Source organism: Mustela erminea, unplaced genomic scaffold (genome assembly GCF_009829155.1).
Source record: "Mustela erminea isolate mMusErm1 unplaced genomic scaffold, mMusErm1.Pri scaffold_38_arrow_ctg1, whole genome shotgun sequence".
Lineage (NCBI taxonomy): Eukaryota > Metazoa > Chordata > Mammalia > Carnivora > Mustelidae > Mustela > Mustela erminea.
The window spans coordinates 137,886-209,974 of record NW_022476398.1 but is presented as its reverse complement, the minus strand read 5'-3'; the positions used below and the strand labels follow the sequence as shown (position 1 = coordinate 209,974).

Sequence of the window (72,089 nt, the reverse complement as noted above, 5' to 3'; positions counted from 1 at the left end):
ATTGGGACTGATGTCCTCAGACGCAAACTCAGCTATGGGTTAGGGCCTAGGTGACGGCAGGCCCGATCTGCAGACCCTGAGTTCAGCTCCTCATGATTTGAATTTCGGGTGGCTGGGAGGCAATAGCAAAGTCTTTTCTGTCTGCAGTGAGTGTCTCCGATGGCCACGGAATAGAGCGGTTGCCTCATGGTTCCATGGGGGATGCTTCCTATCTGGGGATTCTGCCTGGCTCCCAAGAGTTCGGTGTCTTCCTGGGGTAATGGAAGAGTACTGTTTTCCGACTCAGGGGTCCCGTTCAATCAGGGATTGCAGAGATGGGTTCTGGGTCCTGGCACCCTGATTACCTCAACAAGGGATAGGATTTGGGCCTAGGTGCAACATAGTTTCGTTCTGTGGGCTCCTGGTGCTGCTCCTGAGGGGGCTTGTTTAAAAGGTTCTCAGGCTAAGGGTCACAATGCCTCTTTGTGCTGAGATGCCCCTCCTGAGTGGGTGTGGTCTCATGCATCATGCAGCTGTTTCCCACCCTGAGGGTTGGACAACCATCTCAACATCCAGTTTTCTTGCCAGGGGGAGTAGGAGTACTCTTTTGTGCTTCAGGTTCCACCATGGGCAGCAATTGGAGTTATGTTCTAGTGACAGATGCTTGAATACCCAGGTGGTTAGAGATGATTGCCTCAGTCCATGGCACGTCCAACCTGCAGGACGTGGGGCCTGCTAGCTGGGTAGCTGACAGGAGGTCGGGACTCGGGCTGTGTCAGACAGAGCATTAGTGCACAGGGCGGCCTATGATAGTGGGGTGGCATTGAGGGCCATGCACGTGGAACCTCATGTGTGATTTCTGGGCAGACCCATAGGGTATTTCTTTTTTCAGGTGGGCAGGAAGAAGAATGCGTTGTGACCCAGAATTCCCAATATGGAGGGCTTGCAGAGGAGTAGTTACAGGATGGAATTCTGAAAGCACCAGCTTCAGTTTAGTTCAGTGCTGAGGACATGACAGTTTCAATGTGCATCGGCTGCTTCGAGATCTCAGGCACCTGAATAAGGGCGAGGGTCAGATTTCTGCTTATGCTGGAGTTTGTATCTATGATCTCCAATGACTGGTGGGGGGGCATCAAGAAGCCTTGGTGGCTTTTCCAAGCTAGAGCTTGTGAGCGTCTCCAAACAGCAAGGTGTCCTGCCACTGGACAGGGGAAGCCCAATTTCAGAGATCCAGGGTCCCCCATATGTTAAGATTCAACAGCAGAGGTCTCTGAATGGATGCCTGGAGAGCCCAACTCGCGTTACAATTGAAGCCGAGGAACACGGCAGGCTTGATTCACTGTCTTTGCTTCAAAGTTCCAAGGCTCTGAGTTGAGGGACCTTCTGAGTCTGACGGGTCACAATGCTGCTTGGTGTCCAGGGAGAATGTAGAATGTGTCAATGGCTCTGAGGATATGCAGGATTCTTCTACACTAAGGGTTGGACCCAGTTCCCAAGAGCCAGGTTTCCTTCTCTGGACAGGTGGGGTTCTGTTGTATCACTCAGGGAAAACATGATGGACCATATGTTGGTATGCGAGTCAGGTGTCTGGGGAGATGCCTCCAAACCTACGCTAGGGTATAGCTTCTGTCCTAGGGGCATGTCAGGTTCAATCTTCTGTCTCTAGAGTTATTTACTTCAATGTCTGCCAGAAGGTAGGTGCTAAGGTATGTCAAAAGGCCCGTATTTGTCCAGAGAGGACTATGGTATTGGGAAGGCTCCACAGCATTCCAGGTTTCTCCTAATAAGGAGGGTTTGGGCAACTTTGAAGTGCAGAGTTTCCTTCGGAAGGGCAGGCACACTCCTGCAGTGTGGTTCGGGAGCCCACCATGGAGGGCCTGTCAGCCAAGGCATGGGTGACAGAAGTCTGAAAACACAAAGTCGATGTAAGGTTAGTGCCAAGGTTATGGCAGGCCCAATCTGCAGACCCTGAGCGGAAGTCCTCGGGACCTGAAATTCGGGAAAGTGTGAGGCGTTAGCTCTGGCCTTAGTTTCTGCATTTCGTGTCTAGGTTGGAAACAGAATATAGGGGTGGTCTCATGGAGCCATGGGATATTCTCTCTCTCTCTCTCTGAGGATCTTGCCCGACTCCTAATGGTTTGGTGTCATTCTGGGGAAAGGGAGGAGTCCTGTATTCTCTGTAAAAGGTCCCCCCAAAATAGGGGTTTCAGAACAGGTGTCTGGGTATAGGTCTCTGGAGAAGAACTCAGTGGGTCAGGATTTTGGAGTAGGGGGCATGACAAGCCCGATATGCAGGCTCATGGTCCAGCTGCAGAGGGTTCTTATTTGAAAACAGGGCTTAGGCTGAGGGAAAAGGTGTGTGTTTGTGCCCATGGCAGCCTTACAAGGTGGGCGTGGCCACAGGAGCCTATGAGGATTTTCCTATTCTGAGGGTTTGACACCATCCCAACATCAAGTCTTCCTGCCATGAGGAAAAGGAGCTCTGTTTTGTTCATCATGTTCCCCCATGTGCAGGGATTTGAGATAAGGTCTGGGGACCAGTGCCTGAAACCGAGGGAGAGTACAAATGACGACCAAAGGGCATGGCAGGTCTGATCTGCTGGATATGCGCCCAGAGTGTAGGTACCTGATGTGAGTTCTGGGCTCAGTTCCGCCTATGAAATTGTGGTGCCACTGAGGACCATGCGGGTTGATCCTCATTTGGGGTTCTTGTGCAGCCCCATAGGGCATATCTTCTTTCTGGTAGGCAAGCAGAGTGCTGAGTTGTGGCTCCAGAATCCCAGTATGGAGAGCTTGTGGGCCAGGAGTGTCAGGTTGGTATTCTGGAAACACTAGCTAGAGTTAGGATTAGGGCCGAGGACATGGCAGTGTCTGAATCAAGATCTCCAGCATCTGAGGTACGTGTGAATGTCAGACTTTTGCTCAGGGTAGAGTTTGTGACCATGAGGTTCACCTCACGGAGAGGTGACCTCATGAGGCAATGGAGGTTTTCCCTCGGAGGGGTCACAAGCTACACCATACCAGAATGTTTCCTTTTGCAGGACAGGAGGTGTCCTGTTTCCTGGCCCAAGGATCCCCCATATGAAAACACTCAAGGGCAAGCCTTCCAGATAGATGCCTGGAAACCCCACCATATGTTCCCATTGGCCCCTAGGAACAGGCCAGGGTGGATCGCTACCACTGGGTCGAGGTATCCTGGGGGCTGAGTTGGAATGGACTCTCATTATTATGAGTCATAATGCAGGTTAGCCTCCATGGAGAACTTGGAAAGAGACGGTGGCTCATGGTACATAGAGGATTCCCCTACCCTGAGGGCTGGGCACAGCTCTGAATAGCAACTTTTCCTTCTGGAGCCAGGAGGTGTTCTGTTTTGGTCTGCTGGGACCCACAATATATTGGAATTGGAGACCAGTCTTCAGGCACACAAATACCTGAATTCCAAAGCGAGGGTGCAGATTACGGCCTAGAGGTATGTCATGTTCAATCTTCTTTCTCTTGGGTCATCTACCTGGTTGTCGGACTGGAGGTTGGTACACAGCGTGTGTCAGACAATGCAGGTTTTTCAAGAGAGGCCTACAAAATTGGGGTGACCTCGGTAATATTGTAGTGTCTTCCTAACTTAGATGGTTAGTGTCTTAGATGGTTAGTGTCTTCCTAACTTAGACGGTGCACAGGTGCCTGAAATCCTAAGCAAGGATGCAGATTGCTTACTAGGGGTATGTCATGTTCAATCTTCTTTCGCTAGGGTCATATACCTGGTTGTCTGACTAGATGTTAGTACACAGGGTGTGTCAGACTACACAGTTTTTTTTTCCAAGAGAGGCCTACGAATTTGGGGTGGACTCAGGAACCTTGCAGTGTTCTCCTAATTTGAAATGTTTTGGCAACTGTAAAGGGCACGGTTTCCTTTGGAAGATAGGCACCGTCCTGATATGTGGCCCAGGAGGCCCCTGCCTGGAGGGTGTATTGGCAAGGGCTCTTGAGATAGAAGTGTGAAAACAGAAATTCGGATTCGAATTAGGTCCGAGGGATGGCCATCCCGATCCATAGGCCCTGAGGGGAGATTTCCCAGATCTAAACTTAGGGCGAGTTTGAGGCGGTATCTTAGGCTTTTAGGTCTGCATTTTGTTGTTATCATGGCAACAGAATGTAGGGGTGGCCTCATGGGGCCATGGAAGACTGTCCCTCTCTGGAGATTTTGCTCAACTCCAAAGAATTTGGTGTCACACTGGGGATAGGATGGCTTCATCTGTTTCTTGTCTCAGGGTTCCCCCAACCAGAGGGATTCCAGAGCAGGGCTCTGGGAATGGGAACCTTGAAAAAATCCCCAACTTGGTTTAGGATTTGGGCCTAGGGGTTTGGAAAGCCCTGTAGGTGAGCTCTCGGTCCATTTCCTGAGGGGCCTTACTTGACAATGGGGATCAGGTTGAGGGTGACAATGTGGTTTGAGCACACTTCGGCCCCAAAAGGGCGTGGCCTTCTTCATTAGTCGTTCTTTAGGGTAATCTGCCTTGTTGACTGACTGGAGGTTGTTACACACGGTGTGTCAGAATACATGGTGTTTTACTTTTGCTTTTCTATTTTTAATTTTCTTTAATTTTTTTAGTTCAGTTTAGTTTAGTCTTTATTTTTTTAAGATATATATATATATATATATATATATATATATATAGAGAGAGAGAGAGAGAGAGAGAGAGTTAAATTTCAAGGTAATCCTCCTTCCCCAGTCAATGCTACCCCTATAGGTAAACCAATTTTTCATCCCCCTTACGGAAATTGAGTCCTTTCACAAAGATATCAAGATACATCCAGGAAGATCAAAATAGCCTTGCTTGCCCACATTCAGAATTTATAACTACTCTCCCATCATTTTCTTCCACCAGTGTTTCTGTGTGTTTGTATTTGTCCTGATAGTATATAACTCCCATACTTGGGGGCCTTTTTGGTGAGATTCCTTTTTGTTTTATATATATATATATATATATATATATATATATATATATAGAGAGAGAGAGAGAGAGAGAGAGAGATCTATCTATCTATATATATATATTTTTTTCTCTTTTCGTATACTTTTATCAGTGTTTTTGTTTGTACACTTCATTAATCTTACCTTGTGGTCCATTTGGGCTGAACCTTCTCTTTACCTTTCTTTTTTCCTGTCTCTCTCTCTTTCTCTTTTTCTTTTTCTCTCTTTCTTTTTTCTTTCCTTTGGGCGGGGAATCCTGATTGTTCAGAAGTGTTCCGGGGGAACCTTGACTGCACCATGGTCTATAGATACATCCAGCTACATCCGTTCAGCCATCTCTCACCAGATTGACTAGGAGGAGGAATGCCCAACAGAAGAAAAATTCAGAGGGTGGGCATTCTGCAACAGAGCTAATGGCTATCAACATAGAAAATATGTCAGGAGGAGAATTCAAGCTAACGATTATCCAGGCAATAGCTAGGTTGGAGAAAGCCATGGAAGACCAATCGGAATTGATTAGGCAAAACTGAAAGCCAAAAGGAATGATGTTCACAATGTAACTGCAGAACTGAAAGCACCAGGGATGATGCTCACAATGCTCTCAATGAGTTCCAATCTAATCTAAATTCTCTAAAAGCTAGGGTAACTAAGACAGAAGATAGAATTCATGATCTGGAGGACAAACAGATAGAGAGAAGGGATCAGGAGGAAGCCTGGAACAAACAGCTTAGAAAATATGAAAACTGAATAAGGAAAATAAATAATGCCATGAAATGTTACAACGTCAGAATTATTGGAATCCCTGAAGGGGAGGAGTAAGAAAGAAGTCTAGAAGATATTGTGGAACAAGTTTTTCATGAAAATTTTCCCAATCTCATGAATGGAACAAGTGGTCATGTACTAGAGGCAGAACGGTCTTCCTACAAAATTATAGAATCTCGAAAGTCCTCAAGACACCTAATAGAATGAGGAATTATAATTTTAAGCAGGCCATATTGAAAGAAGATAGGACAAAGAAGCTCCTTATGTACAAAGGAAAGTCCATCAGAATAATGTCAGACCTGGCAAGATATATTCAGGGCACTAAATGAGAAGAACATGCAGCCAAGAATACTTTACCCAACAAGACTGGCATTCAAAATGGATGGAGAGATAAAGAGTTTCCAAGACCGGCAAGGCTTAAAAGACTATGCAACCACCAAGCCGACACTGCAGGAAATATGAAGGGTGGTTCTATAAAAGAGGAAAAATCGTAAGAGTATCATTGAACAGAAATATAGAAACAATCTACAGAAAGAAAGACTTCAAAGGTAACACAATGTCAATAAAATATATCTACTAATAATTACTCTCAATGTGAATGTTCTAAATGCACCCATAAACGACACAGGGTTGCAGATTGGATAAAACGACAGGTCCCATCCATATGTTGTCCACAAGAGACTCATTTTGAACCCAAGGATACACCCAGACTGAAAGTGAAGGGATGGAGAAGCATCTTTAATCCCATTGGGCCTCAAAATAAGCCCGGGGTAGTGATTCCCATATCAGATAAATTAGATTTTAAACTAAATACTGTACTCCGAGATACAGAAGGACACTACATAATTCTTAAAGAGACTATCCACCAAGATGATCTAACAATTGTAAATATTTATAAATAAAGAAACAGAGCATTGAATGACACATTGGACCAGATCGACCTCATAGATATATACAGAACATTCCACCCTAAAACAACAGAATACTCTTTCTTCTCCAGTGCCCATGGAGCCTTCTCCAGAATAGACCACATACTGGAACACAAATGAGGACTCAACCGATACCAAAAGACTGAGATTCTCAGATCACAATACTTTGAAACTGGAGGTCAATCACAAGGAAAAGTTCAGAAGGAACTCAAACACCTGGAAGCTAAAGACCATCTTGCTTACAAATGCTTGGATCAATCAGGAGATCAAAGAAGAACTTAAACAATTCATGGAAACCAATGAGAATTAAGACACTTTGGTCGGTCCAAAACCTATGGGATACAGCAAAGGCGGTCCTAAGGGAGAAATACATAGCCATCCAAACCTCCTTCAAAAAAATTGAAAAATTCAGAATACACCAGTTGTCTCTACACCTTAAAGGACTGGAGAATCAACAACAAATTAATCCAACTTCACATATAAGAAGGGAAATCATCAAGATTAGACCTGAGATCAATGAGGTAGATACCAGAGATACAGTAGAACATACCAATAAAACTAGAAGCTCTATTTTGTTTTTTTTTTCAATCAATAAGATAGATAAACCATTGGCCACACTAGCACAAAATAAAAGAGAGAAAGCTCAAATTAATAAAACGATTAATGAAAAGGGAGAGATCACAACTAACACCAAGGAAATGGAAACAATCATCAGGATTTATTATCAAGTTATATGCCAATAAGTTAAGCAACCTAGATGAAATGGATGCATTCCTGGAAAACTATAAACAGCCAAAATTGATCGAGGAAGAAATTGACAATCTGAATAGACTGATATCTATTAACAAGATTGAAGAAGTGATCAAAAAACTCCCAAAAGACAAGAGCCCAGGACTTGACATATTCCCTGGGGAATTCTGCCAAACTTTCAAAGAAGAAATAACACCTATTCTCCTGAAGCTGTTTCAAAAAATTGATGCAGAAGGAAAACTCCCAGAATCTTTTTATGAAGTGAGTATTACTCTGATCCCCAAACCATGCAAAGACCTCACCAAAAAGGAGAATTTCAGACTAATATTGCTGATGAATATGGATGCTAAGATACTCAACAGGATCCTAGAAAACAGGATCCAACAGCACATTAAAAAGATTTTCCACCATGACCAGGTGCTATTCATCCCTGGTTTGCAAGGATGGTTCTCCATTTGCAAATGAATTGATGTCATAAAACAAATCAATAAGAGAAGACAGAAGAACCACCTGGTCCTCTCAATTGATGCAGAAAAAGCATTTGATAAAATCCAGCATCTCTTCCTGATTAAAATGCTTCAAACTACAGGGATAGAGGGAAAATTCCTCAACTTCATAACATCTATGAAAAACCCACAGCAAATGTCATCCTCCATGGTAAAAAGCTCACAGCCTTCCTGTTGAGATCAGGGACACGACAAGGATGCCGTCTCACCACTCTTGTTCAACATAGTATTAGAAGTCCTAGCAACAACAATCAGATAATTAAGAGAAATAAAAGGTATCACAATTGGCAAAGAAGAGAAACTCTCACTCTTCACAGATGACATGATACTTTATATGGAAATCCCAAAGACTCCACTGCCAAACTGCTAGAACTCATACAACAATTCAGTAATGTGGCAGGATACAAAGTCAATGTACAGAAATCAGTGGCTTTCTTATACACTAAAAATGAAAATACAGAAAGGGAAATTAGAGAATCAATTCCATTTACTATAGCACCAAGAACCATAAGATACCTGGGAATAAACCTAACCAAAGAGGTAAAGGGTCTGTACTCAAGGAACTACAGAACACTCATGAAAGAAATTGAAGAAGACACAAAAAGATAGACAACCATTCCGTGCTCTTCGATCAGAAGAATAAACATTGTTCAAATGTCTATACTGCCTAGAGTAATATATACTTTCAATGCCATTCAGATCAAAATTCCACCAGTATTTTTCAAAGAGCAGGAGCAAATAATCCTACAATTCGTATGGAATCAGAAGAGAACCCGAATTGCTAAGGAAATGTTGAAAAACAAAAATAAAACTGGAGTCCTCACGTTACCTGATTTCAAGCTTTACTAAAAAGCTGTGATCACCAAGACAGCATGGTACTGGCAAAAAAACAGACACATAGACCAGTGGAACAGATTAGAGACCCCAGATAGGGACCCTCAACTCTATGGTCAACTAATCCTCAACAAAACAGGAAAAAATATACAGTGGAAAAAAAAGACAGTCTCTTCAATAAATGGTGCTGGGAAAACTGGGCAGCTATATGTAGAAGAATGAAACACAATCATTCTCTTACACTGTAAACACACACACACACACACACACACACACACACACACACACACAGTTAGTCTGTGAGGCTGCGAGGTGTCGCTTCTTTATAAGAGACAGTCCTGACCGGGCAGTTTGATTCTTGACGCTTGGCTCAAAATAAAGCTTTGCTTTACCTTGACTTTGTATCAGTCTCGCTCCGTTGATTATGTACCATAACAGGGGCTCAGGCTGAGGGACAGAATGTGTATTAGTATCCAGGGACAAGTTCCTTAATAGGGGGTGGTCTCGTTGGTCATGCAGGTTTCTCCTAATCTGGAGATTTTGTGCAGTTCCATAGAGCATGGTTTCCTTCTGGAGGGCAGGCAGAGTCCTATTATGTGGTTCCGGAGTTCTCTATCTGTAGGGCTTGTGGGCCAGCACTTTTGGGATGGAAGTCTGAAAACCCAAGCTAGGGTAAGTTATGGGCCTAGGTGCATAGCATACCTGATCACCTGTCCCTAGGGGAGCTACCTGGGGAACTCAGTTGTAAATGGAGGACAGGTTGAGAGTCACAAATCAAGTTTGTGTCCAGTGAGTCCTCAGAAAGAGGGCATAGCCTCCGCCACGCTGGTGGCTCCTACTCTCTGGATTTTACATATCTCCGAACAGCTAGAAATCCTTTCCAGAGGACAGGAGGAGTTCTGTTTTCTGTCTCAGGGATATCCCATATGTAGGGATTTGAGACCAAGCCACTGGGGACAGGTATCTGTAAACACAAAGTAGGGTGAAAATTAGGGCCTAGGCACAAGGCAGTTCTTATCTGCTGGCTCTTGGGCTAGCTATGTGGGTGGCAGAGTAGAGGTCATGGCTCAGGATGAATGACAGAATGTGTATTACTGTCCAAGACTGGCTTTTGTGAATGGGAGTGGCCTCAGGCCTGTGCATGTTTCTCCTAATCAGGGGCTTTTGTTCACCTCCATAGGTAAGGTTTCCTTCTGAAGGGCAGGGAGAGTCCTGTGGTATGGCTTCTGAGTCCCCAGTCTGGAAGGCTTGTGGGTCAGGACTTAGGAGAAAGAAGTCTGAAAACACAAGCTAGGGTTTGGGAAAGGTCCTAGGGCAAGGCAGGTCGGATCTGCAGATGCTATGTTGAGCTCCTCAGGATCTGAGCTTAGGGCAAATGTCATGTATTTGCTCAGACTACAATTTGTGACCACTAGGGCTACTATAAGTTGAGGTGTACATGGAGATTTCCCCTGCATTGGGGGTTCTGCACAATGCCGAATAGCAAGGTTTCATTCTGGGAGACAGGTGGAGTCTTCTTGTATGGCTCTAAGGTACCCATTTAGGGGATTCACCAGCAGGGTTCTGCAGATGGATGCCTAAAAACACAAAATAGCGTTAGATATAGGGCCTAGGAGTATATCCGGTCCAATCTGCCAACTCTGGCTTGTGGACAAGGATACTAAGGACAGAAGTCTGAAAACCCAAGCTAGGTCTAGGGCTTGGGCCAAGGAAATGGCAGGCCCAATGTATAGACCCTGAGGTGAGCTCCCCAAGAATCGAAGTTAAGGCGAGGGTCAGGATGTCACTCAGACTGGAGTTTGTGTCCGTGCCTTCTTCCAAATATGAGGTGGCCTCATGCGGCCTTGGAGGTTTCTCCTACTCTGGGGTTTGTGCACAGTTCCGAACAGATTGGTCTATTCTGGGGATAGGTCGTGTCCAGTTTTATTGTTCAGATGTCCTCCATATTGAGGGATTTGGGAGCAGGGTTCCACGTATGGATGCCTGAAAACCCAAGCTCCAATAAGGGTTAGGTCATAGTGGCATGTCAGCCCTTATATCCTGATTCTAGGGTGAGCTAACCACTGTTTTATTTATTTATTTATTTTTAATGATGCTCAGGCTAAGGGTCATAATGGGTGTTTGTGCCCAGGACAGCCTGCAAACTTGAGTGAGGCCTTATGGTCAATGCAGTTTTCTTGCAAATCTGAGGGTTTCACCTAGCTCCAAAAAGCATGGTTTCCTTCTGGGGGATAGGAGTAGCTCTCTTTTGTCACTCATGGGTCCCCCTTATGAGGAGATTCAAGATGAGGGCGCTGGTTATGGATGCCTGAAAACCCAGGCAGGGGTTAGAAATAGGGCCTAACAGCATGACAGGTCTGATATACTGGCTCTGGGGCCAGCTGTCCCGGTGGCTGATTAGAGTATGGGACACTGATTGTGTCAGACTTCATGTTGGCGCACATGGTAGTGAACGAAATGGGTGACATTGTGGGCCGTGCATGTTTCCCCCTATCTAGAAGTTTTGTAAAGCTCCATAGGGAATGGTTTCCTCCTATAGAGCATGGAGAGCCCTGTAGTGTGGCCCTGCAGTCTCCACTCTGGAATCCTTTCACTCCAGGACTCAATGAATGGAATTCCAAAAATCAATGCTCAGTGTATGGTGAGGGTGCATGAATCACAATCCAAAGATCCTGAGGCAAGCTTCCCAGACTCTGAAATTAGGGCAAGTGTCAGGCTTTCGCTCAGACCAGACTAGAATTTGGGTCCACTAGGGCTGTCAAATGTGTGGATGGCCTCCTGGGACCATAGAGGTTTCTCCTGCTCTGAGAGTTCTGTGCAGCTTCAAATAGCATGGTTTCATTCTTGGGGAGAGGTGGAGTCTTGTTGTATGACTCAAGGATCCCTATATGGAAGGATTTGAGAGCAGGGCTCTGGATTTGGATGCCTGAAAACCCAACCTAGAGTTAGCATTGGACACTAGGGGCATGGCAGGCGGATCTTCAGACTCTGGGGCCAGCTGGGTGAGTGCCTGAGTGGAGTTCAGAGCTGAGGCTGAGAGACAGAATTTGTTTTAGGATCCAGGGTCTGGTTGCATCAAAGGTTGTGGCCCTTTGGCCATGGAGGTTTCTCCAAGTCTGGGGGTTTTGTGCAGATCCATTGAGCATGGCATCCTTCTGGAGGTAGTCAGAGTCTCATGGTATGGCTCTGAAGTTCTCTATCTGGAAGGCTTGTGAACCAGGACTCTATGGATGGAAGTCTGAAGAGCCATACTATGTTTAGGGCTAGGGCCTAGGGCATGGCAGGACCAATCTACAGATGCTGAGGCGAGCCTCCATGGATTTCAGGTTAAGGCAAGTATCAGGATGTTGCTCAGCCTAGAGTTTGTGTCCATGAGATCTGAAAAATGTGGGTTTGGCCTCATAGGGCCATGGAAGTTTTCTTCCCTCTGGGGTTTTTGCACAGTTACAAATAGTTTGGTCTATTCTGGGGGCTGTATGGTGTCCTGTTTTATATCCCAGAAGTCCCACATATGGAGTGATTTGGGAGCACGGTTGTGGGTATGGATGCCTGAAAACCTAACCTATGATAAGGGTTAGGTCCTAGTAGCATGGAAGTCCTTATATCCTGGTTCTGTGGTGAGCTGCCCAAAGGGCCGTGTTGAAAACGGGGCTCAGGTGAAGGATCACCATGGGTGTTTGTGTCCAGGGTGGGCTGCAAAGTGGGCATTGCCTCAGGGCCTACACAGTTTTCTTCCAACTCTGAGGCATTTACATAGCTCAGAAAGGCAAGGTTTACTTTTGGGGGGCAGTAGGAATTCCGTTTTGTGGCTCAGGGGTCTTCCATATGGAGGGATTCATGTGGAAGTCTCTGGGTATGGATGCTTGAAATGCCAACGTAGGGTTAGGATTAGGGCCTAAGGGCATGGCAGGTCTGAACTGCTGAATCTGGGGCCAGATGTCCTGGTGGCTTATTGGAGAACGGGACTCAGATTGTGTCAGACAGCATAATATTGTCCAGATTGGAGTACAAAAGTGGGGTGTCATTGGGGCCTGTTCATGTTTCTCCTGATCTAGGAGTTTTGTGCAGCTCCATAGGGCATGGTTTCCTTCTGGAGGGCAGGGAGAGTCCTGTGGGGTGGATCTGAAGTCCCCAGACTGGAAGGATTGCATTCCAGGAATCAAGAAATAGAATTCTGAAAACCGTGTAGGAGGGTTAGGGAAGATGTCCATCAACAGACGAATGGATAAAGAAGATGTGGTATATATACACAATGGAATACTATGCAGCCATCAAAAGAAATGAAATATTGCCATTTGTGAGAACATGGATGGAACTAGAGCGTATCATGCTTAGTGAAATAAGTCAAGCAGAGAAAGATAACTATCATATGATCTCCCTGATATGAGGAAGTGGTGATGCAACATGGGGGCTTAAGTGGATAGGAGAAGAATCAATGAAACAAGATGGGATTGGGAGGGAGACAAACCATAAGTGACTCTTAATCTCACAAAACAAACTGAGGGGTGCTGGGGTGAGGGGGTTTGGGAGAAGGGGGGTGGTGTTATGGACATTGGGGAGGGTATGTGCTTTGGTGAGTGCTGTGAAGTGTGTAAACCTGGCTATTCACAGACCTGTACCCCTGGGGATAAAAATATATGTTTATAAAAAATAAAAAATTAAAAAAAAAGAAGAATTCTGAAAACCAATGCTCAGAGTATGGTTAGTGTATGGCATGGATAATCGACCTGCCTGTCTGGGGATTCGACCCAGCTTCCAAGAGTTTGGTGTCTTTCTGGTGGAAGGGAAGAGTGCTGTTTTCCGACTCAGGAGTCACGGCGAAACAGGAATTCCAGAGACGGGTTCTGGGTCCAGTCGCCGGGATAACCACAGCAAGGATTAGGATTTGCGCTATGGGCATGTGAAGACCACACTGTGGGATCCCAGTCATGTTCAGGAGGGGGCTTTTTTGAAAGGGGTCTCAGGCTGAGGGTCACAATGCCTGTTTCTGCCCAGCTTCCCCTCCTGAGTGGGCGTGGTCTCATGTGCCATGCAGCTGGCTCCCACTCTGAGGGTTGGACAATCATCTCAACAGCCAGTTATCCTGCTTGGTGAAGGAGGCATACTCTTTTGGGCTTTAGGTTGCCCCCTGGGCAGGAATTTGAGCTACGTTCTGGGGACAGTACTTGACTACCTATGTTGGTTGAGATGATGGCCTCGGGCCAAATCAGTTCCCACCTGCAGGATATGGGGCCCGCTCTCTGGGTGGCTGACAGGAAGTCGGGGCTCAGACTGTGTCACCCAGATCATTAGTGCTCTGGGAGGCCCATGATATTGGGGTGCCAATAAGGGCCGTGCAGGTGGATCCTCACGTGGGGTTTCAGGGCAAACCCACAGGGCACTTCGTCTCTCTGGTGAGCAGGCAGAAGGCTGTGTTGTGGCTCCAGAATTCCCAATATGGAGGGCTTGCAGGTGAGGAGTGTGAGGATGAAGTTTGAAAACACTACCTCCCGTTAAGTTCAGTGCCAAATGTATGGCAGTTCCAATGTGCTGCGGGTGTTTTGAGATCTCCAGCACCTGAGAAAGGTCGAGTGTCAGATGTATGCTCATGCTGGAGTTTGTATGCATGATCCAACAAATGGCGGGGTGGCCTCAAGAATCCTTGGGGTATTTCCAAAGTTGGAACTTGTGAGCTGCTCCAAACAGCAAGGTGCCTTTCTGTGAGACAAGGAAAGTCCGGTTAGAGGGCTACAGGTTCACCCATATGGAAAGATTCGACGTCAGTGCTCTCTGAATGGATACCTGAAGAGCCTGATCCCCATTACCATTACCATTACCATTGCATTACCCCATTACCATTACCATTGCAGCCGAGGAACAGGGCAAGCTTGATCCGAAGGCTCTGGTTCGAAGTTCCAAGTGATCTGGGTAGACAGAGTTTCTCAGTCTGATGGGTCACAATGCTGCTTAGTATCCAGGGAGACCTTAGAATGTGGTGGTGGCTCTGGGGCCATGCAGGACTCTCCTAAACTGAGGGTTGGACCCAGTTCCCAAGAGCCAGGTTTCCTGCTCGGGACAAGATGGTTTCTGTTGTAAGGCTCAGGGTCCACATGTTTGACCATATGTTTGTTTTCCAGAACAGGCCTCTGGGGACACAGGCCTGAAAACCTAAGCCAGGGATCCAATGAGGTCCATTGACCTGCGTGTCTTCCTGGAGGTATGTGCTGAGGATGTGTCAGACTGTGCATTTTTTTCCAGAGCGGTCTATGTAATTGGTGTAGGCTCAGGGGCCTTGAAGGTTCCTCCTTATCTGGAGGGTTTGGGCAACTGAGACGGGCAGATTTTCCTCAGAGGAGCAGGCCCAATGATGTGGTGTGGTTCTTGAGGCCCCATCCCGGAGGCATGTGGGTGAGGGCTTTGGGATGGAAGTCTTCTACTGAAACTGGGGTAAGGGTTAAGGGCGAGATGATGGCAGGCCACATCTGCAGACCCTGAGGTCAGTTTTTCGGGATTTGAAATTCGTGCAGCTGGGAGGCAATAGCACAGGCTTTTCTGTCTGGATTGTGTGTCTAGGATGGCCACAGAATGGATGGGTGGCCCCATGGATCCATGGGAGATCCTTCCTGTTTGGGGATTCTACCCGGCTCCCAAGAGTTTGGTGTCTTTCTGGGGGTAGGGAAGATTGCTGTTTTCCATCTCAGGAGCCCTGGCCAAACAGAGATTCCAGAGATGGGTTCTAGATCTGGGTGCCTGGATAAGGATTAGGATTTGGGATATGGGCATAAGAAGCCCACTCTGTTGTCTTCTAGTCATGCTCCCGAGGGGGCTTTTTTGAAAGGGGTCTCAGGCTGAGGGTCACAATGCCGGTTTGTGCCCAGCTGCCCCTCCTGAGTGGGTGTGGTCTCTTGTGCGATGCAGCTGGCTCCCACCCTGAGGGTTGGACAACCATTTCAACATCCAGTTTTCATGCATGGGGAAGGAGGCATATTCTTTTGTGCTTTAGGTCCCCCCCTGGACAGGAATTTGAGCTACTTTCTGGGGTCATGACCTTAATACCCAGCTTGGATGAGATGATGGTCTCTGTCCAAAGCAGTTCCCACCTGCAGGATACGGGGCCCGCTATCTGGGTGGCTGACAGGAGGTAGGGGGCTCAGGCTGTGTCACACAGATCATTAGTGCACAGGGCGGCCCATGATATTGGGGTGCTGATGAGGGCCGTGCAGGTGGATCCTCACGTAGGGTTTCAGTGCAAACCCATAGGCCACTTCATCTTTCTGGTGGGCAGGCAGAAGGCTGTGTCGTGGCTCCAGAATTCCCAATATGGAGGGCTTGCAGGAGAGGAGTGTGAGTATGGAAGTCTGAAAACACTAGCTCCAGTTAAGTTCAGTGCCAAGCGAATGGCAGTTCCAATGTGCAACGACTGTTTCGAGATCTCCAGCACCTGAGAAAGGACGAGTGTCAGATGTCTGCTCATGCTGGAGTTTGTATGCATGATCCAACAAATGGTTGGGTGGCCTCAAGAAGCCTTGGAGGCTTTCCCAAGCTGGAGCTTGTGAGCTGCTTCAAACAGCAAGGTGCCCTTCTGCGAGACAAGGGAAGTCCGGTTAGAGAGCTCTACGTTCGTCTATATGGAAAGATTCAACAGCAGTGCTTTCTGAATGGATGCCTGAAAAGCCCTACTCACTTTACCATTGCAGCGGAGGAACAGGGCAGGCTTGATCAGAAGGCTGTGGTTCGAAGTTCCAAGTGATCTGGGTTGACAGAGGTTCTCAGTCTTATGGGTTACAATGCTGCTTGGTGTCCAGGGAGACCTTAGAATATGGCGGTGGCTCTGGGTCCATGCAGGACTCTCCTACACTGAGGGTTGGACCCAGTTCCCAAGAGAAGGTTTTCTTCTTGGGATGGTGAGTGTTGTATGGCTCAGGGACCACATGTTGGATCGTATGTTGGTTTTTGAGAAGAGGCCTGAAAACCTAAACCAGGGATCCAATGAAGTCCTAGTGACATGTCAGGTTCAATCTTCAGACTCAGAGACATTGGTCTGTGTATCTTCCCGGAGGTATGTGCTGAGGATGGGTCAGACTGTGCATTTTTTTCCAGAGCGGCCTACGAAATTGGTGTGGGCTCAGGGGGCTTGCAGTTTTCTCCTAATCTGGAGGGTTTGTTCAACTGAGGCAGGCACATTTTCCTTGGGAGAGCAGGCCCAGTGATGCGGTGTGGTTCTGGAGGCCTCGTCCTATAGGGCTTTTGTGTCAGGGCTTTGGGACGGAAGTCTTCAGACCCAAACTCTGGTAAGGGTTAGGATCGAGGTGATGGCAAGCCATATCTGCAGACCTTGAGGTCAGCTCCTCGGGTTTTGAAATTTGGGCAGGTGGGAGGCAGTAGCACAGGCTTTTCTGTCTAGATTGTGTGTCTTGGATGGCCATGGAATGGACGGGTGGCCTCATGGGTCCTTGGGAGTTGCTTCCTATCTGTGGATTCTGCCTGGCTTCCAAGAGTTTAGTGTCTTTCTGGGGGAAGGGAAGTGTGCTGTTTTCTGTCTCAGGAGTCCTGTCCAAACAGTGATTCCAAAGATAGGTTCTGGGTCCGGGCACCTGGATAACTCCAGAAAGGATTAAGATTTGGGCTATAGGCATGACAGGCCTGCTCTGTGGGCTCCTAGTCATGCTCCCGAGGGGACATGTTGGAAAGGGTCTCAGGCTGAGTGTCACAATGCCCATTTGTGCCCAGTTGCCCCTCCTGAGTAGTTATGGTCTCGTGCACCATGCAGTTGGCTCCCACTCTGAGGGTTGGACAACCATCTCAAGATCCAATTTTCCTGGCATGGGGAAAGAGGCACACTTTTTTGTGCTTCAGCTTGCCTCATTGGCAGGAATTGGAGCTACTTTATGGGGACAGGTACCTGAATCCCAGGTTGGTTAAGATGATGGCCTTAGGCCAAGGCAGGTCCCACCTGCAGGATATGGTGCCTGCTATCTGCGTGGCTGACAGGAGGTCGGGGCTCGGGCTGTGTCACACAGATCATTAGTGCAAAGGGCGGCCCATGATATTGGGGTGCCAATGAGGGCATGCATTTGGATCCTCATGTGGGGTTTCAGGGCAAACCCATAGGGCATTTATTTTTGGTGGGCAGGCAGAAGGCTGTCTTGTGTCTCCAGAATTCCCAATAAGGAGGTCTTGCAGACGAGGAGTGTAAGAACGGAAGTCTGAAAACACTAGCTCCGGTTAAGTTCAATGCTGAATGCATGGCAGTTCCAATGTGCTGTGGTTGTTTCGAGATCTCCAGCACCTAAGAAAGGGCAAGTGTCAGATGACTGCTCACGCTGGAGTTTGTATGCATGATCCAACAAATGGTTGGTTGGCCTCAAGAATCCTTGGAGGCTTTCCCAACCTGGAGTTTGTGAGCTGCTCCAAACAGCAAGGTGTCCTTCAGAGAAACAGGGGAAGTCCGGTTAGAGGGCTCCAGGGTCCCCCATATGGAAATATTCGATAGCAGAGCTCTCTCAATGGAAGGCTGGAAAGCCTACCTCATATTACCATTGTAGCCGAGAAACGGGAAAGGCTTGATCCGCTGGCTCTGGGGAGGAAGCTCCAAGTGATCTGGGTTGATGGAGGTTCTAAGTCTTATGGGTCACGATGCTGCTTGCTGTCCAGGGATACCTTAGAATGTGGCGGTGGCTCTGGGGCCATGCACGATTTTCCTAAGAAGAGACTTGGACACTGTTCCCAAGAGCCAGGTTTACTCCTCGGGACAGGAGGGGTTCTGTTGTATGGCTAAGGGACCCACGTGGGATTATATGTTGGTTTTCCAGTACAGGCCTCTGTGGACAGAGACCTGAAAACCTAAGCTAGGTTTCTGATGAGGTCCTAGGGGCATGTCAGGTACAATCTTCAGACTCAGGGCCATTGACCTCCATGTCTTCCTGGAGTTGGGTTCTGAGGGTGTGTCAGACTGTGCATTTTTTCCAGAGCAGCCTACAAAATTAGGGTGGGCTCAGGGAATTTGCAAGTTTTTCCTAATCTGGAGGGTTTGGGCCACTAAGATGGGCAGATTTTCCTCGGGAGAGCAGGCCCAGTGATGCGGTGTGGTTCTGGAGGCCCCTTCCAGGAGGGCAAGAGGGTCAGGGCTTTGGGACGGAAGTCTTCAGACCCAAACTCAGGTAAGGGTTAGGTTCGAGGTGATGGCAGGCCATATCTGCAGACCCTGAGGTCAGTTCATTGGGATCTGAAATTCAGGTGGCTGGGAGGCAGTAGCACAGGCTTTTTTGTCTGTATTGTATGTCTAGGATGGCCAGGGAATGGACAGGTGGCCTCATGGGTCCATGGGACATTCTTCATATCTGGAGACTCTTCCCTGCTCCCCAGAGTTTTGTGGCTTTCTGGGGGAAGGGAAGAGTGCTGTTTTCTGTCTCAGGAATCCCAGACAAACAGGGATTCCAGGGACAGATTCAGGGTCCGGGCGCCTGGATAACCCCAGGAAGGATTAGGATTTGGGCTATGGGCATGAGAAACCCGCTCTGTGGGCTCCTAGACGTGATCTGGTGGGGGTTTGTTTGAAAGGTGTCTCAGGCTGAGTGTCACAATGCCTGTTTGTGCCCAGCTGCCCCTCCTGAGTGGGCGTGGTCTTATGAGCCACGAAGCTGACTCCCACATTGAGGGTTGGACAACCATCTCAACATCCAGTTTTCCTGCATGGGGAAGGAAGTGTACTCTTTTGTGCTTTAGGTTCCGCCCTGGGCAGGAATTTGAGCTAACTTCTGGGGAGAGGTTCCTGAATACCCAGGTTGGTTGTAATGACAGCCTTGAGCCAAAACAGTTCTCACCAGCAGGATATGGGCCCCACTATCTGGGTGGCTGTCAGGAGGTCGGGGCTCAGGCTGTGTCACATAGATCATTAATGCACAGGGCGGCCAATATATTGGGGGGCTGGAGAGGGCCATGCAGGTGGACACTCACGTGTCGTTTCAGGGAAAACCCATAGGAGATGGGTTTTCTTCTTCTTCTTTACTTCTTTCTTTTTTGCAGGCAGAAGGCCTCATTGAGGCTCCAGAATTCCCAATATGGAGGGCTTGCAGGCGAGGAGTGTGAGGACGGAAGTCTGGAAACACTAGCTCCGGTTAAGTTCAGTGCCGAATGCATGGCAGTTCCAATGTGCAGTGGCTGTTTTGAGATCTCCACAACCTGAGTATGGGCGAGTGTCAGATGTCTGCTCATGCTGGAGTTTGTATGCATGATCCAACAAATGGTGGGGTGGCCTCAAGAAGCCTTGGAGGCTTTCCCAAGCTGGAGATTGTGAGCTGCTCCAAACAGCAAGTTGCCGTTCTGCGAGACAAGGGAAGTCCAGTTAGAGGGCTCCAGGTTCGCCCATATGGAAAGATTCGACATCAGTGCTCTCTGAATGGATGCCTGAAAAGCCCTACCCCTGTTACCATTGCAGCCGAGGAACAGGGCTCACTTGATCTGAAGGCTGTGTTTCGAAGTTCCAAGTGATCTGGGTTGACAGAGGTTCTCAGTCTGATGGGTTACAATGCTGCTTGGTGTCCATGGAGACCATAGAATGTGGCAGTGGCTCTGGGGCCATGCAGGATTCTCCTACAGTGAGGGTTGGACCAAGTTCCCAAGAGCCAGGTTTCCTTCTCAGGACAGAGGGATTTTGTTGTATGGCTCAGGTACCACATGTTCAATCATATGTTTGTTTTCCAGAACAGGGCTCTGGGGACACAGGCCTTAAAACCTAAGGCAGGGATCCAATGAGGTCCTAGGGACATGTCAGGTTCAATATTCAGACTCAGGGACATTGACCTTTGTGTCTTCCCGAAGGTATGTGCTAAGGATATATCAGACTGCACATTTTTTCCAGAGTGGCCTACAAAATTGATGGCAGCTCAGGGGCCTTGCAGGATTCTCCTAATCTGGAGGGTTTGAGCAACTGAGTCAGGCAGATTTTCCTCGGGAGAGCAGGCCCAGTGATGCGGTGTGGTTCTGGAGGCAGGATCCTGGAGGGCATGTGGGTCAGGGCTTTGAGACAGAAGTCTTCAGATCCAAACTCGGATAAGAGTTAAGGGCGAGGTGATGGCAGGCCATATCTGCAGACCCTGAGTTCAGCTCCTCCAGTTTTGAAATTCAGGAGGCTGGCAGGCTATTCTGTCTGGAGTGTGTGTCTAGGATGGCCAGGGAATGGATGGGTGGCCTCATGGGTCCATGGGAGATTCTTTCTATCTGGGAATTCTTCCCTGCTCCCAAGATTTTGCTGTCTTTCTGGGGGAAGGAAGAGTGCAGTTTTCCGTCTCAGGGGTCCCGCCCAAACAGGGATTCCAGAGACGTGTTCTGGGTCTGTGCACTGCCTCACCCAAACAAGGGTTAGGATTTGGGCCTAGGGGTATGACAGGCTTGCTCTGCAGGCTCCTACTCCAACTCCCGAGGGGGCTTGTTTGAAAGGGGTCTCAGGCTGAGTGTCACAATGCCTGTTTGTGCCCAGTTGCCCCTCCTGAGTGGGTGTGGTCTCATGCGCCATGTGCTGACTCCCACTCTGAGGGTTGGACAACCATCTCAACATCCAGTTTTCCTGCCATGGAAAAGAGGCGTACTCTTTTGTGCTTCAGGATCCACCATGGGCAGGAATCTGAGCTATGTTCTGGGGACAGGTACCTGTATACGAGGTGGGTTGAGAAGATGGTCTCAGGCCAAGGCAGGTCCAACCTGCAGGATATGTGGCCCACTATCTGTGTGACTGACAGGAGGTAGGGGCTTGTGCTGTGTCACACAGATCATTAGTGCACAGGGTGACCTATGGTATTCGGGTGCTGTTGAGTGCCATGCAGGTAGATCCTCATGTGGGGTTTCTGGGCAGACCCATAAGGTACTTCTTCTTTCTGGTGGGCAGGCAGAAGTTTGTGTTGTGGCTGCAGAATTCCCAATATGGAGGGCTTGCAGGCATGGAGTGTGAGGATGGAAGTGTGAAAACACCAGCTAAGGTTACCTACAGGGCCGAGTGCATGGCAGTTCCAATATACTGTGGCTGCTTCGAGATGTCCAGCACCTGAGTAAGGGTGAGAGTCAGATTTCTGCTCAAGCTGGAATTTGTATCCATGATGGCCAAGGAATGGTGGGGTCGCCTCAAGATTCCTTGGAGGCTTTCCCAATATGGAGTTTGTGAGCTGCTCCAAATAGCAATGTTTCCTTCTGCGAGATAGGGGAAGTCTGGTTAGAGGGCTCCTGGGTCCCCCATATGGAAATATTCAATAGCAAAACTCTCTCAATGGAGGCCTGGAAAGCCCACCTTGTATTACCATTGAAGCTGAGGAACAGGGCAGGCTTGATCCACTGGCTCTGGGGATGAAGTTCCAAGTATTCTGAGTTTAGAGAGGTTCTCAGTCTGATGGGTCACAATGCTGCTTGGTTTCCAGGGAGACCTTAGAATGTGCCAGTGGCTCTGGGGCCATGCAGGATTCTCCTACGCTAAGACTTGGACCCTGTTCCAAAGAGCCAGGTTTCCTCCTCGGGACAGGAGGGTTTCAGTTGTATGGGTCAGGGACCACATGTTGGAGTATATGTTGGTTTTCCAGAGCACACCTCTGGGGACAGAGATCTGAAAACCTAAGCTAGGGTTCCGATGAGGTCCTAGGGGCATGTCAGGTTCAATCTTCGGACTCAGGGCCATGGACCTGTGTGTCTTCCTGGATATAAGTTCTGAGGGTGTGTCAGACTGTGCATTTTTCCAGAGCGGCCTATGAAATTAGAGGGGGCTCAGGGGACTTGCAGGTTTCTCCTAATCTGTAAGGTTGGGGCCACTGAGACGGGCAGATTTTCCTTGCATAGAAGGCCCAGTGATGTGGTGTGGTTCTGGCGGCCCCATCCTGGCGGGCATGTGGTTCAGGGCTTTGGGCAGAAGTCTTCAGACCAAATCTTGGGTAAGGTTTAGAGTCGAGGGGATGGCAGGCCATATTTGCAGACCCTGTTGTTGGCTCCTCCAGTTTGAAATTTGGGCAGCTGGGAGACAGTAGCACAAGTTTCCTGTCTACACTGAGTGTCTCTGATGACCACGGAATGGATGGGTGGCCTCATGGGTCCATGTGAGATTCTTCCTATCTGGGGATTCTGCCCGGCTCCCAAGAGTTTGGTGTCTTTCTGGGGGAAGTGAAGAGTTCTGTTTTCCATCTCATGGGTCCCACCCAAACTGGGATTCCGGAGAGGATTTCTGGGTCTGGGCACTGCCTCACCCAAACAAGGGTTAGGAATTGGGCCTAGGGGCATGACAGGCCTTCTCTGTGGGCTCCTACTCCAACCACCTCGGGGGCTTGTTTGAAAGGGATCTCAGGCTGAGGGGCACAATTCCTGTTTGTGCCCAACTGCCCCTCCTGAGTGGGTGTGGTCTCATGCGCCATGTGCTGGCTCCCACTCTGCGGGTTAGACAACCATCTCAACCTCCAGTTTTCCTGCCATGGGGAAGGAGGCATACTTATTTTTGCTTCAGCATCTGCCATGGGCAGGAATTTGAGATACGTTTTGGAGACATGTACCTGAATACCCATTTTGGTTAAGATGACAGCCTCTGGCCAAGGCAGGTCCCAACTGCTGGATATGGGGATAGCTATCTGGGTGGCTGACAGGAAGTCGGGGCTCGGGCGGTGGCACACAGATCATTAGTGCACAGGGTGGCCTATAATATTGGGGTGCTGTTGAGGGCCATGCAGGTAGATCCTCATGTGGGGTTTCTGGGCAGACCCATAGGGCACTTCTTCTTTCTGGTGGGCAGGCAGAAGGCTGTGTTGTGGCTGCAGAATTATCAATATGGAGGGCTTACTGGCATGCAATATGTGGACAGAAGTGTGAACACACCAGCTAAGGTTAATTTCAGGGCCGAACGCATGGCGGTTCCAATGTGCTGTGGCTGTTTTGAGATCTCAAGCACCTGAGTAAGGAAGAGTGTCAGTTGTCTGCTCACACTGGAGTTTGCTTGCATTGTGGCCAACGTATGGTGGAGTAGCCTCAAGAATCCTTGGAGGCTTTCCCAAGCTAGAGCTTGTGAGCTGCTCCAAACAGCAAAGTATCCTCTGCGGGACAGGGGAAGTCCAGTTAGAGTACCCCTGTGTCACCCATATGTAAAGATTCGACAGCAGAGCTCTCTGAATGGAGGCCTGGAAAGGCCACCTCGCGTTACCATTACAGCTGAGGAACACAGCCAGCTTGATCTGCTGGTTCTGCTACGAAGTTCCACGTGATTTGAGTTGAGTGAGGTTCTCAGTCTGATGGGTCACAATGATGCTTGGTGTCCAGGAAGACCTAAGAATGTGCCAGTGGCTCTGGGACTATGCAGGATTCTCCTATGCTGAGGGTTGGCCCCAGGTCCCAAGAGCCAGGTTTCCTTCTTGGGACAGGAGGGGTTCTGTTGTATGCCTCAGGGACCACATGTGGACCATAAGTAGTTTTCCAGAGCAGGTCTCTTGGGACATAGGCTGGAAAACCTAAAAAAGGGGTGTATGTGAGGTCCTAGGGGCATGTCAGGTTCAATCTTCAGACTCAGGGCCGTAGACCTGCGTGCCCTCCTTGAGGTAGTTGCTGAGGGTGTTTATGACTGTGCATTTTGTTACAAAGTGGCCTGTGAAATTAGAGTGGTCTTAGGGGCTTTGCAGGATTCTCCTATTCTGGAGGTTTTGGGCTACTGAGATTGGCATATTTTCCCCAGGAGAGCAGGCCCAGTGATGCGGTGTTGTTCTGGTAGCCCTTTCCTGGAAGGCATGTGAGTCAGGTCTTTGGGACTGAAGTCTTCAGACACAAAATCGGGTAAAGGTTAGGGGCGAAATGATGGCAGGCCCAATCTTCAGACCCTGAGGGAAGTTCCTTGGGATATGATATTCAGGCAGCTGGGAGGCAGTAGCACAGGCTTTTCTGTCTGGATTGTGAGTCGAGAATGGCCATGCATGGATGGGTCGCCTCATGGGTCCATGGGAGATTCTTCCTATCCTGGGATTCTGCCTGGTTCCCAAGAGTTTGGTGTCTTTCTGGGGAAGGGAAGAGTGCTGTTTTCCGTCTCAGGGGTCCTACCCAAACAGGGAATCCAAAGGCAGGTTCTGGACCAGGCGCCTGGATAACCCCACCAAGGGTTAGGTTTTGGGGCATGAGAAACCTAGAGAAGTGGGCATGAGAAGCCCAATCTGTGGGCTCCTAGTCATGCTCCCAAGGGGGCTTGTTTGAAAGTGGTCTCTGACTGAGGGTCACAGTGCCTGTTTGTGCCATCTGCCCTTCTTGTGTGGGCACGGTCTCATGGGCCATGCAGCTGCCTCCCACTCTGAGGTTTGCACAACCAATTCAACATCCTGTTTTCCTAACTTGGGGAAGAATGAGTACTCTTTTGTTCTTAGGTTCCCCCATGGGCAGGAATTTGAGCTACATTCTGTGGACAGATACCTGAATACCCAGGTTAGTTTGAGATGACAGCCTCGGACCAAGGCATTTCCCACCTGCAGGATATGGGGCTCACTTCTGGGTGACTGACAGGAGGTTGGCCTCAGGCTGTGTCAGACAGAGTATTCGTGCACAGGGCAGCTATGAAGTTTGGGTGCCGTTGAGGGCCTTGCAGGTGGATCTTCATGTGGGGATTCTGGGCACACCCATAGGGCACTTCTTCTTTCTGGTGGGCAGGCAGAAGGCTGTGTTGTGGCTCCAGAATTCCCAATATGGAGGGCTTGCAGGCGAGAAGTTTTGTGACGGCATTCTGAAAACACAAGCTACGGTTAAGTTCAGTGCCGAGTGAATGGCAGTTCCAATCGTGCAGCGGCTGTTTTGAGATCTCAAGCACCTGAATAAGGACGATTGTCAGATGTCTGCTCACACTGGAGTTTGTATCCATGATGGTCAACGAATGGTGTGGTGGCCTCAAGAAGTCTTGGAGGGTTTCCCAAGCTGGAGCTTATGAGCTGCTCCATACAGCAGTATTTCCTTCTGTTGGACAGGGGAAGTCCGGTGAGAGAGATTCTCGTTTCCCCATATGGAAAGACTCGACAGCAGAGCTCTCTGAATGGATGCCTGAAAGGCCACCTTGCATTACCATTGCAGCCGAGAAATAGGGCAGCCTTGATCTGCTGACTCTGGTTTGAAGTTCCACGTGATTTGAGTTGACATAGGTTCTCAGTCTGATGGGTCACCATGATGTTTGGTGTCCAGGAAGACCTAAGAATGTGCTGGTGGCTCTAGGACCAAAACACATTTGGTCATACCCCAACGATACTACTGATACAGTTCTTTCTTTTGAAAGACCCTCGCTCCGCACCCAAGAACCAGACACCACGTCTCCACTGGATGCAAGTCGCAAGAGGTGATTTATTGTTTACACAGGCGCCTGCGGACACATCAGCCTCCTGTGCACTGACCGTGCCAGGCTAAGTTGGGGAGCAGATTATATAGGGCAGGTTTGGGGTGGCGGGAAGCAAGCTTACAGAAGCAGATGTATGGTTACAGGGATCTGATTGGTTAATTTAAATCAAGCATAGTCAGGCGTTGGGTTCAAGGCAAGGACACAGCCGTTTGTTCTGGTGGGCCTTGCCTCAGCACTCTGGAAAGTCCCAGGTACACTCTGTTCCTCATTTGTCTTCCCTTTTGAGAGGCCGGTTGACCATAGACATCCTGGTATGTGTTGCCATCCGGCTATGGGGACAATAGGTTACTTAATCAAGCCTTCAGCAAGGGAAGAGGGGGTGCTGTGGGGACATCAGGTTACTTAAACAAGCCTTTAGCAAGGGGAGAGGGGTCTTTCATTCCCCCCTTTTTCTTTATCATGGATAGAATCTTATATCCATTCGCTTTGTTCATGAAGTAAGTCAATTTGAGAGCCGGTCTGTTTAATTAGTTGATACTGCTGTGTCAGCACCATTGTCTGGATTACTGACAAGCGATCTTTCATGAACTGTCCGAGTTTATTTACAATACAAGGGCCGATTGAAAGAATTAGTAGAAGTATAATAAGGGGCCCTAAAATGGTGGACAGTAACGTGGTGAACCAAGGAGATCAATTAAACCAACTTTCAAACCAGCCCTGTTGGGATTAAAAATCTTTTTTCTTTGGGCTAGCCTTTCTCTGAGTTTATCCATGGTTTCTCTAACAATTCCAGTATGTTCAGCATAAAAGCAGCATTCCTCCTTGAGGGCTGCGCATAATCCTCCTTCTTTTAAGAACAATAGGTCTCGTCCCCTCCTATTTTGTAGAACCACCTCGGAGAGGGAGGTTAAGGATTTTTCTAAGGCAGTGATTGAATTTTCTATAGCTTCTAAATCAGCAGTCATGGCGGCCTGCAAATGCATAAGCTGGTTGCTTTGGAGTAGGGCAGAAGTTCCCGTTCCTATACCTGCCGCTATTCCCCCAATTCCTAGTAATATGGCTATCATGTTGACCTATGTCCCAAGACCCCATAGCCAGTTTACAGAGATCCGGATACAGGGTAGGCCACCATGTATTAGGGGTGTGTTGGGCTGTACTGGACCATATAACTCTCCCCGTTTGGGAGAGAACCTGCCAGGTTAATTGCTTGGAGAGATGTGGACTGGTACCTTTTATAGGGGAAAGGAGAGAGAATAAGCAAAATGATAGAACTAATGGCGAACGAGTCTTATCTTTAGTGGGTTTGGGGAGCGTTGGACGGTCCATTCCGAGTTCTGATGATGTTCGGTCTGTCCGTCCGGGTGTGCCGCCTTCACATGGGAGGCGTGGATCCAGGCTGCAATCCCGTCAACTTTTAGTGCCGTGGGCATTGTTAGGAGCACTGTATGAGGTCCTTTCCAGCAGGGTTCAAGGTTCGTGGCTCGATGCCTGCGGACCCAGACAGTATCCCCGATTTTGTAGGGATGGGGTCGCGACGGGATGTTAAGTTCTTCCTGGTAGGCTGCTGCCAGGGGTTTCCAGACTTCTTGTTGCACCAGCTGCAAAGCTCGCAGATGGGCCTGTATGGAGGGGGAAGGGGAGTGAGTAGAGATATCTGCCTCAAAGAATGTGACAGCTGGAGGGGGAGCACCATAGAGGATTTCGAAAGGTGTCAGACCGTGCGGGCCAGGAGTGTTTCTGGCCCTATAGAGTGCTAGAGGCAGGAGCTGGACCCAATCTTTAGAGCCAGTTTCAAGCAGTAATTTAGATAGAGCCTCCTTGATGGTTCTATTCATTCTCTCTACTTGTCCTGAACTTTGGGGTCTGTAAGCACAATGTAATTTCCAATCGATCCCCAAAAGCTTGGCCACCGACTGACTTACCTGGGAGAAAAAGGCAGGCCCATTGTCTGACCCCAGTACCTCAGGCATTCCATACCTTGGGAAAATCTCCTCCAGTAACTTCTTAGCAACTATGTTGGCAGTCTCCTTCTTGGTGGGGAAGGCCTCTGCCCATCCTGAAAATGTGTCTAGAAAAACTAAGAGATATTTATACCCATACATGCCAGGTTTGATCTCGGTAAAGTCAATTTCCCAATGTGTGCCAGGACGGTGACCGCGTACTCGGACTCCTGGTCCGATACTAGTTTTTCCAGGATTGACTTGGGCACATGCTGTGCAATTTGCGGCTGCTTGTCGAAGGAGGAAGTTTCGTTTGGGGAAATAGTTTTCGAAATTGGCCCTATCCATTAAAGATTTCATTTTGTTTGCACTTAGATGAGTCAGCCGATGGAGGTGATTTATTAGTTCCTTTGCCATTTTAATGGGCATTATGGCTTTTCCTTGATATTCCCATCGGTTTAGGGCCGGGTTGTAATTGGCCCCCAACCTCTGCATGATGTCTAAATCGGTTTCTTCATAATTCCAAACGGGGGCGTCATTGGTTTCCTCTGTCCCAGTGAGGATGGTAACAGTCAATAGTTGGGGCCCTAAAGCTGCCCGTCGGGCTGTTTCGTCGGCCAAGCGATTTCCTTTGGCCTCTGGGCTATTTCCTTTTTGATGGCCTGGGCAGTGCATTATGCTCAGCTTTTTGGGAAGAAATAAGGCCTTTAGTAGGGCCAATATTTCAGTTTTATTTTTAACTTCTTTTCCGTCGGAGGTCAGTAGTCCCCTCCTCCGATAAATTTCCCCATGAATATGGGTGATGGCAAAGGCGTATCTGTTATCTGTGTAAACATTAAGTCTCTTACCTTCTGCCAGTTGGAGGGCCTGGGTTAAGGCGATTAGCTCTGCCCGTTGTGCTGAAGTGCCTCCTGGTAGTACACTTGCCCACACAATTTGAGAGTCGGTCGTGATGGCGGCTCCTGCCCGTCGTTCTCCATCCTGCAGGTAGCTACTGCCATCCGTGTACCAGGTCAGGTCCGCATCCCTCATGGGCTGGTCAGGTAGGTCAGGTTGTGTCCCATGCGTTTCCACAAGGATCTGGTGGCAATCATGCAAGGGGGCCTCCCCAGGGGTGGGTAGGAGAGTTGCGGGGTTGAGAGTCACCACAGGTCTGAACTGGATTCTGTCTGTGTCCAGGAGGAGGGACTGATAGTGAGTAAGGCGAGCATTAGATAGCCAGCGGTCTGGGGGTTGGCGAATTAAAGATTCCACTGTGTGTGGAGCCAGGATTGTTAAAGGCTGTCCCAAAGTCAATTTAGTTGCATCCTTGATTAGGACCACTATGACTGCTATCATTTTTAGGCATGGTGGCCATCCTGCTGCCACGGGGTCTAACTTCTTAGAGAGGTAGGCGATAGGGCGTCTCCAAGGCCCTAGTTTTTGAGTTAGAACCCCCTTAGCAAACCCTTGTTTTTCATCGACAAACAGGTCAAAGGGTTTAGTTATGTCCGGCAGGCCTAACGCTGGGGACTTGAGGAGCACCTGTTTAATATGATCGAATGCCTGCTGTTGTTGTTCGGTCCAGACGAAAGGGGCATCCTGCTTGGTCAAGGGGTACAGGGGAGCCGCTATTTCTGCAAACCCAGGGATCCATAGTCTACAGAAGCCCGCCGTCCCTAGGAATTCCCGCAATTGCCTGTGGGTTTGGGGCGTTGGAATGCTGGATATAGTCTCTTTCCTTGCGGCCGTTAACCATCACTGGCCGTTATGCAATTCATAACCCAGGTAGGTGACCTTAGTCTGGCAAATCTGGGCCTTTTTTGCAGATGCCCTATATCCCATTTGGCCAAGGGTTCGTAGGAGGTCCCCAGTACCTGTTTGACAGTCCTCCTCATTTGTTGCTGCCAGTAAGATGTCATCGACATATTGGAGTAAGATCAGGGAGGGATGCCTTACCCGGAAATCGGCCAGGTCCTGGTGAAGGGCCTCATCGAATAACGTAGGGCTGTTCTTAAATCCTTGTGGCAGCCTTGTCCAGGTTAACTGACCTGAGATTCCCAATTCTGGGTCCTTCCACTCGAATGCAAAAATGGGTTGACTCTGGGGACTTAATCTCAAACAGAAGAAAGTGTCTTTTAGATCTAGGACGGTATACCAGGAGTGGGTCGGAGGCAAGGTGCTAAGTAGGTTATAAGGGTTAGGCACGGTAGGGTGGATGTCTTCTACTCGTTTATTGACCTCTCTTAGGTCCTGGACCAGCCGGTAGTCATTTGTACCAGGTTTCTTGACAGGTAGTAGAGGAGTATTCCAGGGAGACCGACATGGGGCCAAAATGCCCTGGTCTAATAGCCGCTGTATGTGCGGTCTAATGCCTTGATAAGCCTCGTTAGACATAGGATATTGTCTAACATTGACAGGGATGGCTGTTGCCTTCAATTGTATGTGAATGGGGGGCTGCTGGATACCTAATCCCATTCCTCCTGTTTCCGCCCAGGCATTTGGGTAGGATGAGAGCCAGGATTTTATGTCCCCCTTAGGTTGGGGGGCTTTTTCATGCAGTCTATATTCTTCTTCTAATTGTAAAGTAAGTATATGCAAAGGAGTCCCGTCGGGGCCAGTCACTGTGGGTCCCCTTGGTGCAAAATGGATCTGGGCTTTTAGTTTAGCCAATAGATCTCTCCCCAGGAGTGGGTAGGGACAGTCAGGCATGTGGAGGAACGAATGAGAAACTTTACCTGAGGCCAAATGTACTTTCCTTTCCGTGGTCCAATGGTATTGTTTCCCTCCGGTGGCCCCTTGAACCCATGCCGTCCGGTCACTTAATGGTCCTGGGGTTTTAGTTAAGACAGAATGTTGTGCCCCGGTATCTGCCAAAAAGGTGACTGGTTGCCCCCCGACAGTTAGGGTTATCCTGGGCTCGGGGGGGGGGGAGGCTCCTGTCCCTGACATCCCTAGTCCTTATCCAGGGCCATTAATCTTGTGACCTGTCTGATATTTTCCTTGGGGTTACAGGGTCTTTTTGGCCAGTCTTTGACCCAATGTCCTCTTTCTTTGCAATAGGCACATTGGTCTCGATCCACCTGAGGCTTTCTCTTGTCTCCTTCCCTGCCTGGCTTTCCTGTTTCTGACCCTTGATTGCCTTGCACTACGGCGGCCAAGATTTTGCTAAGTTCCTTATTTCGCTTACGCTCCCATTTGTCTTCCTTTTCTTCAGCCTCCTTTCTTAGCCTTTCTTCCTTTTCTTCCTGAGTTTCTCTCTTATTATAAATTTTTTCTGCCTCCTTTAACAAATCTTGCAACGAGAAATCTTGTAAATTTTCCAGTCGCTGTAACTTATTTCTAATGTCTGGCGCTGACTGCCAAATGAATGCCATGGACACATTTCCTCTCTGTTCATGACTGTCAGGATCAAAGGGAATATATCTAAGATAAGCCTCCTTAAGTCTTTCTAGGAAAGCGGTTGGAGATTCTTCTGAGCCCTGAGTGACCTGTCTTACCTGAGCCAAATTGGTGGAGTGGCGCCCCGCATTATGGAGGCCTGCTATGGGTAACTGGCGATAAAGATTTAGGTGGGTCCTACCTTCAGCCGTGTTGAAATCCCAGTCAGGACGGGTCAAGGGAAAGGCGGCATCAATCACGTTCGGGAGTTGGGTAGGTCTTCCATCGTCTCCCAGAACATTTTTTCTGGCTTCCAGAAAAACTTTTTGTCTCTCCTCTGTAATGAGAAGAGTCTGCAAGAGCTGCTGGCAATCATCCCAAGTGGGTTGATGCGTGATTAGAATGGACTCGATTAAAGCGGTCAAAGCTATGGGGTCCTGTGAGAAGGAAGGGTTATGGGACTTCCAGTTATATAAGTCTGAGGCCGAGAAGGGCCAGTATTGAAGTTGATTGCCTGCCTCCCCCTTGGCACAGGGGAAGAAGCTTGGAAGACCCCTCCTGTGCTGGTTCCTTGCGACTCCTAAGTCTTTCCGCCATTGGGGATGGTGAGGGGCGGCATTCCTCCGGCACGTTATCCGGTTCTTCCTCAGATTCTGAGGAATTTGGTGTTTGCGCCGGTGGAGGGGGAGACGGGTGGGGGGGTCCTCGGTTAAGAGGTCTATTAAGGGGGAGTCATCTGGAGGAAGAATCCTCTTTGGCTTAGGACGCCGGGAAGAGGCGGAATCACCTATTACAGGATATAAGTTAGAAGAAATAGGGGGTTTGGGAGGATTGGCAGGACATAGGGGAACAGGGGGAGCGGAAGGTATTGGGGAAGGGATAGAGTCTGGAAGGGGCTTAGGCTTTGGATGAGCGAAAGGAGAGACCCAAGGATGGGGGTCATTAATTAGACTTTCCAAGACTACTATGTAAGGGACTTGGTCAGGATGGCCCTGGAGTCCTTGACTGAAGATCCGCTCCTTGACCTGTAAGATAACAGTGATGTTAAAGGTCCCATGTCTGGGCCATCCAACATTAAAGGTGGGCCATTCAGAGGTACAGAGGGTCTGCCATTTTCTTCTTTTGATCCCCACTGACAGATTGTTAGCTCGGATCTGAACATCTCTCCAGTGACCCAATGTGAGACTCAAGGGGGTGGTAATGGTCTGCCCCATTTTGTAGACTTGGAAAGAAAGAAAAATTAATCACAGACACTTAAGACATTAATAGGACAATTTAGACATAGGAGACAAAAACAGATATCGCTGCGCAGCTTCAGTTCAAAACCGAAAGTACGGATTCGGACAGTCAGGAGGAACATAGAAGTTCTTCCGTGACTTACAGATGGCCCAAGATAATGGACCTTTTTAGATCCCCCGAGGCGTCCCCCGGGGTGGCAGGGGAGAAGTCTGAGTTCGTCAACTCCTTCTCAAGCTGCCCAAAATGCAGAGCAACAACGTTGTTTAAAACATAAAAACAGACAAAGAGAGAGACAGGGACACAGATGCTGGCCACCTTACCTCCCGGTGGGGATTGGTTGGAGTCTTTCTTGGGTGGGAGTCCAATATATCTCGGTGGAACCTCCAAATGAAAGACCCTCGCTCCACACCCAAGAACCAGACACCACGTCTCCACTGGATGCAAGTCGCAAGAGGTGAATTATTGTTTACACAGGCGCCTGCGGACGCATCAGCCTCCTGTGGACTGACCGTGCTGGGCTAAGTTGGGGAGCAGATTATATAGGGCAGGGTTGGGGTGGCGGGAAGCAAGCTTACAGAAGCAGATGCATGGTTACAGGGATCTGATTGGTTAATTTAAATCAAGCATAGTCAGGCGTTGGGTTCAAGGCAAGGACACAGCCGTTTGTTCTGGCGGGCCTTGCCTCAGCACTCTGGAAAGTCCCAGGTACACTCTGTTCCTCATTTGTCTTCCCTTTTTTTTTTTTTTAAAGATTTTATTTATTTATTTGACAGAGAGAAATTACAAGTACACTGAGAGGCAGGCAGAGAGAGAGAAGGAAGCAGGCTCCCCGCTGAGCAGAGAGCCTGATGCGGGACTCGATCCCAGGACCCTGAGATCATGACCTGAGCCGAAGGCAGCGGCTCAACCCACTGAGCCACCCAGGCGCCCCTTTTGAGAGGCCGGTTGACCATAGACATCCTGGTATGTGTTGCCATCTGGCTATGGGGACAATAGGTTACTTAATCAAGCCTTCAGCAAGGGAAGAGGGGGTGCTGTGGGGACATCAGGGTACTTAAATAAGCCTTTAGCAAGGGGAGAGGGGTCTTTCACTTTATTTCTAGTTTTGTCTCATGTCACACTTTAGTAAAATTCATATTACTTCTTGACTACACTTCCTCTGCTCTTGTCATTCTTGTCTCTTGTCCTCTTATTCTTCCTGTTTTTTCGTACATATTTAGGATTGATATAATTTTAATTTCCTCTCATTTGAAGCTACTCTTGGAGGGAAGCCTAGGTGGATCAGTTGTTGAGTTTCAGCTCAGGTATTTTTCTTTTGGACCCTGGGATCCTGCCCAGAGTTGGACTCTATTCTCAGTAGGGAGTCCGGTTGAAGATTCTCTGCCTCTGCCCAACAGCCCCCCCAACACACTCTCTCCCTCTAATAAAAATTATTTAAAAAGAGATGAAAAATTAAAAAACCTGAAAAAATAAATAAAAGGCTAAAAATTAAAATACAAAGAATGCTAATTAGTGTTTTCCCTAAGCTCTGAAGCTTTCTAGGCCTCTATTATCAGTAAACTTGAACGGAGTGAATTGTTCATGCTGGTCTTCTAAGGAAGGGATCTCTTGCTCTGATCCTCAAGTGGATTCCAACTGGTGCAAATGCAGCTCTCCTAAGCACAGACCTCCGGGTAAGAAGGTGTGGATTCCAGTATGTGGTGCTGTATTACTCACGGAAGGCATGCAGGACCAATGGGTGAGATGAATATCACTGCACCCTGCTCTCTACTTAGGAGCTGATAATTTGCACCCCAGATCTGCAGTGAGCCATCACAGGGGAAAAAAATCCACCAGTCTTAACTCTTCAGTTTCTGTCAGAACTCTGTGTTCATGCTGCCAGTGACAAGGCATTTTTATCTCAGGCACATGACTGAGTTCTAACTTCAATTTTTTTGGTTTGTTTTTAAAGATTTTACTTGTTTATGTTAGAGAGAGAGAGTGAGAGAGAGAATGAGATGGGAGAAGGTCAGAGAGAGAAGCAAACTCCCCATGGAGCTGGGCACCTGATGGAGGACCTGATCCAGGGAGTCTGGGATGATGACCTGAGCTGGAAGCAGTTACATAAACAGCTGAGCCACCCAGCTGATGCCAATTCCAATATCTATGGGTTCTTGTGGCACAGACCCACACATTACTTCCAGGGTTTTGGAGGTCTTGCCATGCTTCTCTTTTTTGCTGGACCCTCTCAGGAAAGTGGACACCCAGTCATGCTGTGATTTGGGGTATAGGACAACACAGAGCAGAAATCCAGGACCTAGCTTAGTGGTTTTCAGCCATTTTTCTCTAAGTGATGTCTGGGATCTCTGAAGCATCCAGGCCCCAGCTGTTCATCTTCTGACCCCTGGGATCATGAGGTCATGCTGTCACATCTGGGATTCCACCCCGCTTCACCACTTGAACAGTTTTAAGCCATAAATGTCTCCCATCGTATTCAACTCCTATGTGTCTCAATCAAACTCTTCATTAAAACGTTGCAGTAGGCTCCTTCAGGAAGGTGCCTCCCCTCTGCTGTATCCACAGTCATATCACCAGCACAACTTATTCCCACCCATGCCAATTAAACTCTAAAGCTGCTGCAGAAACCACAGTGAGAGCTAGAGGTTGCTCTTGAGGTGGTTCAGGATCTTTTTCTTGGGCTGGTTCTGTAGGTCCAAGAAGAGAAATTACGATCACCAAGATTGACTTTTCATTTCCCTCCTAAATAAAGGAAAATTTCCCCACCACTCAATGTTCTCTGAGTCTGTGAAGCAATCCCTGGAAGGTCTCCCCTGATGGCAGGTCATAGTCACAGGGATCTGAGAGTAATCACTACACCTGGACTACCAGTTGATGGAGACTTGCTCTGTGTAACCTAAGCTGTTTCCTCCACTGGTCTATATCAGCCACACCCGGTCCTCTTCATCTCAGCATCTCGCTGGTTCTCCTCCCTCTGCCCCTCCTCACCTGCCTGTGCTCATAACCCTCTAATAAAGAAATAAATCCTTAAAAAATAAATAAAAGATTGAGCACAAAAGTGTACATTTAGGCCTTCAAGACCTGGTTGGAAACACCCTCCTTTGTGTATTTCTTTGTCATCTTTCTTCTTATGCAGATGGCATCAGATGTGCGTGACAACCCAGGGCAGGAGAAGGTGCATTGTGGAGGGCCTCTGCATTTCTGAAAGACCACATAAAGGATTTCAGTCTCCTAATCTGAAAAGCCCCTCATCACTGTCATGGGGGAAAATATGTGGTGACATGTTACCAAAATTTGGGAAGTTACTTGGTAATTAAGCATAATGTAGAATACCTACAACATGTTGAAATCACCAAGTTAACTTCAAGAGTTATCAGATAAAACCTTTAAAAATGACCAAAGAGTTACCTGGCTTCCTCAGTCAGTAGTATACTTGATATCTGGGTTATGAGATTGAGCCCCACATCAGGCAGAGTTAATTAAAAAAACAAAAATAAACTAAAGAATTTACAGATTGCCAAAATCGATGAGGCTCAAGCAATGGAGCTGCCCGGTATTGGGATGGACCCTGTCTCCCGTTCATTCAGCCACTGGGCACTGCACACTGAGATGGTACCAGTGCTTATCAGTCAACCAGGTTCTCCTTCTATGAGCTCAGGGTCTAGAGGAGAAGATGTACAAACAAGAAACAAAAGTGTGATTGAAAAGAGCAATTGCTCCATAGGAAAAGAGCAAGGGACTACATCTAAGTCCTGAGCTCCACCAGGTGATGGGTATGACAAGGCTATCTTGATATGACATTGAGAATTCCTATGGTAGGAAAATGAGGAGACAGCCCTGCACGAATCTGAGTGTATTCAGCCTGGCAGAGGACACCATGGAGCAGATGATTGCAGAATTTGATGTTCCCAGAGTGGAGGTTAGAAAGGAGGCCAGAGTGGTCAGAGGAAGCCGAGGAAGAGAGCAGAGAGGGAGCATAGGAGGTCCCTGGCCAGGAGAATTTCAACAGTATCAGTGCCCTTCTCCCAGTGCTGTGTGACCACATTTCCACACACTCAGTGGCTGAAACCACAAACACTGTCTCCCGGTCTCAGGGGATCAGGAATCCAGCAGTGCTTAGTTGGGGGCTCCTTCTAGAGTCTCTCATTATATTGTGGCTTTTTACAACAAAACAGGTAGAACCTGCTTCACTGAGAACGTGAGATAACTTAGGGGCATGGGCCAGATACAGCCCATCTCAAAAACCTGAGTTCTTCTGTCTGTTGTTGACCCACAGTGCTAGGCCACAAGCATATGTATGTGTCATGGTTCAACCTAGGGGCTTGTACTCCAGTCTGAAGATCTGAGAGAGAACATGGGTCATAGTCAACATGGGGTTGGGCAATGAGCTTTTATATCCAAATCTCAGCAAGGACTTTGGGTCATGTTCCCATGTTCTGTCAAACAGAATTGAATCACTACATCCAGAACACATTCAGCGGAGGGGGTTACACAAGTATGTATACAGAGGAGTTGGGAAACAATGGAGCCCCTGAGGGGAGAATGTGATGATCCCTGCAGGGTCCGTGCCTTGCCCAAAATCAGACTGGTAGGAAGGCATACCAGGCACGAACCCAACTATTTGAGTACACTCAAAGATGGGGTCCTGGTGCACATAGAATTTTACTGAGGCTCTGGAAAAGGTTGTCTAGAAGGATGTGGTTATAGACATGGAGATGGTATTAGGCTGAGGGTGATCATTGGTATCCTAGAGAAGAGACATCTCCCAATGTTCTTGTCTGAGAGGGACCCCAGGTTATGGCAACACACTGAATTGACCCCTATCTACATCACACCCTTTGGAAAGGAGATAATAGCTTGGATCCCAGGGCAGGCAGTCTCTAAGGGTAAGGGTGCATTCTGACTATAAAGGGCCAAGGCTCCAATCCTTTCTTTAGGGTTTCCATTGAAAATTAGAAGTCTAGGATCTTGTGAAGCTATTATTCACCCATTGTAGGTGGGGATATAATCTTCTGGGACTCTAGAATGTTAGCACTGATGAACACATGTGTGCACACAGGAGCAAGTGTGCATGTGCACAGAAAAACACACAAACCAGTTGGGACTGTGGGTGGGATTTGACTAGGAGCAGATTCAAAGACTTTGATAAGAGGAAGTAAATTTGGTTGGAGGTATTTCCTATATTTGACCCACAACTCTAATATCATAGATATTATCCCACATATGCCTCTGGATATCTGGTAGAAAGACATGCTAGAATCATCTGTATTTTACAGAGAAGACCATCCCTGTCAGACAAAATGGCATATCTTGTGTCAAAAACAGGTAATAATAGAGAGTTCTGTCTGAAACCTGATGGGTTTCCAAGCTGGGGCCCTTGCTGCACCCAGATCTTCCCTGGGGCCCTGTGGAGAGGGGTGTGTTAATGTCACTAGGTACAGATGTGACCTTGAGTGCAGAAAAGGGATGAGGAGATGGCAAACCAGAGCACTGTTTCCATATGTGTAAAAACAGGACTGGACTGGGGCAGGGAATCCCAGGCTGTGATGTCACGTCCTTGAGCATAGACCCCGACAGAACTTGGAACCCCTGCAACTAGGCACCCACATTCTAGTGTAGTCCATATCTGGGTCACTTGGCTACAGAAATATGATACAGAAAGATATTATCTGGATTCTTCCCTACTTTCCAGGGCTCTGGTTTTCATAAACCCCAGGGGAATGGATTTTTCACATGCTGCAGACATTGGTTCAAAACGTGGACCCGAACGTCTCAGGGCATATGGCAAGAGGTGCCATAAGGTACATAATACTGAGCAGACTAGGCAATTTCCACCTCTATGAGCCATCCAAGGGCAGCTCCATCCCTTCCTCTTGAGTTTTAGGGAAAGAGGAATTTATGGGGGGTTCCCAACAATGGGCTATAGTAGGTTGAGGAGAGTGGATACCCTGGTAATCCCTTCTTGTTCACACTCACGTCATTGTGTACAGGATGGAAAGAGGATTCCTGAAGTGTCTCTTACCTGTGCCAGAGCCCATCCAAGATCCTGAAGCTGTGGCACGTTCATCTCCTTGATGGAGGTGTGTGCATACTGCGGTGTGGTGTGCCTGGAATGGAGTGCCCTTGGTCTGAAGACCAGCAACGTCATCCAGACAGGGATCTGAGGCCTCCTGCCTGGCTTCTGGGCACTGTCTTTACAGAGCTTTACAAAGAAGATGGGGCAGGAGCTGAGTGATGAGATCCCCTCCTCTACCTACTTGAAGGACAAGAAGGTGCCCCACACTGTCAACAGAGTCCATTGCTGGTTCGAGGTGAGTGCAGGTGTTGGGAAGATCCCACTCCAAGGATGTGAATACAGCACAAAGGGACCCACTTCCTAGAAGCCAGCTTGGGCTCCTAGAGTCCAGTAATCACATGCATCTCCATCCCATCTCTTTCCCAAACTTGCCTCATTGTCCTTCCCATGCCTTGGACAGAAGCAGGGTCATTGTCCACATATTTATAAGAATATCATTAAAGAGACTTTAAACTATGTCTCATGTCATTAATCTAGAGCTATTTTGTACTGTGCTATGCATTTTCCTATCTCATGCTCTCAGGTGTCCCCATTGGCCCAAGAGCTCTTCCCCAGGTTTTGCGAGAGTTGGGAGACTTTTATCCAAAGGGACCTTTAGCCCATGGTACTATGTCTCTTGCTCTGCTCCTTTGTTTTGATGGAACACATCTTTGGGGTCACTCCAGGGTCAGGATAAGGGGCCCCATTGCGCTGCACACCATCCCTGAAGGCCAGTCATTTATCACAGACATTGAGACCTTCACTGATGCAGGACTTTGATGTGATCCCCTTCTGTTACCAATGCACAGTACTCCACCCCATGTACTTCATGCCCTAATATCCTAAGCCCTCTCACCTAATATATCTCTGTGTTCTCGTCTCAAGAATGGGATATGTTATCAGAAATCACAGGAATGGACAAGATGGCAGAGAACTAGGAGGAGGCGCCATTTCAACCTGTACCCTGAAGAGAGCTGATTATCTACCAAAGAACTCATCACCCATGAAATCAGCCTGAGATTAGAATTATACACGTCTGGATCTCTAATGGGGCAGAAGACTCCAGTGGGCAGGTAAAGCGGATTGGGAACATTGGACTGATATTGGGAGATAAACAAAAGGGGGAGGGAGCCACCAGAAGTGACCCATTGGAATGTAATACACCAATATGAATTTGCCCTGTGACTGGGGACCAGCATTAACGTGGAGTCTGGTTGAAAGCACTCAAAAAGAGCAAAGGATGTGGGGGAAATTGTGGGAATTAGGGTGGTTAGGGACAGGGCTTAAGTCCGTAGATCAAAGACAGCAACCCCTGGCTCTGAGCCAGAGAGAGTGCAGGGAGGTGGGGTTGGAAACCAAGTCTTGGTCCCCTGAGCCATGAGCACACTTGAGAGCGCGTGGGTGGTGGCTCCCATGAGGGTCTGGAAGCCTCAACAACCATCAGAACCACAGCCTTTTGCACTCTCCATGCACGTGCCTCACGGTGCTATGAGTCTGAGTCGAGGCCCACACCCTCCCCTGAGAGAGGTCGGTGGAGGCCCCAACCCAGAACTCTCAGACCTGGAAAGCCTGAGCACTCCCAGCTCGGGCCAGCAGGAATATCTCAGTGTGCTATTTCTGCTTGCAACCTCTCTGGTGATCTGGAGCTTCCCCACATCCACCACTGTCATGGTTTTGGGTACAAGCAGGAGTTCCTGTGTCCCCAGTGACCATGAATCGGAATGTGTTCTGCCAGCGGCCAAGGGGGAATTTATGTGCTCTGGGGCACCCAGAGTGGAACAGACAGATGCTTCTCTCAGAGAGGGAGGTCCGAGTGCAGTTTGATTTCCTCTAAACCTCTAAAAACCATTAAAAGCTATCAAAGCAAGAGAAAACAAATGAAGAAACAAAGCAAAAACCTCCAGGGAACAAAAGCCTGAAAAATCGGTTTTCCGAGAGCCCACCCCCTTAAGGGGGGGCCAGAGGACTTAACTCAGGAAACATTGCCTGAAAACCCAGGCGGCAGGCCCTCCCCCAGAAAGCCAACTGGAAAAGAAAAAAATACAAGAGAACAACCACCACTACTTCATAGATACAACTTTTATATTTAATTCGTTCCCACTATTCTGGTTCAATACTTTTAAACCTCTTTACCATCACAGTGAGATGTCCAGTACATCAAGTTTTATAATAACCTCTCAACCTGAACTTTTTGATACCTATACCCACGGTTTTCTTTTGCTTTTCTATTTTTTATTTTTGTTTAAATTTCATTTTAGTTTAGTTTTATTTTTTTTTATTTTTTAATATTAATATAGAGTTAAACTTCAAGGTAATCCACTTTCCCAAATCAATGCTACCCTTATAGGCAAACCAATTTTTAATCCCCCTTTATCTTAGGAAAGTTCAGTCCTTTAACAAAGATATCAAGATACATCCAGGAAGAATCAAAATAACCTTCCTTGCCCACACTGAGAATTTGTAACTACTCACCCATCCTTTTCTTCCACCAGTGTTTCTGTGTATTTGTGTTTGTCCTGATAGTATATAAATCTTATACTTAAGATTTCTTTTTGATGAAGTTCTTTTTTTCATATATATATATATATATATATATATGCACACAGATATATATATAGAGAGAGAAAGATATATATATATATAGATATAGATATAGATATATAGATCTATATATATATTTTTCCTCTAGACATCTAATTTTATCAGTCCTTTTGTTTGTCTGTTTTTGTTTGTATACTTCATAAATCTTACCTTTGGGCTGAGCCTTCTCTTTTATTTTACCTTTCATTTTTTCCTGTCTCTCTCTCTCTTTTTCTTTTTTTCTCTCTTTCCTTTTCCTTTCATTTGGGTGGGGACTCTTGATTGCTCAGAAGCGTATCAGGGTGCACTTTGACTGCACCATGGTCGATACATTTAGCCACATCCATCATCCATCTCTCACCAAAATGTCTAGGAGGAGGAATGCCCAAGAAAAATGCAAAGGCTGGACCTTCTGCAACAGAGCTAATAGTTATGAATATAGACAATATGTCAGAAAGGGAATTCAGGCTAACAATTATCCAGGCAATAGCTAAGTGGGTAAAAGCCATGGATGACAAAATGGAATTGATTAGGGCAGAACTGAAAGCCATCAGGGATGATGTTCACAATGTTCTCAGTGAGTTCCAATCTAATCTAAATTCTCTAAAAGCTAGAGGAATTGAGACAGAAGATAGAATTAGTGATCTGAAAAACAAACAGATAGAGAGAAAGGATCAGGAGGAAACCTGGAACAAACAACTTAGAAAGTATGAAAACAGAATCAGGGAAATAAATGATGGGATGAAACATTCCAACATCAGAATTATTGGAATCCCTGAAGGGGAGGAGAGAAAAAGCAGTCTAGAAGATATTGTGGAATAAATTCTCCATGAAAATCTTCCCAATTTCCAAAATGGAACCAGCTTTTGTGTACTAGAGGCAAAAGAGTCTCCCCCCCAACCCCGAGATTATAGAATCTCCAAGGTCCTCAAGACACCTGATAGTAAGAATGACGAATCATAATTGTGGACAAGCTCTCCTGAAAAGAGCTAGGACAAAGAAGCTCCTTACGTACAGATGAAAGCCCATCAGAATAATGTGAGACCTGTCTACACAAAGCCAGAAAGGGCTGGCAAGATATATTCAGGGTATTGTATGAGAATAACATGCAGCCATGAATACTTTATCATGTCAGCAAGACTGACATTCAAAATGGATGGGGAGATAATGAGTTTCCAAGACCGGCAAGGCTTAAAAGAGTATGCGGCCACCAAGATGACACTACAAGAACTATTAAGGGGGGTGCTATAAAAGAAGAAAAATCCTAAGAATGTCATTGAACAAAAATATGGAGAAAATCTACAGAAAGACTTCAAAGGTAATACAATGTCAATAAAACGTATCTCTCAATAATCACTCTCAATGTGAATAGCATAAATGCACCCATAAAATGACACAGGGTTTCCTATTGGATAAAACAACAGGACCCATCCATATGTTGTCTATAAGAGACTCATTTCGAACCTAAGGATACAACCAGACTGAAAGTGAGAAGATGGAGAAGTATCTTTCATGCCAATGGGCCTCAAAAGCTCAGGGTAGCGATTCTCATATCAGAAAAATTAGATTTCAAACTAAATACAGGGTTCAACTGATACCGAATGACTGAGATTACTCCCTGCATATTCTCAGATCACAATGCTTTGAAACTGAAGCTCAATCACAAGTAAAAGCTTGAAAGGAATTCAAACACCTGGAAGCTAAAGACCACCTTGCTTAAGAATGCTTGGATCAACCAGGAGATCATAGAAGAACTTAAACAATTCATGGAAACCAATGAGAATGAAGACACTTTGGTCCAAAACCGATACAGCAAAGGCAGTCCTAAGGGGAAATACATAGCCATCCAAGCCTCCCTCAAAAAAATGGAAAAATCCAGAATACACCAGCTGTCTCTACATCTTAAAGAACTGGAGAATCAACAACAAATTATACCAACTCCACACACAAGAAGGGAAATAATCACGATTAGAGCAGAGATAATTAGAAACTAGTGATACAGTAGAACGTATCAATGAAACTAGAAGATGATTTTTTGAAAGAATCAATAAGACAGATAAGCCATTGGCCACCCTAATCCAAAAGAAAAGTGATAAGGCTCAAATTAATAAATTATGAATGAAAATTGGGAGCTCATAACTAACACCAAGGAAATGGAGACAGTCATCAGAAGTTATTCTCAACAGTTATATGCCAATAAGTTAAGCAACCTAGATGAAATGGATGTATTCCTGGAAAACTATGAACTCCCAAAATTGAACCAGGAAGAAATTGGCAACCTGAAGAGGTCAATATCTAGTAACAAGATTGAAGCAGTGATCAAAAACCTCCCAAAAAACAAGAGCCCAGGACCTGACAGATTCCCTGGGGAATTATATCCAACTTTCAAAGAAAAAATACCACCTATTCTCCCGTAGCTGTTTAGAAAAATATGAAGCAGAAGGAAGACTTCCAGACTCTTTTTATGTAGCCAGCATTATCCTGATCCCCAAACCAGGCAAAGTCCCTACCAAAGAGGAGAATTTCAGACCAATATCACTATAAATATGGTTGCTAAGATTCTCAACAAGATCCTAGCAAATAGGATCCAAAAGCACATTAAAAAGATTATCCACCATGACCAGGTGGGATTCATCCCTGGATTACAAGGATGGTTCAACATTGGCAAATCAATCAATGTGATAGAAAAAAATCAATGAGAAAAGAGAGAAGAACAGCATGGTCCTCTCAATGAAGGCAGAAAAAGCATTTGACAAAATCAAGCATCTGTCCCTGATTAAAACACTTCAAAGTATAGAGATAGAGGGAACATTTCTGAACTTCTTAAGATCTTTCTGTGAAAAACAGCAAATATCATCTTCAATGGCAAAAAGCTCACAGCCTTCCCCTTGAGAGCAGGAACACGACAAGGATGCACCTTCTCACCACTCTCGTTCAACATAGTATAGAAGTCCTAGCAACAGCAATCAGACAACAAAGAGAAATAAAAGGTATCCAAATTGGCAGTGAATAAGTCAAACTCTTTCTCATCGCAGATGACATGACACTTCATATGGAAAACCCAAAAGACTCCACCCCCAAACTGCTAGAACTCATACAGCAATTCAGTAATGTGCCAGGATACAGAGTCAATGTACAGAAATCAGTGGCTTTCTTATACACTAACAATGAAAATACAGAAAGGGAAATTAGAGAATTGATTCCATTTACTATAGCACTAAGAACCATAAGATACCTGGAAATAAACCTAACCAAAGGGGTAAGGGATCTGTACTCGAGGAACTGCCGAACACTCATGAAAGAAATTGAAGAGGACAAAAAATATGGAAGACCATTCCATGCTCTTGGATCGTAAGAATAAACATTGATAAAATGTCTATACTGCCTAGAGCATTCTATACTTTTAATGCCATTCCGATCAAAATTCCACTGGTATTTTTCAAAGAGCTGGAGCAAATAATCCCAAAATTTGTATAGAATTAGAAAAGATCCCGAATTGCTAAGGAAATGTTGGAAAAGAAAAACAAAACTGGGGGCATCACATTACCTGATTTCAAGCTTTACAACAAAGCTGTGATCACCAAGACAGCATGGTACTGGCATTAAAACAGAAAAATAGAGCAGTGGTACAGAGTAGAGAGCCCATTTAGGGACCCTCAACTCTATGCTCATATAATCTTCGACAAAGCAGCAAAAAATATACAGTAGAAAAAAGACATACTCTTCAATAAATGGTGCTGGGAAAATTGGACAGCTATATGTAGAAGAATGACACTCAACCGTTCTCTTACACCATATGCAAAGATAAACTCGAAGTGGATAAAATACCTCAATGTGAGACAAGAATCCATCAGAATCATAGAGGGAAACATAGGCAGTAACCTCTTCAATGTCAGTCACAGCAACTTCTTTCAAAATATGTCTCCCAAGGCAAAGTGAAAATGAACTTTTTGAACTTCATCAAGATCAAAACCTTTTGCACAGCAAAGGAAACAGTCAACAAAACAAAGAGGCAATGCAGAAAATGGGGGAAGATATTCACAAATGAAAGTACAGACAAAAGATTGATATCCAGAATCTATAAAAAACTTCTTAAACTCAACACACACAAACGATATAATCATGTCCAAAAAAATGGGCAGAAGATATGAACAGACACTTCTCCAATGAAGACATACAAATGCCTATCTGACACATGAAAGAAATTTTCATCATCACTAGCCATCAGGGAGATTCATATTACAACCACATTGAGATACCACCTTACATCAGTTAGAATGGCCAAAATTTGCAAGACAGGAAACAACGTGTGTTAGAGAGGATGTTGAGAAAGGGAACCCTCTTACACTGTTGGTGGGAATGCAAGTTGGTGCAGCCGCTTTGGAGAACAGTATGGAGATTCCTTAATGGGGCCTCTGGGTGGCTCAGTGGGTTAAGCCTCTGCCTTCAGCTCAGGTCATGGGGATCGAGCCCCGCATCGGGCTCTCTGCTCAGCAGGGAGCCTGCTTCCTCTCTCTGCCTGCTTCTCTGCCTGCTTCTCTGCCTACTTGTGATCTCTGTCTGTCCAATGAATAAATAAAATATTTAAAAAAAAGAAAAAAAAGAAATTAAAAATAGAGCTTCCCAATACCCTGCAATAGCACTACTGGATATTCACCCCAAAGATACAGATGTAGTGAACAGAAGGACCATCTGTACCCCAAGGTTTATAGCAGAATGGCCACATTCGCCAAACTGGAAATAACCAAGATGCCCTTCAATAGACGAATGGATATGAAGATGTAGTCCATATACAGTGTGGAGTGTTATGCCTCCATCAGAAAGGACGAGTATCCAACTTTTGTATCAACATGGACGGGACTGGTAGAGATTATGCTGAGGGAAATAAGTCAAGCAGAGAGAGTCAATTATCATACAGTTTCACTTATTTGGGGAGCATAACAAATAACACGGAGGACATAAGGAAATGGAGAAGAGAAGAAAGTTGAGGGAAATTGGAAGTGGAGATTATCCACGAGAGACTAAGGACTCTGAAAAACAATCTGAGGATTTAGAAGGGGTGGGGGTGGGAGGTTGGGGGACCCAGCTGGGTATTATTATGGTGGGTATTATGGAGGGCACATAATGCATGAAGCACTGGGTGTTGTGCATAAACAATGAATTCTGTTACGCTGAAAAGAAATAAATTTTTAAAAAAAAGAAAGAAATCACGGGATTCATGCCATTCATGCGGGGTGGTCCTATCAGTACTCAGCTCACAAAGTGGCCTGAGATATAATCAGATCAGACATCATTTACTTCAAATCCTTATATGGGTGCCAAGAAACATTTTTTCTTTTCCTTAAAGGTTTATTAATTGATTGTTTGATTGATTGATTTGAGAGAGAGGCAAAAAGAGATTGGGGAGAAGAGGAGGGAGAGACAGAGTCATCAAGCAGACATTGCCCTATGTGCTCAGACCTATGGGGAGGTCAGTCTCCAGACATTGAGAACATGACCTGAATGAAACACAAGAGCCTTATGAATTACCCAATGAAACACTGAGTCAACTTATTCTTTTTAGGTCTGTGGACTCTCTTGTCCCACCTTTTGCAATAAGTCAATGAGATCTGGGGCGTCAGTCTTCCCTCCAACACCCACTTCTCCTGGTGGCTATAGCACTGACTCATGTCTTCTATGATTCACCTCAGGGTAAAAATAGCTCAATCAGAAATAGAAATGAGACCTCAGTGCTATTTACCAACCAGGACCACACGCTGGAGACAGAAATAGAACACCTGGCACCTGCCTTCCTAAGAAGAGATCTAAACTCTGTCTACATGTTTCTGGGTAGATACTGAGCCTTTTCAACCACAAAAGAGGTGCTAGACCTCTTATTTGCAAGGAGAGCACGCTGCCCCTAACTGCCAAGTGTGATTTGGCCAATGACTGGTTGTGAGACTTTGGCATGTCTCCAAAGTTCCCCAAACTTCAGTTTGATCCTAACTAATGCAGAGTTATTATAGGGAATCAGTGGGGAATTGTAAGGAAAGTATACCTGGGTGTCTGCTCCTGTGGAAGAGTCTGCTAGAGGGCCTGTGGTCACACTATTTGGGCATTCTCCTGCTCCACATGATGAAGCCTCTGCCTCATCCCTCACTATCACTATTGTCTTGATCTGGGCTGTTTTACAATTGAAAGGCAGATCTGAGACTCCATCTCGAGTCTGTGTCTGGGTGAATCTGGAGTAGGGATACCTGGGTGTGAACACGGGGCCAGGCCCACTCACATATCTGTGATGAGCTAGTTGGGGCCCTTTCATTCATCAAGCATTCAGGAATCCCCACTCAGTGAAGGCATTTATATAGGAGCTGAATATGATCCCTACAAGAACAGACAGAACCCCAGGGATGCAGACTAACCAGGGCTCAGATAATGAGAGGTAGTATCCACAGGACATTTCGTGTGATGCCCCCTGGCCTCCTCTAGATGTGGGTGCATTTTCCCCAGCTATAATGAGGTCATAAGAGCTCAGGAGAAGTGGAATGTGTGAGTGAGCTTCAGCTGATAAAGGAGGGCCTTCCTTCTCCACCAGGGTAGTGAGGTACTGTGAATTAGAAGGCCTGCTGGACCTTCATCCACACATCTGTTATTCCTGCTTTAGGGTAAATGTCTGAGAGATTTTCTGTAAAATGAGAAGGTGTTGTGGGGAGATATGGTTGGTGTCTGAGCACTGTGGAAAAGCATAGTGGGATGGAGGACAGCTTCAACCCCTAAGAGGATCATTCTCCATCCCTGCCCCCTCCCAGCCCTATCTCTAACCCAGTTCTAGGACTCTGTACTGAGGATTAGGAACCGTCACAGAGATGTCTGTTAGAACTTGGACACGAGGTGTTCAGAGTGTGCTTGTGGGTAGGTGCTGGGAGGGCCTGGATAGAGACAGAGTACTTGTGTTCACTCCTTGTTTGGACCTTTGCAGAGCAGTGGTGTGTGCAAAATGAGGGTAAATGGTGTGTGCAGAGTAAGTGGTGTATGCAGTGAAGCCAGACACCCCACCCATCCCTGGGCACATGCAGGTAAATTCAAGTAGCATGTGAGCAAGGAGACAGACTGAGGAGTATTTCCAGCTCCACTCAAAAGGAGAGAAGTGCTCACAACACTGATCAATGACTCCCACTCATGATGCACTTTTGCCAGGCTGCCATCTGTGACCAGGCCTGTCCTTGGCGGGACTGACAGATAACAGGTGGAGAAGGATTAGCGCTGGTTTCTGACAGGGGCTGGAAATCCAGGGGCCCATGTTTCCACAGGGGTTCCCTGGGATATTGGTTTGGATGGGTGCCCTGTCCTCTGACTTTTCTGCCTACCTACCTGTCCCCAGGGCCATCTATTCCATCTTGAACACATGGCTGGAACAATATTCTGGGGATATTTTCCAGCCCACAGAATTTCTCAGCCTGAATATGCTACTGGCATACATGGGGCTCAATATGCCATGCTTAGACCTGGAGCATTGTGCCCAGCTTCTGCTCTCACAGCTGCAGCAACTTGAGCTCACGAAGCCAGAGCCTGGGGGTGAGGAGGACTGGGGGTGATTGATGTTGGCCTGAGGAGGAGACAGGGTGGGCCACACTGAGTAAGCCTCCATAGATTATTATTGGTCTGAGAGAAGTGAGTAGTCTCAGATCACTGTCCCCACGGGCTTCAGTTGGGGAGATATTCCAAGGATTGGGTCTTGAATACAGACCATATTGAGTGTTGGGGAAGGTTTCTTTCATTTATAAGGCAAAAGGGAAGTCATTTATGCTGATGATACTTTCTCTTCTTGGAGTTACAACACCAGACCCAGAGCAAGATCCTGATCCACCTCAGGAACCTGTCCCAACACCCATTCTGGCACCCGCCATATCTTTGGAGCCTGAGTTGGCCCACCCCATCCCTGCTGCTATTGCTCATCAGTCAAGAAGAACAGTGACTTTACCTGCGCTGTTGGGGCCAGTGCAGGTGGTAGTCAGAGCTCTAATTCACACCCCTGAGATGGGAGATTCAGCAGCCCATTTGCCTAAAGTGGAGGTCCAGCAGGGTTCTGTCTCTGCTCCTTGAGTTCCTGAATGGCCCGAACCACCAGCTGCCTCAGCAGAGCAACCAGCCTCATCCCCTGAGCAGCAGCTGGTGCAGGCTACAGCCCCAAACAATGCCTTCCCTTCCCCTGTCATTGCCTTCTTTGTAGTATTGGTGTTTCATATACACCTGTATAATGACTTAATAGATTTTGGTCATTAAATAAAGTAGAATTTGGGGCGCCTTGGTGGCTCAGTGCATTAAAGCCTCTGCCTTCAGCTCAGATCATGTTCTCAGGGTCCTGGGATCGGGCCCCATATCAGGTTCGCTGCTCTGTGGGGAGCCTGTTTTCCCTTCAATATCTGCCTGCCTCTGCCTACTTGTGATCTTTCTCTGTGAAAATAAATAGATAAAATTTAAAAATAAATAAATAAGGTAGAATTTGCACTTACATAAAATTTTACTCAGAGCCTTTTCAATGTTATATCGACATTTCATTAGGTATATTCAGAGTTTGGCACAACCATTTACTTCTATAACATTTCCATCACTGAGACACCTTTGCCACTAATCACTCACTGCTCATTACCTCACCCCAGTCCCTGAAACCACTGCTCTTCTCTCTGTCTCTGGTACATACTTGACTTGGATTTTCGTGTGCCTGGAATCCTACAATAAGGCTTTCTCTGTCTGTCTGCAGAACATAAGAGTGATTCACCTTTTAAAAAATTTATACAAATAAAATTTTATTACATGGAGATGTTCCTGAATGAAGAACAATCATGGGAAGCCCCAAAATGAACTATTTTCATTATCTGTGAAAGGGTTCCCTTTCATAAGGATGCCTGAAAAGCAGAAACCACAAGAGAAATGTCTGGGCCCATGAGCCACTTTCAATTCTTTCATTTTCTTGGATAGACTATGTTCAAACTATTCTAATTGGCATATTATAAAATAGTAAAATCATATCTTAAATATTATGATTTATTGCTAAGAATTAGGTAATGAAGTAAATAGTTCTTTAGGTTTTATCCACACTATGTTTATGTAGTAAATAATGATTTAAATATGAAAAGAGAAGGCAAGTTCCTTCTACCAAGAAATAATCACCCATAACACACGGTGTCCGTTTTCCCTGCCTTTTCTTGTAAGTGTAATGTGTGTGTTTGTGTGCTCACGCATACACATGTGTGTGAGAGAGTGGGACAGGGGAGGTTCCAGGGCCGCACTCTTGATACCTGATACCCCCACTGTGGACAGGCACTGTTGCTACTGTCCCCTTGGGCATTCACAGTGACAGCACTCAGAAGCCCCATCTGTTGAACAACTAAGTCATTTCCAATTATTTGACTCTCATAATATAAGTTATAAGCCTGTCTGTGCCATAAATCTCTGTTTCTCTACAAATGATTCCTATAAACACTAATACTGGAAAACACTTTAACCACATTTTTGGAGGACTGGCTGCTGGCTTCTCTATGCTCTCTTTATTAAGGAGAAGTATTGCTTTGGAAAGGAGGGATCATGCATTCTATAGTTGAGACCTGAAATCATGAGGTGGATAAGCCAACAGTGAGGCCATCAAGGTATTGGGAGTGACCACAGAGCATGGAAGAGCCTGCCCAAATGCCTTGTCATATGTCCTCTCCCACAAGCTTCCTGCCTTGTGTCCTGAAACACACCTCAATCCACTTCATTCCCTTGTGCTCCTTAACTTAGATGCTAACTAGAGCAACCAGACACTGCTCCATGCCAACAGACGGGTGCAGGCCAGGCCACTCCTCTCAGCTTGCTCCCTGTCATTCCTGGATGAACCCAATACTCTCCGGGTGGAACCTTCGAAAACAGTGCAGGTAAATGGGTCACAGACAATTGATCATCCAGATGTAGTTTTAGTGGCAACAGGAAGAACCCCTTGAACTTGTGTGAGCAAGACAGGTCTTTAAAAGCACATTGTCTGCTCATGGAAGCTGCAGGTTGGACAGAGCCTCAACCAGGGTCTTTGCCACTGGACATAGCTCATCCACACCATTCAGGATTTTCTAGCTGTGACCCCCTGACCTTTCCAACCACAATCTTGGTATCCCTCAAGTTAAGCTTGTCTGAGAGAGGGGGCTGTGCTTCCTGATGAGACTTCTCTCTTCCCCCAAAGTCATGTAAGGGGGAGTCCACTTGATCTGATAATCTATTAGAGGCCACTGTCATTAATTCTTGTCTTCTCTGCCATAACATGGAGATAACCAGGCACAGAAGATATTCTCAGAGAGAGGACATTCGGGGCTCTCCCTGCAGGTAGAGAAAGAAACACCAGTGAGTGGGACTCAGTGAGAAAGGACAGCTCTGGGCGCTAGGAAAAGGGCTGCCATGGGCTGGGTGCTACCGTATTAGTCAGTAACACAGGATTTGTGTTGGCTTATAGGGAGTGGCCAGGCTTCCTCCTACCAACAGGTCCATCAAAAACCAAAATGCCATCAATAAAATACTTTAATCCCCAACTATGTAAAGGAAGTGAGACCTAGGCAGCCAGGGAAGCCTAAGATTCTTTGATAACACAGTGGGGGGGAAAGTGTGACAGTCATACTGGAATGGACGACAGCTAATTTCCATGCTTTGGGGGAAAAGAGCCCCATCACAAGGTACACCAATATTTGTTCCAAAACATGTGACAGTTCAGGGGGCTCCAGCCTGCCAGTCTCCACAATGAGGATTGTCCATGTCCAGGACACAAGCTCCAGGAGACATCCTGTCCCATGGCTGGCCTGGGACTGATGGATGAGGACCAGTGTTGTGGGATCCCATACTGGAGGGGATGAAGTCTTTCTGGAAGGACAACAGAGTCAGGGGAGCCTGGATTGGCAGGCTTAAAGGGCACAGTAAGGCAGAGATCCAGAGCCCATGACAGCAATGTGCTCCCTGTGGACCAATTTTAGCAGGTAAAGCTATGGATTACTGAGTATATTTTTAGAGAATGTATGGCATCAGTCAAGCCCCCTAACAATTGCTTACAGAAATTAAAAATGCTGTCTCTGTTTGACGAAGAGGGAAACCAAAACTTTAAGAAATTGCCACATTCTATGCTCCACATTCAGTTACAGGCAGGATTTGAACCCATGGCTTGCCAGCGTGTGGGCCCAGTCTCACAAGAAGGTTTCATCCAGATGTTTCAGAAGACTTCTCAACTCTGAGGTTACATGAGCCTTTATACGAAGGGAGAAACCTCCTATTTCCCAGAAAAAGGCTGGCTTGTACTGGGAGAGTCCTCAGTGCTAAGTTACAGAATCATCATACAACAGACCCAGGACAAGCCCCAGTCAGAGGTGGCACAACTGCCCCTTGAAATCAGTGAGGTCTCCAGGCCTGGGGGATGGATGTGGAGCTTTGTGCACCTCTGAGTTCAGGGATAAGCCGTGTGCATGGAACACAGAGTTCAATGGCAGATAAACAGCAGTTCAGACCCCCACTCAGCCTCGTTGTAGCTGGGTGACCCCAAGCAGGGCTCTGGGGCTACAGAACCCATTCTTAAATTGTAGAATATAATGGGTACTGCTAAGTGGGATGTAGAAGGAAATGAGTAGTACAGTTCCTGCCTGGTGCCTGGTAGCACATGCAGAGTCCAGAGGAAAGGAATCTGTGTCAGTGCCCAATTTACCCATGTACCTGCTCTTCCACTTGTTGGTTCTGGTGTCGTCCTTAAGAAACAGATGCCAAAGCTAAGGTCAGGGAAGATTTCTTTTTAGGCATTCTTCTCTGAGGTTTATAGTTTTGGCTCTTGAATTTAGATCTGTGACCCATTTGAGATTCATTTTCTGTCTTTCTGAAGGGAGGGTCCACGGATCTTCATTCAATCATTTATAATTTTATGTACTGGTTATTGTAAAATGGATGCAGTTAAATCACTGTAGTACATTAGGTTGTCACTTGTAGGGAGTTGTCAATAGATCCCCAAGAATCTGCAGAATAATATGTATTCTCTCCTGGAAGAAATTCGCTGAGATTGTGAAGGAAGTCCAAAATGAGGTTAGCTTGTATCTTCTGTGGAGGTGGATCAGTGTTCTTGTCCTTGTTAAGAGCACAAACACCACTTTGTTGGCCCCAGGAGTCATTTCAGGAGTTCCCTTCTCTGTCTGCAAAACAAGCCACAGTCACTGTTGGGCATCTTCAAGGATTCATAGAGAGATCAAAACGGTTTCATAAAATTCAACATTTTGGTGTGTGTCTTTCAGGAAATCTCTGGAAAATGGTCTTTTTCCCAAATGCACTATTTCGAGAAATAATTTTCTGAGTTGCTGAGTCAGGCCCTGGTTTCCAAGATAGAAAGTAGCGAGAATGGTGGATGCTTCCCAAGAGGCACAAGGTGTACAGTGGAATAGCATGGGAAATAACTGGTCTACAACACAGCTCTTTATATCTGGTTGAAAGAAAGCAGTAAAAGAAAACAAGCCATATTTATGGATTCATTTGCTTACACTAACAATAAAACATTTTGGACAATTTGAAAACTATCACTCAGTGTGTCTGTATCCTCTTTTCCCAGTTAGAAGACTAGCTTATTCTTTACTTATTAGGAGAAGGTGGTGTCATATATTGATCCCTTAATGACTCTACAAAAATTCTTGTAGAACTAACAGATGGATTAAGTCCTAAACATAAGAACATTGATTGTACATACAAAAATGATTTTCATCTCTATACACGAATAACATGCTATCAAGGACAGAAATTAAGAAAATAATTTTTAATTGATAATCACTCAAAAAGAATAAAATACACAAGAATTATTTCACCTGGAGGTGAAAGACCTGTACACTGAAAAGTTAAATAATTAATAAAAGAATTTGAAGAAGACAGAATTAAGTCTGGAGACATCCCCTGCTAATGGAGCACTAGAATATATGTAATGCAAAGGTCCACACTATATAAAGCAATCTAAATATTCACTGCAAACCCCATCAAGGTCTACTGTCATTTTTAGAAATAAAACCAATAATCCTACAAAGTGAATAATACCACAGAAGGCCCTGAATAGCCAAAGCCATCTGGAGAGAAAACAAACCTGGAGGCATCATGATTTCTGAATCCAAAGTGTATTACAGAGTTGTAGAAATGAAAACAGTATGGTATCAGCCTACAGAGAGACAAAGATCAATGGAACAGAGTAGAAAACCCAGGGAAAAAACCACACATATGTAGTCAATTTATTTATAACAAAAGCTCCAAGAATGTAAAATAGGGAAGCAGCAGTCTCCACAATAAGTGGCTTTGGAAACACTAGGCAACCTCAAGTAAAGCAATGGGACTGAATGTCTCTCCCACCCGATCCACAATAATGAAGTCACAATGTGGCAAGGGCTTCAACAAAACAGCTACGCCCATAAAATAACTAGTTGGAAATTGGGCAGAATGTTATTAACACACCTGCCTTTTTATAACAAGCTCCATGACCAAAATATGAACTCTAGATTCTGAGATCTAGGTTCATATGCTGTGGTGACTGAGCCAGTCAAGAACCTATTAAAACAATGGGACACAGAGTTTTCAGGATAGATCTATTCATTCATCCCCTTAACACAGTTTTTTTTTTTTTTGGAAGAATGTTTCTTGAGATCCCTCTTGCCACTGACTATTGGATTTGATATTAGAAGCAAAGGCTACAATGAAAAATAAACAACTGGGCCTGCTTTGAAATAAAAGCCTTCTGTGCAGCAAAGGAAATCTCCAGTCATCAACACATTGAACAGACAACATACTGAAGAGGAGAAAATATTTGCAAACTACCAAACGGATAATTGTCTCTTATCCACAATATTGTGGAACTCATACAACTCAATAACACAGAAACAGATGGCAGTTACAAGATGAGCACAGTTAAGACTAGATATTTTTCCAAAGACAACACACAGAGGGTCAACAAATACAAGAAGAGATGTTCACCATCACTTATCACCAGGGAAATGGAAATCAAAGCCCAAAATGATGTCTCATGTCATCTGTCTGAAAGACTAGTATCCAGAAGACTGAACAAGAATTTTGGCCAAAATGTGGAAGAAAGGGAACTGTGCTCTATTGGTGAGACGGTGAATGGGCTCTGTTGGTGGACTGTAAATGGGTGCAGCCACTATGGAAAACAGTGTCAAGTTTTCTCAAAAAATTCAACATAGGGGCACCTGGCTGATGCAATCAGAAGGGTGAGTGACTCTTGATCTTGGGGTCATGAGGTTGAGCACAACATTGGGAGTAAAGAATACTTAAAAATATGGATATAGTACAACCATATCATCCAACAATTCTCCTCTAATGTATTCAAATGAAGAAAGGTCTTCTCTTTTCTATAAAGAAGGTTTATAGAAGTAACTGGATGGCTCAGTCATTAAGTCTTTGCCTTCGTCTCAGGTCATGATCTCGGGGTCGAAGTATGGAGCCCCACATTGGGCTCCCTGCTCAGTGGAGAGTCTGCTTCTCCCTCTCCCACTCTCGTGCTTGTGCTCTCTTTGTGTGTGTCCTACTCTCTGTCAAATAAATAAATACAATATAAATAAATAAATAAATAAATAAAATGAAGGTGTATAGTTTGATGTGCCCCACTATTTCATTCCAGCACTGAGAGTCTCTGCTCCTTTGAAGTAGACTGTGAAGGGTCCAGGTCACCAAGCTAAGGTTTAAAGTCTCAGGTAAACTGCCCACTAGAGCTCTGCTCAGATCATGAGAAATTAGCTCTCGTTCTATTTCCCTTGTACCCACAGCTCTGTGTTCCCCAGTCTGTCAAGTCCGAGCCCACCACCCACGAGGAACTTGACATAGCTTGTGTTTGAGTTGACCCAGGACTTGCTGAGTCAGCACTGGGTCCAATTCTATGTCCTGAGCTGCCCCCGTACAAACATGGCTGGGCCAGAGTGTCGGGGGCAGCTACGTAAATAATACGCAACATGGCGCTTGCGCCTGTGGCCAGGTGGAGGACCTGCGCACCACCTGAAAAATGATTGGCTATGCCCAGAATAGGAATCCCATAGACACTGCGTGCCTTTTATCATGCTAAGTGTTGATCATGCTTCCTTTCACGTGTACAGTCTGCTGATTGGAGGAGAGGGTATATAAATAGGGGTAAACATCCGGGTAAGGGGAGAACAATAAAGATTCGCAAGCTTGTCACTCTATGTCTCCTGGTTGTTCTCGCTGGTGAGAGCGACACCAGAGGACTTAGTAACTACTTAGCAGAATGCTCTCACAAGCAAAAGCCCCAACCATATACTTCCTGATCAGGGAGTATCTACCAGCCATTGAAGTCCCACTGCATCCAATGAGCCATACAGGGGTTCTGTGCAAATTCCTTCCACACTTGTCCCTCAAGCAGCCAAATCAGATACACATGATCACCAAAATCTTGCTGGCTTTAAGTCTTCTGCTACTCACGCAGATATTTCCTTCCCAGCTCAGCAGTATGTGTGTGTGTGTGTGTGTGTATGCATATATGCATATATGTATACATACGTACATATACACTTACACATACATATACATGAATACACATATGCATATATTTGAAGTTTCCTTTTTGATCATATATATGAGCATATATATATGCATATATATGTATATATACATACATACACATATATACATATATATACATATACATATAAATACACCGATATATGGATGTATATATATGATCAAAAAGGAAACTTCAATCCTAATTTGTCTCATTTTGTATTTATATTTATCCAAAACAATAACTTAAGTTTGTTTCCTTTAAAAGGTCCACATAACACAGCAAGAGGCTATTTTAAGTGGTCACTTTGAGAGAAACCTAAGTTGTGCTTTTCCTTTCCATTGCTGAATTTTTCTTCCTCCAACTTGCAACACATAGCCTATTCTTTCTTCCTCTTCAGAAGGAAGTCAGGTGCCCACCTTAATGCTCAATTCCTGAAGAACATTATTTGTTTGTTTGTTTCTTTTTTATTTTGGGTAGGGTAGTGTCTTCTGTTAATCACACACAAACCATGGCTGCCCCAGGTGAAGAATACAGATTATGCACCAGGAAACTGCATTTCCACTTTTGTCAACATTATCTGAGGTGAAATGTTAGATCCCAACTGGGGTAATTTGGAGTGAATTTTATTCAACTCTTCCAGTGGACAGTGTAGGATGAGACTGCCCTGAGGCCTGACTGCCACAGCAAGGAGCACTGCTCCAGAACTCCAGACTTTGAAGACTGGGGGAAGATTATCTCTGAGCTGCCTGTAATCAAAATAGTTTTGGAGTGAGGGAAGGAGGAACAACGAATCATCAGTGTCTAAAATACTTGAATGCTAAAATACTTGAATGGTGAGCTAAAATTGGATGCTAAAATACTTGAATGGTGAGCAAGCACTGTGCCTGATGTCTTTCATCTGACATGTGTCCCCCACAGAAGGCTCCAGAGCAAGGATGAAAGTCACAGTTGAGCCAAACTCAGAGTAGAAATTTATAGCCCCTTCCAGGCAGTGGAGATGTGAGAGAAAGTGTGTGGGGTTTGGAATCAAGACACCAAATCTTCAGTGCCTAGTTTCTCAGATGCTGACTGTGCCTAAGTAGTGCTCAAGTCTCTTTTCCCTCACATAGCACACAAAGACCATGATGGTGCCTTTTCTTTTCTCATGCTTGATCAAATGCCAGGAGGGAAATCTATACCTTGCTCAGAGGTGAGGTTTATTGGTAGATGAAGTTATTACTGACTCAGTAACAGAGATTCTGAATTATGATTTTTGATCATTTACAGCCCTGTGAACTGGTTTTCCAGTGATGATGACATATCTCCCCAGATTTATTGAGGTACCACTTTGTGTAAAAGAAACTTTGGAAGCCCTAGCAGCACCAGGCTTCTCTCAAGATAAGACTCAGTGTCCAAGTGGATGCTTATTACTCACAATCCTTGTATTAACCTCTGGGCATTTACCAGTAGGACTGAACTTTGTAGAAGTACAGTGAAAATGAGTTAAAAATTTGCCATACTAGCATTTGTATGAACTTTCACAGTGATAACCCCAGGCCAATGCTTAAGGGGTTCTTTCGATTAACAGAAAACAGAAGGAAAACAAATAGAAAAATAGATAAATAGAAAGAGAATGAAAAATTTCCATCTCATCCTATGAAGTGAGCGTTACCCTGGTACACAAACCAGGCAAAGATCCCATCAAAAGGAATAATTTCAGACCAATATCCCTGCTGAATATGGACACCAAGATTATCAACAAGATCCTAGCTAATAGGATCCAACAGTACATTAAAAAGATTATCCCCATGACCAGGTGGGATTCGTCTCTGGGTTACAAGGATTGTTCTATATTCACAAAGAAATCAATGTGATAGAACAAATCAATAAGATAAGAGAGAACCACGTGGTCCTCTCAAATGATGCAGAAAATCCATTTGACAAAATACAGCATCCATTCCTGATTAAAATGCTTCAAAGTATAGGGATAGAGGGAACATTCTTCAACTTCATCAATCTATCAATTAAAGCCCACAGTGAATATGGTTCTCAATGGGGGAAAATTGACAGCCTTCCCTTTGAAATCAGGAACAAGAGAAGGATGCCCAGTCTTAGCCCTGTTGTTCAGCATAGTACTAGAAGTCCTAGAAACAGCAATTAGATAACAAAATGAAATAAAACGTACTCAAATCGGGAAAGGAGAAGTCAAACTCTTTTTGCAGAAGACATGATACTTTATATGGAAAGCCCAAAAGGATCTACCCCCTAACTACTAGAACTCATACAGTAATTCAGTAATGTTGCAGGATACCAAATCTATGCACATAAATCAGTTGCTTTCTTCTATACTATCCATGAAAATATAGAAAGGGAAATTGGAGAATTGATTTCATTTACTATAGCAGCAAGAAGCCCACAGTACATTGGAATAAACCTAAGCAAAGAGGTAAAAGATTTGTACTTGACAAACTAAAGAACACGCATAAAAGTAATTGGAAAAGACACAAAAAGATGGAAAAGCATCCCATGCCCATGGATCAGAAGAATAAACGTTGTTAAAATGTCTGTACTGCAAAGAGCAATCTATATTTTTAATTCCATCCAGTCAAAATTCCAACAGCATTTCAAAGTGCTGGAACAAACAATCCTAAAATTTGTATGGAACTGGAAATGACCCAAATTGCTAAGGAAATGTTGAAAAAGAAACCTGGGGTCATGGGGCACCTGGGTGGCTCAGTAGGTTAAAGCCTCTGCCTTCAGCTCAGGTCATGATCCCGGGGTCCTGAGATCAAGCCCCACATCTGGCTCTCTGCTCATTGGGGGGACTGCTTCCTCCTCTCTCTCTGTCTCTTCTGTGCCTACTTGTGATCTCTGTCTGTCACATAACTAACTAACTAACTAACTAACTAACTAGCTAAATAAATAAATAAACCGGGATCATCACCTTGCCTGATTTCAAGCTTTATTATAAAGCTGTGATCACCAAGACAGCATGGTAATGGCCCAAAAACAGACACATTGACCAGTGGAACAGAGGAAAGAGTCCATATATGGACCTAAATTCTATGGTCAAAAAGTCTTCGACAAAACAGGAAAAAATATTCAGTGGAAAAAATACAGTCTCTTCAAAAAACAGTGTTGGGATTATTGGGCAGCTATATATAGAATAATGAAGTTTGACCATCCTCTAACTTCTTACAAAAGGCTAAACTCGAAATGGATAAAAGACCTCAATGTGAGGCAGGAGGCTATCAAAATCCTAGAGGAGAATATAGGCAGTAACTTCTTCGACAGCATCCAGAGCAACTTCTTTCAAGACATGTCTCCAAGGGCAAAGAAAACAAAAGTGAAAATGAACTTTTGGGACTTTATCAAGACCAAAAGCTTCTGCACAGCAAAGGAAAGAGTCAACAAAACAAAGAGACAACACACGAATGGGAGAAGACATTCACAAATGACACTACAGACAAAGGGCAGTTATCCAAGATCTATAAATAACTCCTTTAACTCAACACTGAAAAAAAAAACAGATACTCTTATCAAAAATTGGCAGAAGGCATTAGTAGACACTTCTCCAAAGAAGACATACAAATGGCTAACAGACACATGAAAAAACGTTCATCATCATTACCATTAGAGAAATTCAAATCAAAACCTCATTGAGATGCTACCTTACACCAGTTAGAATGGCTCAAATTAACAGAACAGTAAATAACTGTCTGTTGGAGAGGATATGGAGAAAGGGGAACCCTCTTACACTGTTGGTGGGAATGTAAGTCTTTGCAGTTGCTTTCGAAAACAGTGTGGAGAATCCTTAAAAAATTACAAATAGGCCTAGCCTAGGACCCTGCAATTGCACTACTGTGTGTTTACCCCAACGATACGGATGTAGTGAACAAAAAGGCTATATGTACCACTTTGTTCATAGCAGCAATGTTCACAATCACCAAACTGTGGAATAAGCCAAGAAGCCCTTCAACAGACATTAGATAAATAAAATATGGTCCATATATACAATAAAATATTATTCAGCCATCAAAAGAAATGAATACCTAACTTTCATACCAACATGGAGGACTGGAGGAGATTATGCTGAGTGAAATAAGTCAAGCAGAAAAAGTCAATCATCATACGGTTTCACATACTTGTGGTGCATAAGAAAGTAGCACTTGTGGTGCATAAGAAATTACATTTAAGACATTAGTAGAAGGAAAGGAAAATTGACTTGGGGGAAATTGTAAGGGGAGACAAAGTAGAGAGACTGGCTCTGACACACATACTGAGGGTTTTGGAGGGGCAGAGATTGGGGGATAGGTCAGCCTGGTGGTGGGTATTAAGGAGGGCATATATTGCATGGAGCAGTGGATATGGTGCATAAGTAATTGATCTTGGAACTCAGAAAAATTAAATTAAATTTCAAAAATAATTTATTCACTTATAGGAATCAATAAAATATGAAGAGTGGAAAAATACACTTTATTTAAAATTTAATAATGATGCTATTTTATGTCTTTATGAGATTTTTAAAGCAAAACATCCATGACCTACATTCTCCTATTGATAAAAATTACCTCGTTTATCATCTTTATAAAAACAAACTTCCTAGATTTCTACTCTACCTGAGGGGATTGAAGTGGTGGGGGGTGGGAGCTTGGGGGAACCAGGTGGTGGGTATTTGAGAGGGCACGGACTGTGGATATGGTACAAAAACAATGAATACTGTTATGCTGAAAATAAATTTAATAAATGATTTAAAAAATTTTAAAAAAGGTTTTTTGCATCACATTGCTCTATGTAAGTTAAGCCTAAACCAAATAAAGAATATGTAACATATTGTTAAAAAAAATTACTACAGATTTCCCTTCACCAGAAAAGGGCTGTATTTACAAGGACAGTAGTAGAATATTTATGATAAGACCTTCCACTGTAGCTTTATTTCTATGCTGCCCCTTTAACACAGAGAATCTAGGAGACAAGACACCGAGAACCCAGAGTGATGCTAAACTGTTCTCAGATGTTAATCAAAATGAAATCTTAAATATCCTCTTTCAGAGCATAGGGAGGTCACTCACTTCATAGAGCATACCTTGAATGATATCACTTTAAAATAATTTCTAGGGACACCTGAGTAGCTCAGTCATTAAGTGTCTGCCTTTGGCTCAGGTCATGATCCCAGGGTCCTAGGATCAAGTCCCACATCAGGCTCCCTGCACAGTAGGAAGCCTCCTTATCCCTCTTCTGCTCCTGCTTGTATTCCCTCTCTGGTTATCTCTCTGTTATATATATGGCCAGTTGACACTGTTCCAAAATTCTTTCAGGGGTGAGTCAAATTTAAAACAATGTCTGGATAAATAAGTAAAGTCTGAGGCATTGAGGATAAATTATAGATGTTTCAATCCTTGCGTTTTTGTTGTACTATCATCTTTCTTAATAAAATATTAACCATGAATGTGTAATTATAGTAGGATGACACACTAATACAGATGATAGATTTTATGCAGTGAATATAGGCCTTTTCTTAAGCATATTTTTTTTTAAAAATTAAATTTTTTTTTATTTATTTGACAGAGAGGGAATACAAGCAGGGTGAGTGTGAGAGGGAGAACAAGCTTCCTGGGGAGCAGGTGTGGGATGCGGTGCTTCATCCCAGGACCCTTGGATCATGACCTGATCTGAAGGCAGAAGCTTATTGTTGGAGTCACCCAGGCATTCCTTAAGTAAAATATATATATATATATATATATATATATATATATATATAAATTATTGTACCAAAAGTGTCATAATAAGAGGTAATGCTTTCACTATAAAACTATGATTTATAATTACAGAATACTGTTCTTTTTAAAATTATTTGACAGATAGAGATCACAAGTAGACAGAGAGGCAGGTGGGGAGTGGGGAGTAGGATCCCTGCTGAGCAAAAAGCCTAATGGGGAACTCAATCCTAGGACTTTGAGATCATGACCTTAGCCAAAGGCAGAGGCTTTAACTCACTGAGCCACTTAGACACCCCCAGAATAATGTTCTTAAGAATATTTTTCTATTTCTAAAATTGACAATAATTGGTAGAGGAAATTTTGTTCCAGTGTGTCTAGGGAGTAGTAAGTTTTGATGTAGTTGCAATAAAAAATAATTTGCTAAGATTGGAGTGTTACCAAGAGAAGCCCGATGCCTGTGGTAAGAAAACTAGCAAGGGACCTTGACTCAAAGGACTAGGGAAAATGTTCTTTTTCACATGTGTGAGAATATGCACACAGGTGCCCGGGATTCACACATGAAGTCTCCCATTCACCAGCCCTAAAAGCAGCACCTTTTTTTTCCAGAATATTCTTTTGTAGGTTGTCCTTTGACCAGACTTTGATAAACACTGCTTTAGAGTTTGACTTTCATACTTACAGACTCAGGAAGCTGGACAATTTTTCAGTTCATCAAGTATGGATGTATCTGTCTGGAGCAGACTCATGTGCACAGAAAGAAACATATCATAGACCCTGGAAAAATGGAGTTTGAATGGTGCAGGTCCACTCATATGCAGATTTTTTTCAATACAGTCCAGTACTGCAAATTTATGCTTTCTTCCTTATGAATTTCTTAACAACATACTGTTTTCTCTCTCCTATTTATTGAAAGAATGTAGTATATTATACATACAAAAAATGTGTACTTCTTGACTCTGTTATTGGTAAGGTTTCTGGTCAACAGTAGGCAATCTGCAGTTAAGTCTCCGGGGAGTTAAAAGTTATATGCAGACTTCAACTGCATGGGGAGTCAGCACCTTTAGTCACCATGTTGTTCAATTATGTAACAAAGTGTTAAAGTATTAATTAAAATGAAAACTACAAGTCCTGCAAAACAGTACATTTAGGTCACTAAGGGAGGCAATTGCACTCAGAAAGCTGCCTACAAAGTACAGACTAGATAAAATATGATTTATGGGATTCAAACAAAGTGACATTAAAGTATGAATTGATCTCACAAAAAACCTTGTTAATTATGCAGAATGGTGTCTTATCTTCATTTTAGAAGAAATATGAACATATGGAAAGTTACAAAAACACATTACTCTTTTATATACTCATCAGTCCAAATTAATAAAGGCTAAAACCTCAATATGTCTTTTCCTAAATGCATGAATCCCTTGATATTTAAATTTACATAATTTGTCTTACACATAGGATATAGGCATACATTGTCCCTTAGTTTATAAAACGTTATGGATGAATTCCCTGTTAAAAACCACTTAGTTCCTTGTTATTTTCTTGGTATTGCAAGATGTTTTCATGTATCATGCATAAGATGTCAAGAATGATGTTCATTTATATGAAAACACTGAATGTATGTTGCCATCCTGTCACTGTCAACTGCTCACCATGCTGCTACCTTCCATCTAAAATGTGTGCAGGGATGTTGATAAGAGCTTCCTCAGTTTAGCAGACAGGAGGTTATTTTATATTAGTAGATAAAAGTAGATTAAAAAATAGTAGATAAAAAACTAGATTATTAGATAAATATACAAGGAAAGTATCACATAAAATTACAATTCATAAATCATTTTAGAGGCATAAACAGAAAGGATTAAGCACAAAAAAGAGTTCACACTTAAAAATGAAGCTTTCACTGCAATCACAAAGGCAAAATTGATACCTAAGAGGCTGTAATTCTTAGATGGAGGCATAAACAACTGCGTGTGTACAATGGCTCTAAAATAAAGCATAATAGCCTGAAATGGACATTATTTAGAAAGGCTTTTGGGACAGGGGGATTTTGACCTAAATCATAGCAGTCTGACAATACCTAGTGGAGAGGGAAAGGAAGATGATCTTTGCTGGGAATCATTCCACAGAAGTGGAAATGAGCAAGTTCAGACCATGTCACAAGAGCACCTAGATTATGGCTCTTGATAATTTCTGGAATTTTAAAGAGGTGAGTTGATGGTCATATTTTAACGACAGGATTGTCAAAATAATTTTCACGGATCAACTTTCCTTTAATGGTGTTTTGAAAAATATTGACATTCTGTTGCATATTAATGCTGTTGAATATTAATGTTGGATATTAATCATCTCCATTTCCCTCCAAAATAATCACATATTCTATTTGGGAATTGTTCTATACCCTCTATACTGTGTACCATATACCCAGACTCTGGACCCTCATGACCTTTTACAGTAAGTATTAGCATACTGAGATTTCTATGGGGTTTGATAGGAAAACATCATCTTTACATTTGTTCACAATAATGCCTGAACTACGGCAAAATAGTAACTTTATTGGGCTATGGTAACATTTGCAAGAGAGCTGGGAATGAGTCTATGGTGAATATCTTCCAGGAGCATGGACTTGGTCAAAGAAATTTGTGGAATGCTAAATACTTGGGGCCCAGGTTTCAGTTTCAGAGAATCTACTGAAGCCAGTTTAAGAAAAAAGAACAATGTAGTACAGAGAATTATTAAATGGTTTGCAGAATCACTGGGAGGACAAAAGAAATATGTTTGAGCAAGAAAGATTCCCCATGTTGCTACAGAAATAGAAGCCAAAGGAGCTGCTGCTGCTACACCATCCACGTGCTATCTGTGGAGTGGGTACCACAACTAGGGTTCCAGAACCACGCACCCTTAGCTACAATACACACCAGCACTATGTAATTCATTTTTGTGTGTCCATTAAGCATGGGGCTTATATTCCATGTATATTTACTGAAGAGAAGACCAAATACTCTTCCTTCTTTGTTATACACTCAAAGTCCATTTGTGTAAATGCATAAAGGAATTAAAAGACTTATGACCATGAAGGAAAGCTGAAGAGCAATATTGTAAGACATACCGTTATAGATTTCTGTATTATTTACTGCAATTAGTCACTAAGATAAAACTGAATCCATAAAGTTTTAGTGAGGAAGGAGAAGTTCATCCTTTACAGTCAGGTGATCGGTCTAGGCAGTGGGAGCAGTGGGGGGCAGCTTGCTTCACTTCTCACTCACAGACTGGATAGTTTGGGAGCAAGGCATTAAAGATGGCGAAGGCTTCTACAGCCTTGGTTAACATTCAGAAGGCATTGGGAGGGGTAAAGGTGTTTATGGTCCAGGCCCAGAAGTGCTGCATGTAATGTTTATTTACCTCACAGGACAGCATAGTCACATGACTCCAGTGGACTACAGTAGAATCAGGGAATACAGTAGAGTTGTTTATTTTATCCACAGGAAGAATAGGAAACAGATTTTAACAGACATAGCTGAGTTTGTGACAGTATCAGAAGAGAAACTGGAACATCTGGTTTATAAAAATCACTCAAAAAGAACGAAGGATAATTGGGGGAATTGAGGAATTGGGCAGTAGGGACAGGGGCTTAAGCCAGTCAAACCAGGACAACCACCGCAGGCACTGAGACAGAGAGAGTACAGTGAAGAAGCCAGGTCTTGGTCCATGAACCCTGGCATTCCTGAGAGCTTCTGGCTGGCAGCGCCCATGAGTGTGAGGTAGCCTCGCCAGCTGGTAGAACCACAGCCTTTTGCACTTTCCAAGTGTGGACTGCGTGAACGGCGTCTGAGTCATGTCCTACACACTCTCCAGAGAGAGCTCTGTGTAGGCGCCAGCCAGCCAGCACTCTCAAGGACCCAGAGAGTCTGAGCATTACCAGCCCAAGCCAGCATGAAAATCTCAGGGCTCTCTCTGCTCTGGACTGCTCTGGCAGTTTGGAGCCACCCAGAAAGCCAAGGCTAGTATTTCTCACGGTTTTGGGTACAAGCAGGAATTCTTGTGACACCAGAGACCATGAATGGTGGCTGTATCTGCCAGTGGCAGAGGCAAAATGTATCTGCTCTGGAGCACCCAGAAGGGAAGAAACTGAGGCTTCTGTCTGAGAGGGAGGTCTGGGTGCAGATTGCTTTCCTCTAAACTTCCAGAAACAATCAAAGGCCTCCAAGGGGAGAGAAAAGAAAGAAACAAACAAAAATTAAAAACCTTATCATCACTCATCATCAGGGAGATTCAAATGAAAACCATATTGAGATACCACCTTACAGCAATTAGAATGACCAAAATTAGCAAGACAGCAAACAAATTGTGTTGGAGAGGATATGGAGAAGGGGAAAATCTCTTACACTGTTGGTGAGAATGCACGTTGTTGCAGCCACTTTGGAGAACAGTGTGAAAATTCCTCAAGAAATTAAAAAAAATAGAGCTTCTCTATGACCCTGCAATTGCACTACTGGGTATTTACCCCAAAGATACAGATGTATTGAAAAGAAGGGCCATTTGTACCAGTGATGGCCATGGTTGCCAAACTGTGTAGAGAACCAAGATGCCCTTCAATGGACAAATGGATAAGGAAGACGTGGTCCATATACACTATGGAGTATTATGCCTCCATCAGAAAGGATGAATACCCAACTTTTGTTTCAGCATGGACGGGACTGGAAGAGATTATACTGAGTAATTAGTCAAGCAGAGAGAGTCCATTATCATATGGCTTCACTTATTTGTGGCGCATAACAAATAACATGAGGACATAGGGAGATGGAGAGGATAAGGTAGTTGAGGGAAATTGGAAGGGGGAGCTGAACCATGAGAGACTGTGGACTCTGAAAAACAACCTGAGAGTTTTGAAGGGGCAGGGGCTTGCAGGTTGGGGGAGCCAGGTGGTGGGTATTATGGAGGGCACATTTTGCATGGAGCACTGGGTGTGGTGCAAAAAGAATGAATTCTGTTTCATTGAAAAGAAATAAAGCAAACAACAAACAAAACAAACAAACAAACAAAACCTCCAAAGAACAAAGGCCTGAAAAACCCATTTCCTAAGAGCCCACATCTTTGATGCGGGCAGGAGGCTTAACTCTAGGAACATTGCCTGAAAAGCCACGTGACAGGCCTCTCCCCAATAAAGCCAACCACACACACACACACACACACACACACACACACAAGTCAAGAGGACATCCATCTCTACTGCATAGATACAACTTTTATTTTTAATTCGGTACCACTACTATTCTGGTTATTTTCATTTTTTAAAATATGTAACTTTTTAACCTATTTACCATCACAGTGAGATGTGCAGTACATTGAATTCCATAATAACCTTTAACCTGAACTTTTTAATATATATTCCTGTGTTTTTCTTTCTCTTTTCTATTTTATTTATTTCCTTTTCCTTTCTTTCTTTTCTTTTTTTTTAAATATTCATATAGAGATAAGCTTCAAGGTAAATCCCTTTCCCCAGTCAACCCTATAGGTAAACCAGTTTTCATCCCCCTTTATCTCAGGGAAGTTGAGTCCATTTACAAAGATATCAAGATACATCCAGGAAAAATCAAAATAACCTGCCTCTCCCACACTGAGAATTTATAACCACTCTCCCATATTTTTCTTCTCCCAGTCTCTCTGTATTCATTTTTGTTCTGGTAGTATATAAATTTTATACTTGGGGTTCATGTTGGCTGGGTTCTTTTATTTATTTATTTATTTATTTATTTATTTATTTATTTTCTTGTCATCTACTTTTATTGGTCTTTTAATTTGTCTGTCTTTGTATGATTTATAAGTCTTATCTTTGGGGCCCATTTGGGCTGGGCCTTCTCTTTTTTTATTTTTCTTTTCTTTTTTTCCTGTATCTCCCTCTCTCTCTCTCTTTCTTTTTTTCTTTCTTTTTGGTGGGGACTCTCAATTGCTCAGAAGCACTTCAGAGTGCAACTTGACTGCAGCACAGTTGATACATTCAGCTACACATCCCTTCAACCAACTCTCACCAAAATGACTAGGAGGAGGAATGCTCAACATAAGAAATATTCAGAGACTACTCCCTCTCCATCAGAGCTATTGGACATGGACATAGACAGTATGTTACAGAGGTAATTCAGGCTAATAATTATGAAGGCAATAGCTAGGATGGAGAAAGCCTTTAATGACAAAATGGAATTGATGAGGGCAGAAGTGAAAGCCACCAGGAATGATGTTCACAATGTTCTCAATGAAGTCAAAGCTAGTTTAAATTCTCTAAAAGCTAGGGTAACTGAGGTAGATGATAGAATTAGTAATATGGAGGACAAACATATAGAGAAAAAGGATCAGGAGGAATCCCAGAACAAACAGTTTAGAAGCCACGAAAACAGAATTAGGGAATATATGACACCATGAAATGTTCCAACCTCAGAATTACTGGAATCCCTGAAGGGGAAGAGAAAGAACAAAGACTAGAACACATATTTTGAACAAAATTCTCCATGAAAAATTTTCCAATTTAGCACATGGAACCAGCATTCATATCCTAGAGGCAGAAAGTCTACCCACAAGATCAAGGAATCTAGAAAGACCTCGAGAAACCTGATAGTGAAAATGGTGAATCATAATTGTATACAGGAGCTCTTGAAAGCAGCTAGGGCAAAGAAAGTCCTTATGTACAGAGAAAAGCCCATCAGAATAACGTTAGACCTGTCCCCAGAAACCTGGCAAGCCAGAAAGGGCTGGCAAGATATATTCAGGGCACAAAATGAGAAGAACATGCAGCCAAGAATATTTTATCCAGCAAGAATGACATTCAAAGTGGATGCAGAGATAAAGAGCTTTCAAGAATAGCAAGGTTTAAAAGAGTATGCGACCACCAAACTGACAATACAATAAATATTAACGGGGGTATTATAAAAGAGGAAAAATCCTAAGAATATCATTGAACAGAAATATAAGAAGACAATCTATAGAAACAACTACTTCACAGGTGATGCAATGTCAATAAAAACGTCTCTCTCAGTAATCATTCGCAATGAGAATGGCCTAAATGTGCCCTTAAAAAGACACAGGGTTGCCGACTGGATAAAATGACAGGACCCATCCATATATTGTCTACAAGAGACTCATTTCAAAGGTAAGGATATATCCAGACTGAAAGTGAAGGGATGGTGAAGAATCTTTCATGCCAATGGACCTCAAAAGAAGGCTGGGATAGTGATAGTCATATCAGATAAATTAGATTTTGAACTAAAGACTGTCATCAGAGATACAGAAGGACACTATATAAACCATTGGTCAAATAAATCAAAAGCAGAGAGAGAGGCTCAAATTAATAAAAGTATGAATGAAAAGGGAGAGACCACAGAGAACACAAAGGACGTGGAAACAATCATCAGAAGTTATTATCAACAGTTATATGCCAATAAGTTAAGCAACCTAGAAGAAATGGATGCATTCCTGGAAAACTATAAACTCCCCAAATTGAACCAGGAAGAAATTGACAATCTGAATAGACCGATATCTAGTAACGAGTTTGAAGCATTGATCAAAAACCTCCCAAAAAACAAAAGCCCAGGACCTGATGGATTCCCTGAGTAATTCTCCCAAACTTTCAGAAAAGAAATAACACCTAATCTCCTGAAGCTGTTTCAAAACATTGAAGCAGAAGGAAAACCTCCGGACTCTTTCTATAAAGCCAGCCTTACCCTGATCCCGCAAACAGGCAAAGACCACAGCAAAACGGAGTATTTCAGACCAATATCCCTGAGGAATATGGATGCTAAGATTCTCAATTAAGATCCTAGCTAATAGGATCCAACAGTACATTAAAAAAGATTATCCACCATGACAAGGTGGGATTCATCCCTGGTTTGCAAGCATGGTTCAACATTCTCAAATCAATCAGTGTAATAGAACAAATCAATAAGAGAAGAGAGAAGAACCACATGGTCCTCTCAATTGATGCAGAAAAAGCATTTGACAAAATCCAGCATCCATTCCTGATTAAAACGTTTCAAAGTATAGGAATAGAGGGAATATTCCTGAACTTCATAAAATCTATCTATGAAAAACCCACAGCAAATATAATCCTCAATGGGAAAAAGCTGACAGCCTTCTCCTTGAGATCAGGAACAATGACAAGGTTGCCCACTCTCTCCACTCTTGTTCAACATAATATTAGAAGGCCTAGCTACAGCAATCAGACAACAAAGAGAAATAAAATGCATTCAAATTGACAATAACGAAGTCAAAAACTCTCTCTTCGCAGATGACATGATACTTTATATGGAAAACCCAAAAGACTCCACCCCCAAACTATCAGAATTCCTTCAGCAATTCAGGAATGTGGTGGGATACAAAACCCATGAACGGAAATCAGTTGCTTTCTTATACACTAAGAATGAAAATACAGAAAGGGGAATTAGAGAATCGATTCCATTTACTGTAGCACCAAGAACCATAAGATACGTGGGAATAAGCCTAACCAAACAATTAAAGGATCTTTACTCGAGGAACTACAGAACACTCATGAAAGAAATTGAAGAAGAAACAAAGAGTGACGACCATTCCATTCTCATGGATCAGTAATATAGCCACTGTTAAAATGTCTATGCTGTCTAGAGTAATCTATACTTTCTATGACATTCCAATCAAAATTCCGCTGGCATTTTTCAAACAGCTGGAGTAAACAATCCTAAAATTTGTATGGAATCAGAAGAGACTTTCAATTGCTAAGGAAGTGTTGAAAAAGAAAAAAAAAACCTGGTTGCATCATGTTGCCCATTTTCAAGCTTTACTACAAAGTTGTGATCACCAAGACAATATGGTACTGGCATAAAAACAGACACATAGACCAGTGGAACAGATTTGAAAGCCCCGATATGTACCCTCAGCTCTACCCTCCAAAAAAACTTCAACAAAGCACGAAAAAATATCCAGTGGAAAAATACAGTCTTTTCAATAAATGGTACTGGGAAAATTAGATAGCTATGTGTAGAAGAAAGAAACTCGACCATTATCTTACACCACACACAAAGATAAACTTGAAATGGATAAGGGACCTCAACTTGAGGCTGGAATCCATCAGAATCCTAGATGAAAACACAGGCAGTAATCTTCTTCAACATCAGCCACACCAACTTCTTTCAAGATGTCTCCAAAGAAAGGAAACAAAAGTTAAAATGAATTTTTAGGAATTCATCAAGATTAAAAGCTTCTACACATGATACTCGAAGGAAACACTCAACAAAACAAAGAGGCAACCCATGGAATGGGAGAAGATATTCACATCTGACGATATAGACAAATGGCTGATATCCAGGATTTATAAGGAACTCCTGAAACTGAATACACATGAAACAGATAATCATGTCAAAAAAATGGGCAGAAGACATGAACAGACACTTCTCCAATGAAGATGTATGAATGGCTAACACACACATGAAAAAATGTTCATTAACACTATCCATCATGGAGATTCAAATCAAAACCACATTTAGATACCACCTTACACCAGTCAGATTGGCCCAAATTAACAAGGCAGTAAACAACCTGTGTTGGAGAGGACGTGAAGAAAGGGGAACCCTCTTACACTATTGTTGGGAATGCAAGTCACTGCAGCTGCTTTGGAAAACAGTGTGGAGATCCTTAAGAAATTAAAAGTA

General features: G+C 44.7%; 1 protein-coding gene and 3 long non-coding RNA genes across 4 annotated transcripts in view; 2 read left to right on the top strand and 2 right to left on the bottom strand.

The window, feature by feature from the left end:
• Positions 1–11,275: 11,275 nt before the first annotated feature.
• LOC116583965 lies at positions 11,276–26,322 on the top strand. Its single transcript, XR_004282989.1, has 3 exons — positions 11,276–11,286; positions 22,660–22,664; positions 26,166–26,322. It is a non-coding gene; the product is annotated as an uncharacterized LOC116583965 (long non-coding RNA).
• A 771-nt stretch (positions 26,323–27,093) lies between these two features.
• LOC116583967 lies at positions 27,094–38,706 on the bottom strand. The gene is given in 4 exon segments (XM_032331969.1): positions 27,094–28,099; positions 28,811–30,811; positions 31,525–32,347; positions 38,581–38,706. Coding segments are annotated over 4 exon segments (3,756 nt in total). The 3' UTR covers positions 27,094–27,293.
• An 8,633-nt stretch (positions 38,707–47,339) lies between these two features.
• LOC116583966 lies at positions 47,340–58,523 on the bottom strand. Its single transcript, XR_004282990.1, has 3 exons — positions 58,384–58,523; positions 51,287–51,289; positions 47,340–47,350 (listed from the first exon to the last, which is right to left on the bottom strand). It is a non-coding gene; the product is annotated as an uncharacterized LOC116583966 (long non-coding RNA).
• Positions 58,524–60,780: 2,257 nt separating this feature from the next.
• Positions 60,781–72,089, top strand: part of LOC116583964 — an 11,678-nt gene continuing 369 nt past the window's right edge. Inside the window, exons 1-2 of the long non-coding RNA XR_004282988.1 lie at positions 60,781–60,851; positions 71,162–71,164. This is a non-coding gene — a long non-coding RNA (uncharacterized LOC116583964). The remainder of the gene's footprint in view (positions 60,852–71,161; positions 71,165–72,089) is intronic.